The following is a 72,089-nucleotide window of genomic DNA, read 5'->3' as shown; positions in this document are numbered from 1 at the left end:
CTGTCCGGGTCCACAGTTTCATAGAACATAGAACATAGAAGGATACAGCGCAGTACAGGCCCTTCGGCCCTCGATGTTGCGCTGACCGAATCCTACCTAACCTATACTAGCCCAATAACTTCCAAATGCCTATCCAATGCCCGCTTAAATGACCATAAAGAAGAAGGAGAGTTCACCACTGATACGGGCAGGGCATTCCATGAACTCACAACCCGCTGTGTGAAGAATCTACCCCTAACATCTGTCCTATACCTACCACCCCTTAATTTAAAGCTATGTCCCCTAGTAACACCTGACTCCATTAGCGGTAAAAGGTTCTTAGTATCTACCCTATCTAAACCCCTAATCATCTTATACACTTCTATCAGATCTCCCCTAAACCTTCTCTTCTCCAATGAGAACAGCCCCAAGTGCCTCAGCCTTTCCTCATAAGATTTTCCTACCATTCCAGGCAACATCCTGGTAAACCTCCTCTGCACTCGTTCTAAAGCTTCCACATCCTTCCTATAGTATGGCGACCAAAACTGCACACAATACTCCTGATGAGGCCTCACCAGAGTCTTATACAACTGCAACATGACCTCAGGACTCCGGAACTCAATTCCTATGCCAATAAAGCCCAGTACACCATATGCCTTCCTCACAGCACTATTTACCTGGGTGGCAACTTTCAGAGATCTGTGTACATAGACACCAAGATCCCTCTGCTCATCCACACTACCAAGTAGCCTACCATTAGCCCAGTAATCCATCATCTTGTTATTCCTACCAAAGTGAACGACTTCGCACTTAGCTACATTGAATTCCATTTGCCACATTTCCGCCCAGCTCTGCAACTTATCTATATCCCGCTGTAACCTACCACTTCCTTCCTCACTATCCACAACTCCACCGACTTTTGTGTCATCCGCAAACTTGCTTACCCAGCTTTCAAGTCCTTCCTCTAGATCATTTATAAAGATAACAAAAAGCAATGGTCCCAAAACAGATCCTTGTGGTACACCGCTAGTAACTGCGCTCCAAGATGAACATAATCCATCAACTACTACCCTCTGTCTCCTTCCAGCCAGCCAATTCCTAATCCAAACCTCTAATGTATCCTCAATGCCATACCTCCGAAGTTTTAGCATTAGCCTACCATGGGGAACCTTATCGAACGCCTTACTAAAATCCATATACACAACATCTACTGCTTTACCCTCATCCACTTCCTTAGTCACCTTCTCAAAGAACTCAATAAGGTTTGTGAGGCACGACCTGCCCTTCACAAATCCATGCTGGCTATCCCTGATCACGTTATTCCTACCCAGATGTTCATAAATCTTATCCCTTACCATTCTCTCTAAGACTTTGCCCACCACTGAAGTCAGACTCACTGGCCTATAGTTACTAGGGCTATCCCTACTCCCTTTCTTGAACAATGGGACCACATTCGCTATCCTCCAGTCCTCTGGTACTATTCCCGTTGACAATGACGACATAAAAATCCAGGCCAATGGCTCTGCTATCTCCTCCCTAGCTTCCCATAGGATCCTGGGGTAAATGCCATCAGGCCCAGGAGACTTATCTATATTCATCCTTTCCAATATTCCCAAAACCTCTTCCCTGCATATTTCCAGGGCATCCATTCTAATTATTTGTGATTCCATATTCACATCAGCAACAGTGTCCTGTTCCTGAGTGAATACTGATGAAAAGTACTGATTTAATGTCTCTCCAATCTCCTCCGCCTCCACACACAACTTACCACTACTATCCTTGACTGGACCGATACCTACCCTAGTCGTCCTTTTATTCTTGACATACCTATAGAAAGCCTTTGGGTTTTCCCTAATCCTACCAGCTAAAGACTTTTCATGTCCCCTTCTCGCTTCTCTTAGCTCCCTCTTTAGCTCCTTCCTGGCTACCTTATAACTCTCAATCGCCCCTACTGAACCTTCACGCCTCATCTTTACATATGCCGCCTTCTTCCCTTTCACAAGGGAGTCCAATTCCTTACTAAACCACGGCTGCCTCACAAGGCCCTTTACACCATGCCTGACTGGTACATACCTATCGAGGACACGCAGTAGCTGCTCCTTGAACAATCCCCACATCTCATTAGTGTTCTTCTCTTGAAGCCTGTTTTTCCAATCCACACATCCTAAGTCATGCCTCACTGCATCATAATTTCCCTGCCCCCAGCTATAGCTCTTGCCCTGCGGCGCACGATTATCCCTCTCCATCACTAAAGTAAAAGTCACCGAGTTGTGGTCACTGTCCCCGAAGTGCTCACCTACCTCCAAGTCTAACACCTGGCCTGGTTCATTACCTAGAACCAAATCCAATATAGCCTCCCCTCTTGTTGGCCTGTCGACATATTGTGTCAGGAAACCCTCCTGCACACATTGTACAAACACCGACCCATCTAATGAACTCGAGCTATAGCTCTCCCAGTCAATATCTGGGAAGTTAAAGTCCCCCATAACAACCACCCTGCTACCTTCACTCTTTTCCTGAATCATCCTCGCAATATTATCCTCTACTTCTCTAGGACTATTAGGAGGCCTGTAGAAAACACCTAACAGGGTGACCTCACCTTTCCTATTTCTAACCTCAGCCCAAACTACCTCAGATGGCAAGTCCTCTTCCATCGTCCATTCCACTGCTGTGATACTGTCTTTGACAAGTAATGCCACGCCTCCCCCTTTTTTACCCCCATGTCTGATCCTACTAAAACATTTGAACCCTGGAACGTGCAACAGCCATTCTTGTCCCTGTTCTACCCACGTCTCTGTAATGGCCACAACATCGAAGTCCCAGGTACCAACCCACGCTGCAAGTTCCATTTCGTCTTTGTATTATTCAATACCTTAACTCCAAACTTTTCCTGTTCCTTGCAGATATTAAGGTACGCAAGCTTCAACTTCTCATCCACACCCCAGCCCACCCTCCATCTTGCAACAGTCCCAATCCCTCGAACCCCATCTCTTCCAGCCCCAACTCTTGCCGTGTGTTCACCATACCCTCTGACCTTCCCCTTTCTGAGGCTGAGCGTGCTGTTCTCAACAAAGGACTCAGCTTTGCACCCTTACGTCCCCACCTCAATGAATTCCGGGCTCAACATGATGCTGAGCTCTTCTTCCATCGCCTTCACCTTTGTGCTCACTTCTTTGGCCAAGAGTCCTCCCTCAATACCACAGATCCTTTCACATCCCTCCAACATTCCACCTCATATTGGACACTCCCACCAGGACAATTTCCTGCCCTCGATCTTTTCATTGACAATTGTCAATGGGACATTGGCCGCCTTAATTTCTCTGCCCCTCTTACCCATTCCAACCTCTCTCCATCCAAACTTTCTGCCCTTCAACTCCCTTAGGTCCAACCCCAACCTTGTCATCAAACCTGCTGTTGTTGTCTGGTGTACTGACCTCTACCTCGCAGAGCTGAGCGCCGACTCTCAGATTCCTTCTATACCTCCCCGTGGAGCATGACTACACCACTGAGCATCAAGCCACTGTCTCCAACACTGACTGATCTCATTTCCTCCAAACGCCTCTCCCCCCCCACAGCTTCCAACTTCATAGTCTCCCAACCCCGGACAGCCCGCTTCTACCTACTCCCCAAAATCCACAAGAAGGACTGTCCCACCAGGCCCATTGTGTCAGCATGCTCCTGCCCCACTATACTTATTTCCTCCTACCTCGACTCCATCCTTACTCCTCTGGTTTACTCCCTCCCCACCTACATCCAGGATTCCTCTGATGCCTTGCGACACATTGATAGCTTTCAATTCACAGGCCCTAACCACCTTCTATTCACGGATGTGCAATCTCTTTACATCTCCATCCCACACCAAGACGGCTTGAAAGCTCTTCACTTCTTTCTCGAAAAGAGGCCCAAACAATCTCCATCCACCACCACTCTCCTCCGCCTGGCTGAACTTGTCCTCTCTCTCAACAACTTGTCCTTCAACTCATCCCATTTTCTCCAAATCAAAGGTGTAGCAGTGGGTACCTGCATGGGTCCTAGCTATGCCTGCCTTTTCATGGGGTATGTGGAACATTTCTTGTTCCAGGCGTACCCGGGTCCCCTCCCACAACTGCTTTAACGGTACATTGATGACTATTTCGGTGCTCTTCATGTTCTTGTACTGACCTGGAAAATTTCATAAACTTTGCTTCCAGTTTCCATCCCTCCATCACCTGCACCTGGTCCATCTCCAACACTTGCCTTCCTTTCCTTGACCTTTCTGTCTCCATTTCTGACAATTGTCTATCCACTAATATCCATTGCAAGCCCACTGACTCCCACAGCTATCTGGACTACAGCTCTTCTCACCTTACGTCCTGTAAGGACTCTATCCCTTTCTCTCAGCACCTTCGCCTCCGGCAGCTTTGACAAAGGGTCAGTTTGACTCGAAACGTCAGCTCTTTTCTCTCCTTACAGATGCTGCAAGGCTTGCTGAGATTTTCCAGCATTTTCTCTTTTGGGACTAGATTGGGTTGAGATATCTGGTCGGCATGGACAAGTTGGACCGTTGGTTCTGTTTCTGTGCTGTACATCTCTATGACTCTATGACTCTATGAGAGATCAACTAAACTAGTGAAACCTATATAAGTGGCTTACTTCCAGCACACACATGGAATGCCTGCATTATCAAACTTCACAATATGGTGACTGGCACAAGCTGCCCTAGAAATGTTTGGAAACAGGTTAGTATTTTAGTCTTCTTTGTTGATTCCTGAATCATCAAAAACACGAGTGCTGAATTGAATTTTGCAGTCAGGAAATCCAGTTCACTTAACACAATCCAAATCTAAACTATCATTATCTTCCAAGAATAGTATATTTCACTACAAAGAGACAGTTTGTTCTGTTCTTCCAAGTCTTAGTATCATTGGAAATCTTGGGGAGCTTTGTAATTTCCCTTTCATTCTAACTCTAATATAAATTATTAACACTTCTATTTTTTAAAAAAAACTACGTTTTTGCATCTTAATGCTGCTTTAACAATTGCCATTCACATTCTTTAGTTGAATGAGTTAGTTATTCCCTGCACAGCTTCTCTGTGATGCATGCCTTGCTACTTTGCAGTCTCCTTTAGTGTTAAAGCTTTAGCTCAAGTTTCAGTATATTAAATCTACTGCTTCTGCTTGTCAATTACTCTATTATTCCATCAAAGTACTACAGTAGATTTGTCAACTAAGATCTATGATTTGTAACAGCATGTTGAATTCTACTACAATTTACACTTTAGATTATCCTTAGTCTGTCCTTTCTTCTAACCCTCTGCTAGGATGGAGACTTCAGATCTATTTGTAAACACTGACACAAGGTACTCATTAAGGACATATTTTATTCCTTGGTCAATTGCTATCAGGTTCGAAAGCAAAGGTAATAGACTGAGGACACTGCTAAGAGAGAGTCTGACACACAGCCCCAATGGACTTCATTATGGAATGTTAAAGGAGTTGGTCAATGAGTCAGTCACATCCTAATGGATATATTTGGGGAATCACTGAATACAGGCAGCATGCCAGTGGAATGGATATAGTGCTAATTTATAGCAATGGATCAAAGAGTAATCCATAGCCAATGAATTTGACATTGTTTTGTGAACAAAATAAAAGAAAGTACCATGAAAGGAAGACATGAGGTTTGAGGCATCATGAGAAAACTTCGTGTTTTTTTCTTTCGTGATTCACAGCTGTTATTTTTCCTGAGGATCAGTGAGACAAAGCACTTTTCTTTTCCTAGTTGCATACATTTTTTTTCACATTTGCTACAGTCTCAAACTCCATTTTATTTTTGCTATTTCTACATGGTTCGTCATCATCCGTTTACATTTGATGTAGAGATGTTTATATCACTCTTCCTCCTCAGACACACATTGGTTTCCTGTTCACTCAACTGCACATTTTACACAAATAAGCCTGCAGTCACCAACATATTCTCTGGATATAGTCCATTTGCATCTGTACCTATTCCCTTCTAGTCTCTTCCCCTTCCTCTGAAGTCAGCCTTCTTCAAGTTGAAATGCTTTATTTTCACAGAATCCCTACAGTATGGAAGCAGGCTATCCAGCCCATCGAGTCCCCACCAACCCTGCAAAGAACATCCTATCAGACCCACACCCTACCTCTGTAACCCTGTATTCCTCATGGGCAACCCAACCAGCTTGCACTCTATGGTCAACTTACCATGGCCAATCTACCTAACCTGCAGATCTTTGGACTGTGGGAGGAAACCTGAGCACCCGGCGGAAACCCACACAGACACAGGGAGAACGTGCAAACTCCACACAAACAGTCACTGGAGATTGGAATCAAACCTGGGTCTCTGGAGCTGTGAGGCAGCAGTGCTAATCACTGAGCCACTGTGTTCCCCTATTTTGTTAAAATACGATTTGCAATAGAAAAGCAGATTAAGCTGCACCATATTCTAATAAGTATAATTAGTGTTCTCTAACTTGGATCATATCAATCGTCCCTTGGTCAGTGTGAAACCTGACTGTTATTCTTCAAAAAAAAATTGCAAGTGTTGGAAATGCTCAGCAGGTCTGGAAGCAGAGAGAGAACAAGAGTTAATGTTTTCAGTTGAATATGTTTGTTCATCAGAACTGTGAAACTTCTGAATATTTCCAGTGCTTTCTGTTTTAAGTCCAAATTTCCAAATTCTGGAATATTTTGCTTTTATTTTTCTTCCTTTATTGTTTCCAGAATATTTTGAGTCAAAGTAGCTTATATGGATCCCCAACCTTATTGGTCAGTCAGAGTTTATTGAACACTCAGTCTTATAACTGCTTTCACCTCTCAGTGATACAAGTATCTATGCAAACTACCAAAAGTTACCACTTGGTGTTTCTTAATCTTAAGTAAGGATATAAAGACTCAACACTTCTGTTAAAAAATATTAACAGTAAAGCAGGTTCTAATCAAGTCAAAAATAGCAATTCACTCTTCTTATTTCCAATGACTAATGCAAATTGAAATTACCCACCAGAATTATAATAATTTTCTAATACATTTCCCTGATTTTCCTATGGCTACACTTATCATTGCACCTAAGCAAAGGTTGGCAATTTCAATCTCACCCAAAGCTTTTCTGAATTTTTCAATATCTGAACCCAAGATGTCTATCTCATTACAATCAGATCATCTTTCTTAAATATAATGAATTTACCTGGCACTTTTCCCACCTATCTTTAAAATAATCAAGACAATTATAAATTTATGCAAAGTCTATAATACTTAAACCATACGGAAGGGATTTATCTCATGCAATCAATTTCATACAATCAGAAAACGTGAGGTTAAGAACTGAACATTACTATTTAAGTTTGACCAATTATACTAGCTCCTTAATGACATATGACGTAAGGGTTTCTACAGCTTCTCTACCTTCACCTAACTGGCAGGATCACATTTCCTCTAAATTCCCCTTGCACTGAACTTGCGTATTTCCTTAGTTTCTCCTATATCCCTTTGTATTTTCTTATCATACCCGTAAGTCTGATCAGCTACTCCCTTGATCCTATCCCTCCTAAATTACGGAGCATCCAACTTCCTCTCCTGCTTCCCATGTCTGATGGTATTGCTAGTTGTTCTCTCACTTCAGGTGCTGCCTTCAAATCTAATGTTATCATTGCTTTCCTCAAACTAACATTCCATCTGCTAAATCCATGTCTATCTTTCCCAGAACTCAGTGGTTTGAATCTCTTCACATCATGTTTTTGCCCTGCCACAATACTGCAATGACTCAACAATGACAGAAATGAGTTCCTTGATACAGTCATCAAAAGCAATAAATTGTCCCTCCTCATCCTTATTGACCTACCCTGGAGCCTTTATAGATATTTTTAAGCAGGCTGCTTTGATATGCAATAATACATTTCTGGAACAAGTGGATCTTGAACCTGAATCTCCTGGTTCAGAGGTAGGGAGAATCCCATTAAATCTCAGTAACCACCTGTTGCCTTTATATTGTTTTGTACACCATCCTCCAACATTTCCTATTATGGTCAAGTTAAGTAGGATTGCAATTGGCTTTTTCTATTCTTATATATCCAAACATAGCCAGATAATAAACTGTAATGGTTTCTCTGATTCTGTAACTTTGCCTCTGATGTGTTCCACTTTTGTCTCCCACCCCCTATTTCTCATACACTTGCTGCTACTTGCAATATAATCCACAAGCAAGGAGTTAATTTCCACATTAATACTGATAGTCATAAGGTCGAGTTGTATACTATCTTTCTCAATCACTCTACTGTCTCTAAATTGGAAGCTTGTTTGCCCAACAATCAATACTAAATGAGCAAATGTTTTGTCGAACTAAACATATGGAAGAGCAAATCGATTGAATTCAGTCTCCACCACATACTTGATTCCCATGTTGGCAATTTGATCCCTATCTCTGGACAACATTTGAAACCAAGCACAACCATTCACAACTTCAGTGTCATATTTGACCCCTGGATAAGTTTTAACCATGTATCCATGCCATCACTAGCTTATCTCAATCTTCATAACATGTCCCTACAGTTTCCCTACTCTGTCCCATTTTGCAGTCAAAACTCCATGTCTGTGCTTTCTTTAATTTTGACCTAATGGTCTCTGGTTTGGATTCCCACATTCTACTTTCCATGAGCTCATTCAATGTCAGTTACCTCTGTTGGTATTCACACCAATTACCATTCACAATTCATCTTTTTTTTCTCTCATTGAACCCATTGTTTGGGGCTTTAGCATTGTCTCTGTAACCTGTTCCAGACCTACAACCATGCAAGGTATTTGTACCTTTTCAAGATATCCACACCCACCCAAGGAATCCACACCCACCCAAGGTATCCACACCCACCCAAGGTATCCGGACTCACCCAAGGTATCCTCAATCAAGATATGCCCACTTCGAAGATGCCCACAGCCATCCAAAATATCAGCATCCACCCAAGGTATCATCATGTCACACCTGTGAACAACTTTAGGGTTTTTAATCATAGAGGGTTATAAATTCAATTATTGTTTTTGCCAGACCATAAGAATCCTGTCAAAAAGCAAACCCCAAACTTTCTTGGTTATTTGTTGTGGAAATAGATGGATCAAAAGTTTCCCTCACGTCCACACAAAAATACTTTGTTTCTTCTTTCTCAGGTTTACATTCCCCAGCTCTCTGAGTACCTGTCTGGAACAGCTTTGCTGTCAAAGCCAAATAAATTTAGCAAGACAACTGGAATGGTTGGTACCCAGAGCTCATCCCTTCTGATCACATCTGACGCTAAATTTAAGTGGAACAAGCCAATAAAATACAAGACCTGAGAAATCATTCAAACAAATTATGTTCACTTTGGCTACAAGTCAAAATTCTACTCCTGGTGCACCATCACCCTACAAGGTTAATACTTCTTAATATGTCAAAATAAGAAAATCTTTATACAAAATTGTGCAAAAGATAGTGATGTGAGAGATGGTATAGGATTGAATTGTTGTAATGTTTAATTCATTTTGTACAGGAAATAATTAGAGGTACAGCATGGAAGAATAATAGGAAGCAGTTCATTGTTCTGAAGTAGGTTAATGTCATATAATATGATAGATTATTTACGAGCAGGATAAAAGACAGTGGATACAAAGTTGAATCTTTAAAGAAGAAAGAGTCAGCATATATTGTTCAGAATTGGTAAAAGTAGCAACATATCAAGAGCACAGTGATAGGAAAAAAACAGTAATAGAATAATCTTGGGAGCACAATTTTCCATAGCACCTCATGAATGATGCCACCCTAATTGGACCCTAACAGAATGTTTCCCATTGACACAATGCACCATCTTCCTCATTAAACATCTGTAATAAACTCAAAAAGTAGCAATTCCTTTACTGTTACTGTTGTTTAAAAAGCAGCATCTGTGTTTATAAACCATGGGGACCAGACAATTTAATCTTTAATTTCCTATTAGAAAATAAAGAATCTATACCATGAAATAAACTATTTTTTGGACAAAGAATTGACAATAGTTACAAAATTGCTCCATTAGTTTCAGCCCTGGAAACGTTTGTTCATTATTTGGATATGCTAATTTCACATATCTTCATATGCTGCAGCATCTAACAATATCTGGAATTTATGTAGCCCTTTAACATGGAGGGAAAGAGAGAAGAGAGAGACAAAGAGAGAAATGATAAACGGAATGAAAAAGAGAGAGAAAAGTGAAAGAGAGAGGGAGAAAGAATTTCTCTCCCGCCTCTCAATAGGGCTCACATTGCCTTGCCTGTAACTTCTTATCACACTCAGTCTTATACCCCCATCCCTGAAATATCCCATATCACTCCTCCTCCATGATATCTCACTCCCTCAGACCACTTCACCACCCTTCTCCCATTTGCATAGCATAACAACTGATCCATCCACTTCCATCTCACTCAATTCATCCCCCACCCAGGGATTCCATTGCCCCGGATAGGGATCATCAGGACCGAAGGCATAGCAATAAAGGGAAGGGAGCCCTGGTGCACCACATCAGGAGCTCCTTCCTCACGAAGAGACAGGTGTCACAAAACCAGAGGAGGAACTATAACTGGCTCCTCAGAAGTTTCCTCTCAGATCTCCAGAAGTGATTGGGCCCTCCACCTTCATGAAGACCCTCAGAATGTCTGACCCATTCAAACATGAGTGCCACTAAACCTCGTGACCAAATTTCTAGGGCCAACAGGCTCCATGGCTGAGCAGGTTTCCTCCACCCTGACTGTTGACCCAGGGACTACACTGAGATGTGGTAAGAAAGGGAGAGGGAAGAAAATCTTTTGAGGCCACTTTGTCAGTATAGGTCATAATGCACTGTAATTATTTCTAATATTTCGATAACCTGCATTGCTTTGACCTTATCTGTCTGTAGCTCTGAATGCAACTGTGCTTTTGTAATTCCTAACTTCATGCCCACACAGGATGTACCATTGATTGAAGGCTTTGGTAAGAGCCTGCTGCATCAAGTGGAAGCAAAACAAACAAGTTTCCAATGACACCATTGCCCCTGATCTTTGACATCCCTGTTCTTTCCCTAGCCTATATGTCCAAGCGTATTGGCGTGAATGAGTTTGTCAGTAATGCCTGGAGCAGGGAGGTGTGTAGCAAACAAGGGGCCAATACTTTAGGATGATCAGATATTAGGGACTCTGGAGGTCTGTGCCTGTACAATCCATAGGTCCCTGTGCAATGCTGTTTCCCTTTAAAAACCCTCACATCAGTGGGTCCTGCAGTCTTATTACTCACAAGTCATGATACACACCCCACCCACTGAAGGTGTGACCATTGCTATTATCTTTCCCATTGCACATTTTTGATTTCCAGAATGATGGAAATTGACAGGGAGCACCCTTCAGACAATGGCTTCCTACCTCTCTCTCTCTCTCTCTCTCTCTCTCTCTCAAAGTCACAATCCTGAACACCAAGAATCTCTTTCTGATAGCCCTTCCCATGAACCCATGCTCACATCACACTAGTTGCCTATCCAATTCATCTACATGAGCCTTCACCTGCCCACCCCTCTCCCTCATCCCCAGCCCCTGACATATGATATGCCAATATGAGATGTGGTCATTTACAGGACCCAATATAAAGCTAGGATGTTGCTGACCCATGGCTGATCTCTTCTCCCACATGACTCCTTTTCCATCCATGCTTTGTTGTATCCAAACTTTGCAATCCACACTGCCTCCTTTCATAATTGTCATGCTGCCCTTCCCCTTTCATCCTCAAGAATTCATTCCCAAGTCTTCTTCCTGCAGCAATGGCCCTTCCTTGTTTCCCCAATATTCATCTTTCCCATTAGTTTCTGTGCGTGGACCAGACAGACTGACTGAGGCCTATCCTCTTGAGCAACCTAATCCGCCAGTCCCAACAGGAAGTGGCCACAAACTTAACTAGTGGTGTTAAATCTCCTTTCTCACATTAGCTCTACCATCCAGACTGTCCACAATGGAGGGGATTGATGGGTCATGTAGAGATGAGGATATAAGGAATCTGCACACAAAATATTCTTGTAGCAACCTTTCAATGCTAATTACCACAGTGACCTGCAAAGTGATTCTATGCTTCCTGAGTGGTATCATAATGGTCATAAGAGGTTGGTAAATATTAGATGCCAATACCAGTGGACAAGATGTCTGTGCGACTGGTGCCCTGGATCAGGTCCTGAGATGCTGTCCTTGGTGCTGAACAACATGGAGACTCCTCACAAAATGACAAGTTGAAGTCAGCAAGAACCTGTTTTGATTTCCATGTCAAGATTTCTTGTTTCATGGAGATTTCTAACATTTCTGGTGCATTTGGTAAGGTAGGAAGCTGAATATTAAGGGGGCAAGATGTGCCATTAATAAAGGTGTGTAACAAGCTATAAGGAGGAGAAAGTGAGGACTGCAGATGCTGGAGAGTCAGAGTCAAAAAAGGTAGACTGGAAAAGCACAGGACAGACAGCACCCGAGGACTAGGAGAGTCAGCATTTCAGGCATAAGCCCTTCATCAGGAATACGGGTGGGCGAAGAGAGCTGACAGATAAATAGGAAAGTGCGGGTAGGGCTGGAGGGGAAGGTAGGTAGGAAGGCAATAAGTAGATGCAGGGGGGAGATGATTGTGATAGGTTGGCAGGAGGGTCGTACGGATAAATGGGAATGAAGATGGACAGGTTGGACAGGTCAGGAGGGTAGTGCTGAGTTGGAGGTTTGGATGTGAGTTGATGTTGGGGGAGGGGAGATTTGGAAACCAGTGAAGTTGATGTTGATGCCGTGTGGTTGTAGGATCCTAAGGCGGAACATGAGGCATTCTTCCTCCAGTTGTTGGGGGGCTTTGATTTGGCGGTGGAGGAGGCCCAGGATTTCCACATCCTTCGGGGAGTGTGGGGGGGAGTTGAAGTGGTTAGGCACAGAGCGATGAGTTGCTTGGTACAGGCAGATCCGAAATATTCCTTGAACTGCTTAATTGGCATCTTGCTGCTGGCTAGTGAGAAACTCAGCACACAACATGTTGAAAGGTGAACCATGAAGCTAGATGCTCCTGAACTCAGGATACAGCTCACTGGGCTTCTCATCTGATTCAGCTACAATTCATGCTGTTACCTCAGACCCCTAGAAGATTCTGCCTGATGAAACAGGAAAGTCATAGAAAGTGTTTAAGTAAGCAATAGAGGTTCTCAGTGTATGCGTCTTTGAAGCAGTGCAAATAATCAATTAAATTCACACTTTATGATGTTCAAACATAAAATCAATTATGTATGAACTTTCTTATATAGCAAGCAATGCTACTTTGCTTTGATGCTACAATTATGCTGCAAAGAAATTCAAGGCTATCCGTTTATAAAGGGAACACATTCACAAGTTCACTACAATATCGACATCCATGGTGTTTTTGCAATGTTTAATAGTATCACTGGCATAACTTGTACGTAAAATATAAAGTTGTAATATAGTTCAAAGTCTTTCTGTCAATAAAGACAGCGATTTCATTTCAAGCAGAAACACCAAGTGTGGCATTGTCCTTGGAACTGTCAACGTTGACTAAAATGTAAGATAATCACTCTACTGCAAGGCCAACTTTCAAGCACGAACTAAATAAACTTTTTTCATTTCCTGTGAGTTTGCCATAAAAACGAGTTTTTAAACCTGATCACCCCACAAGGCAAATCAATTGACGTACTCAGAAAGTGGGTCTGGCTATCCTGAGAACTTGTGATTTCATAACACACTGCACCCACTGTGAACGTCACAATGATGTTACAATACTTGAGAATTTATGGCACAAGTGAATTAGTGTAAGTAATAATGTGTTAAAATTGGTGGACATTTTGTGTGATTACTCCACATCCTAAGCAGTTTGACAGCAATAAAAATGATTTCACTCCTGTCAAAATGTAGTTTAGGCAGTGGCATAATGTAACATTACTAGTCATGCAAGCATCCAGGCTACTTTTCTGGTGACAAAGTTCAAATTTCACCACAGCAACTAGTGATATTTCAAGTGAATGAAAAATGTAGTCTCAATAATGATGACCATGAGAATTATCATCAATTGTTGTTTAAAAAAAACCTGTTTCACTACCCTTTGGAGTAGGAAATCTCCACCATTAGCCAATTTAACCTTTACATGACAGTAGAACCACAGCAACATGTTTGACTTTTAACTGCACCCAAATAGCCTGGGATGCTATTTAATTCAAGGACATTTGAAAGAAGGGAAACAAATGCTGGCCTTGCCAGTGATGCTCACATCGCATGAAAAAATGTGCATTACAATCAATGGTGAATTATGCCTTCCTTCACACTGCACAAAAACTGAGCAATAATAGCATTGGCGAGCTGATAGCAGTCTGATTTATACCTGTGGAAACAGAAATAAAAGCTACAGTAAATTTCAAGTGCAGGAAGTCATTTGGTTTATGTAGTCGGTGTCTTCCAGAAAAGTGCTAGCCAGACAAATCTCATGTTTCAGCTCTTGTTCCCAAACTCAAATGTTTATGGTACTTCAATTGTGTATGTAAATTTGTTTTAATGTGTGACAGATTTTGCCTCTATTATGGACCAGGCTGGACTCCCTCAAAACATTTCAAGAAAGTAGCCCAGACCCCAGCTTTACTACTTGTTTTAAGCAGGTGTAACGTGGATATTCCAGAAGTGATGCAGCTGGTCAAACCACGTCATTTTAAACAAAACAGAGTTTAGTTACAAGATTACAGAATGAAACACAAACAAAAAAGAGAACAGGCTACAGAATAACTTAATCTATCTGAAACTGTAACAGATTATACCAACTTCATGCTGCTGTTCCCAATACTTTCAACAATCCCCATAAACACCCCCTTGGCACAAAAGGTTAAATCTAATACAGGGTCTTACAGGAGACAGAAAGATGGCAGAGAAATGACAACATAGAATACCCTCTTCTATGTAGCTGTTTCTTGGATCAGCAGCCTCAAAACACTACCTGACTGCTTTCAATGAATAGGCAGACTGCCAAAACCAAATCAAACCAAAGAAAAGCTGAGCTGAGAGAACTGGCCACTCCCCTTTCATTGTCAAGTGTTTCTTTTTAAAAACTTGAAAGTTTTTTGCCTGAGGCAGTATCTGTTATCTATAATCAAATTGGCGCTAAAATCCATCCAAGCCCAGGCTCTTCAGAACCTGCGTCTCTGCGACTTCTTAAAAAAAAGGACAACATAACCATGTTAAAGGAGCAGCATTGTCACACTCTTAGTGCACCCCTTCCTTCCTGAGGCCCAGTCCCCAAGTCAACCAGAATATCTATTAGTGAGGGATACCCCTCCCCTATCCTTGTACCGTGCCACATTTGCAACAGGGTTTGTTTGTCAGTTTTTCCACATTGCAAGTTCTTCACCTGCACCTGGTTGAATATCAACATCAATGGGATGACGCCCTGAAGAGCATTAATTGCCCATTTGGCTGTCTCAATCAGCACCAGTGAGGAAACCCATCCAGAAGCTTTCCCGCTCAGCACTTAATCTTATGGTGGTGGTAGGGGTTGGGTTGGTAGAGGAAAGCAAGGTTCTCATCCTGTACATCTCTCATCTGATCAAATGGTGCACACTCATAATCTGCATCCAGGGTGATATTCAATTCCATTCAATAAATCCAACTAAGATTTTGATCATAAATAGACACTTGATTGCTAACAGCCTCCAAAAAACCTTGTCATTACACGTGGTTTGTTTCATGAACTAATATGTAGAAGGAGGTACCTGAAATTAAAATCCACTGAGCAATAATCACTTGAATTACTGAACAATTGAGGTCTAGTGGAGCCAATATCTTCTGAAGGTAAAGCAAAGTAAATTAGTGTTATTTTAACAGTTATTAAGATTGGCCTGACATGCTGAAAGTTTATAATCACTATTATCAATGGGATTACGAGTCCACATCAAAAGTGCTGAACATTTTGTTGCACTACCCATTTAAAACATCTGTCCTATATGAAGCTTTAGCCTTTTAATAGGGTTTTAATCATTTACAGTCCTGATTACTTGATACCTTTTCACCGCTGCTGATTTTAATGCTGCTTGCGAGCACATGAGACAGGATTGTGTCAGTGCGATTCATTGCTTTTCCAACCTTCCATGAGAGCACTTTAGTGTTTGGAATGCTAATGACAGAAGTGAAATGTTTGAAAGAGCAGAACTGACTTCAAAGTCCATCTCCTTTGCTCTCTCTTCCCCTCTGTCTGTCACGCACATATTTCAAAACATGCTTGTGAAGCTCTTTCATTAATGGAATGTTTAATATGCCATGTTCATCAAAGAATTTAAATAGAAATATAACGCAGATTAGCATTATTGCACCAGTAATAGGAAATCTAAAGTGGCAGCTGGTTCAATATATTGTCTGCAACACTCTAGATATGCTGCTATGTGGCATGCTTTAATCGGTTCTTCAGCAAATTGCAGCATGAATCCACATGGGAAGCACAGTAATCTAACAAATGGTCAATTCCAGACCATCATTAATATTACTTCTTCTGTTGTATGAAGTCCACTGTATCTATTATAATCTATGGGCCATTTACTAGGACATACATCATCATGTGTTCTAATGCCTAATCGCCCTTGCTTGAATTTGAAATAAAAGGTTCCGATCCTTCAACAAGGTTATATCTTTTCAATTTACTTAATAAACCAGAAAATATATCTTTCAAAATGGAGTTGGTATTGATTTGTCAACACTTGGATAAAATCCCAGAACCTTCACAAAATGAAAAATCGGGGCTGTAGAATAACTGGACAATTTGCCACTAGCAATATGTTATCCAGACAACAAATGTATCACAGAGCTAAATGCTTAAAATGGAGCTCCAGAGACTTTCCTCATGTATTGATGCTCTTTGTCCTTTTATTGAATTAAAAGTTCTGTATTTTGCTTCAGTGAATATTGCTTCCATGTTTCATTATGAACTACTTTATTTTATAACCTGAATCAACATGTTATAAAATGTAACACAAGAAGTTTGTGTACAGATTAGAAATTGAAGAAGCGAAAATATGGTGATAGAAAGGAAAAATATATTCCGTTTTATTTACAAAGTAATCAACTGCACTTGAAATGCATTAACAAATTCAAAAAGGCAAAGCAAATAATATAATTTTGTGAAGCACCTTTTACACAATGAAAACGTTCCAAGGTGCTTCATGGGAGCAAAAGCTCAAAAAGTTATTTAACTCTAACTTTGTTAAAGAGACGAGTTTCAAGAAGTGTACAGCAGAGAGCAGAGAGGTGCAATTAAGGAATTCCTGAACTTAGGTTTAGTCAAATTAAAGCACAACCACCAATGCTGAAGCAAATTAAAACTGAAGGTTCTCAAAAAAGCAAGAATTAAGGGAGTATGAAAAATCTGGGAGGATTGTACAGCTGGACAAAATTACAGAGGTAGCAGGAGAAAATGTCATGGAGAGATTTGAAAGTGAGGCCCAGCAACCAGTGCATGTCAACAAGTAGGTGATAGGGGAAAAAAGCTTGTGCGATTTAAGTTATAGCTGGAGTTATAGAGATGTACAGCATGGAGACAGACCCTTCAGTCCAACCTGTCCATGCCGATCAGATATTCCAACCCAATCTAGTCCCACCTGCCAGCACCCAGCTCATATCCCTCCAAACCCTTCCTATTCATACACCCATCCAAATGCCTCTTAAATATTGCAGTTCTACCAGCCTCCACCACTTCCTCTGGCAGCTCATTCTATACACACACGACTCTTTGTGTGAAGAAGTTATTACCCCTTAAGTCCCCTTAATATCTTTCCCCTCTCACCCTAAACCTATGCCCTCTAGTTCTGGACTCCCCAAACCCATGGAAAAGACTTTGTCTATTTACCCTATCTATGCCCCTCACGATTTTGAAAACCTCTATAAGGTCACCCCTCAGCCTCCAACGCTCCAGGGAAAAAAAGCCCCAGCCTGTTCAACCTCTCCCTATAGCTCAAATCTTCCAACCTTGGCTACAGCATAATGAATTATGGAAATCATGATGATGTAACTGATGCTGCAACACTGACTTCAGTCAGAGGGAAAACATCAGACCAAAAAAGTAGAGCATGATAAAGGTTTTCAATACTAAAATAAAGATAAAACTGTATTTACTAACCTGCAATTAACAAATGTAAATGAAAGGAATGTTAAAATACATCAGAAGTGGAACAGCTTTAATTGAAGACAAGGAGCAACCTACCTTAGGGCTAGTGTACATGTCAACAACCACAACCCAGAGATACTCCAGGCTGGTGTCTGAATGTGAAAGTCACAGTTTGAGTTTAGCACAAGATTATGTATGGTGTCAGCTAGAATGAAAATAATACCCTGAAGTCAGGATCTGAAATTACAGATTCAAAGGGACACAGCTGAAAAGGGAAACTCTCTGACGGCAGGACAGGATCTTGGAAGACTTTGAAGACATGCTGTGGAAAACAGCAAGATCCCAAAGGCAGGACAAGACCTCAGAAGATTAAACAAAAAGCTGAGAAGGTAGAAGACTTCAAAGGCCAGGAAAGCAACCTTAGAAGACTTTGAATACAGGGCAAAAGAGTGGGGGATGACTCTGAAAGGCCAAAGAACCAAAGATCACTTTGAAGTCAAGCCATGAAATACTCCTAAGAATATGGAGACAGAAACAGAACACTTTAATAGTGAGAAGGAAAAGCCAAAGTACCCATCTAGATCAGTAAAGTGTTATGGATTAACTGAATAAGATACTAGACCCATCTGCTTGTACACTCCCAGGAACATTCCCCAACCTCTGATGAGAAAGGTCAAATATGAGTTAGACAGCATGATTGAAAACGGGTTCATATTGCCACTGACAGAACCAACACCATGGTGCTCAGAACTAGTGAATGTTCCCAAGGCAAATGGAGAATTAAGATTGTGTGTAGATCTCTCACTTAGTTAAGTAAAGGTGTTAAGAAGAAATTCATCTGTCAACAAGAGTTTGGCAAAAATTGTCAGCAAGTAAGTTATTCACAAAATTAAATGCCAGCAGTAAGTTTTACTAGATACTCTTAAACAATTACTCAATATTGCTGACAACCTTTATTATGCCATTTAGGCAGCATTGCTTCAAACATCCATCATTTGGGAGCAGCTCTGAATCAGAATTTCTCGAAGGCCAATTTCTAGAATTCTAGAATGGGAAAGAAAGCAAAGATCCTACTACATGGTAAGTAAGGAAGCCACATGACCGGAGCATCAATGACATGTTAACAGAATACAAGCCTTCTATTAAGTGAGAAATATTAATTTTCAAGAACAATGATTGCTTTTCTAGATCACAAAATTCAAGAGCAAGGCATCGCAGGAAAAGAAGGTGAGATGTGTTTAACACAATATACAAATCAGTGGTCAAGTTAAACTTAAAACATACAAAAGCCAAACTGAATAATAGAATAAGAATCCGCAGGAGTTTGGAGAAACTTTAAAAAGTGCAAAAAAGCAGCAGACGTTTTGAAATTTGGAAGATATAAAAATGTATTGGACAGTTTCAAGGAGACCAGGAGTTGAAAAACAGCACACGGGGCAAATTTTAGTAATGTACAAGAAAGATATTGCAGGGAAACCAATCTCCTCAAGTGGGACTGGGAGCCAGTGTGGATCAAATGACAACATTGGTAGGAATGTTTGGGGTGACTCACGGTGCCAAGGATGCAGGTTCAATTCCAGCCTTGGGCGACTGTGTGTGTGGAGTTAGCATATTCTCCCCATGTCTATGGGTTTCCTCTGGGTGCTCCGGTTTCCTCTCACAGTCCAAAGACGTGCATGTTAGGTGCATGGACTATACTACATTGCCCATAGTGTCTAGGGATGTGCAGGCTAGGTGGATTAGATATGGGAAATGCAGAGTTACGAGGATAGGGTAGGGAGTTAAGTCTGGGTGTGATGCTCTTCAGAGAGTTGGTATGGGTTGAATTACCTGTTTCCATACAGTAGGGATACTATTTGAGTAAATATGCCTACTTTCAGTTCTTTAAAGTAAAAATTGATCTTTAGTTTAGATTAAAGTTTTTGCAAGTGTCAGAAATAAGGTATGGTCCCTAATATTTATTTAAGATAATTTCACCTCAAGGCAGTAAACAGAAAGAGAGAAATTTAAGGCTAAGTCACTGCAAGGTAGGAGTAACAGTGAAAAGGATTATTACTTGAATGGTAAAAAGCTGCAGCATGCTGCTTTGCAGAGGGACATGGGTGTCATTGTGCATGAATCACAGATGGTTGGTCTACAGGTACAACAAGTAATTAGGAAGGCAAATGGAATTTTGCCCTTCATCATGAAAGGGATTGATTTTAAGAGCAGGGAGGTTATGTTGCAGCTGTACAGGCTGCTAGTGAGGCTACACCTGGAGTACTGTGTGTAGTTTTCATCTCCTTATTTGAGAAAGGATGTAATGGCATGAGAGGGGGTGCAAAGGAACTTCATTAATTTGATTCCAGAGTTGAGAGAATGAGTAGACAGGGATTATATTCATTGGAAGTTAAAAGAACAAGGGGTGATCTTGCAGAAACATATGAAATTATTAAGGGAATAGATAAGATAGAAGTAGAGAGGATGTTTCCACTGCAGGTGAAACAAGGATAAGGGGGCACAGCCTCAAAACTAGTTGGAGCAGATTTAAGACTAAACTGAGAAGAAACGTCTTCACCCAGTGGGTTGTAAATCTTTGGAATCCTTGCTCAGTGAAGTAGTTGACGCTACTTCAGTAAATGTTTTTAAAGCTAAGATAGATTTTTTAAAAGTAATCAAAGAATTAAGGGTTATGATGAGAGTGCAGATAAGTGGATCTGAGTCCACAAAAAGATCAGCCATGATCTTATTGAATGGTGGAGCAGGCTCCATCAGATAGCCAGATGGCCTACTTCTGCTCCTAGTCCTTATGTTCTTATGTAGGGTAGTTCAGCTCAGTGCAAAGCTCCCCCTGTGTGACACGAGAAATCAGGAAATTAGCAATTTCATTAAAAGGCATGAGAATGGGTAGGCAATGGATAATGTTTAAGGATGCATACATTGCTGCAGTTACACATTCCTTTCAGATGAAATAATATGTCAGTGGCTCAGCCATGGTTAACAAAATACATTAAGTTAAAAAAAGGAGTCATATGAAGGTGTTATAAAAGTAAGAAGCCTGAGACCTGAGAACAGTTTAGAATTCAGCAAAGGAGGGCTAGGAGTTTGATTTTGCAGAATAGACTTGCAAAAAGCATGCCATAAGAACACTTATAAGTACATAAGAGAAAAATAGATTAGTGAAGACATTGGTGAAGTCAGCCCCTTACAATCTGAAATATGGTGAGTGATAAATGGAGAACAAAGAAATGGCAGACTAATTAAACAACTACTTTTGCTGTACATATTACAAACGGTGTTTTGGCAAATGCTATGAGGCCTGACTTACTGTGTCCTTCCAGCCTCCTGCTTATCTACCATCAGGTCTTCATAGCAAAACAATTTAAGTGCTAAAGCAGGAATGTCTCACCACAATTGTACAGGGCCTTCATAAGGCTACACCTGGGGTATTGTGTGCAGTTTTCCTCTCTGCTGAGAAATGATGTTCTGGATCTGGAGGGAGTGCAATAAAGGTTTACCAGACTGATACTGAAATGGCAAAACTGATATGCAAAAACAGACTGGATCAGTTGGGACAATATTCATTGGAATTTAGAAAAATGGAGGGGGGGAAATCTCACAAAACAACTTCTAGAATTCTAACAGTGATAGACAGTATAAACACAAGAACCAGGGGTCATGGCCTAAGAATATAGGATATGTCATTTGGGACTGAAATTTGGAAAGCTTTCATCACCAAGAGAGTGGTGAACCTATGGAACTGCCTTTGTCACAAAATGCAATTGAGGCAAGAACATTTTATGTTTTAAAGAAAGAGTTAGATATAGTTCATAGGGCAAAAGAATCAAAGAGTATGGGGAAATTAGAGGAAAGAGTTACTGAATTGGACGATCAGCCACAATCATATTGAATGGTAGAACAGGCAAATGACCTAATCCTGTTGCTATTGTCTATGTTTCAATGCAAATATTGTTAAAAGTTATAACGTATAATTAACACAGTTTATATCACACATTTTTACATGTAGTTGGCACGCTATAAAGTTCAGATTTGTAACAAAGGATTTGTCTTCTGTTTGCCATGCATTTTCTGGACATAGAAGCAAATGTCTCCTATTCGAAAGGATCTGTTTTGTTAATCTGATTAACCAATTCTAAATTTAAAACCAACACTAAAGAAATTGCCAGATCATGATGGTCTGATAGATGCCATTATTGAACTATGTGCTGTTTACAATGTACACTGTTAGTCTTAAGCAATCACTACTTTGGAAATGAATTTCACTTATTGGTTACACATTTGTTTTTCAGTCTTTCATGAGATTACTGAATCAATAAACCGACAACTAAGCCTTAATTTTCAATTACACAAAAAAAACTTGATATGCACCTCAAAATTTGTTACTAACTAAGACCTCATACTAAAAGGTGTTGTTTCCCAACACAGGCACAATGGGATGAATGGCCTCTTTCTGTGCAGTAGCAATTTCATGATTCCATATTGTTCAAGCAACATCATTAATGATATTACAGTTTAGGCTAGATTATAATTCAATCAATATTATATAGAGTGTGAACCTATTTTGCTTCTGATTCTACTAATGGTTTGATATAACTCAGGAAAAAAATCTCTCCATTTAAACGTGCCTTAATAACAAACAGTAATTTTGTTGAATTCTGTACATTAAGCTATATACTGAAGATGGGAACTGAAACTGAAACTGAAAAAGTGCATTCACTCTTGTCTAAACTGTATAAAATTTATATTCCAGTTGATTCAAATATGTTACAGAACAATGCACTATTCTTTTTAGTTTAAACAGATGTAATCATTTTTTTGCCCTTGCATCTCACCCACTAAACTGTAATTAGCTGAACTTCAACACATTTCCACTTGGTGAATTTCACAAGTTACACATTTAGCACTCATTTGACCAAATCTCATCCAGGTCCCTTCTCTAATATCTCTCCAGATGTTTGAGTGATCAAATCGATATTTTACACCTTATCCTCGTCAGCACTCTGCTTCTTTCCCATCCCTGAAGATGTTAATTTTTCATGGGAATACAGATATAGGGTTATTGGCCACCATTAGATATATTGTCCAAATATACATTATTTGTCCCTGAGTCTGAACTGCGGCTATCAGCAGACTATTCCTTGTTCTCAACCACAAGAACAAAGCTGACTTTCCAGAAGTGATTGTTGGGTGATATTGTAGAAGGTCTGCAGCAACTTACATCTTGAAGTCCAAACCAGGTAACTGGGATCTTTCTTATCCGAATATATCAACTAGTTATTGACTAAAGCTGGCAAGCCTGTAGAGGGTTAGTTTCACCTTTCTTTGTCTTCATTAAGAACATATTAAGAACTCAAATTTAAGAAAGAAAGAAGCCAGCAGTAAGAGTGTATTTATTTTACAGCAATATTGCACTTAAAATATCCTCAAAAATGTTGTTAAAATTAATTTTATAAAAATCGATATGGAAACAGATCAAGATATGAATTGAAAATTCATCATAGTTAATATTAAATGGGTTTGTTTCCTGCTCATTTAACATTACTGGTGTGATTTATCTAGATTTAGCAAATCGAATCAAAGAAACACTGTTTATCCAATTTTTGACAAAATGTCACATTAAGTGCTTTTGGCTGAATGTCAAATTGATAGTTTTACTCCTGCTTGTGAAGGAAGTATATTTCATTGTTGAATAACCTTTCTAATTTCACCCTCTCCCATCCTTTGCACCTTAGTTTTTGTGTAATTTCTTTTGAAAGGTTTCTCCCCAAATTCAATACTTTTGTTGCTGCATGTCAGTTGATTGCAGTGCAGATAGAATCTGTGCCACTAAGATTGCTTGAGATTGAACCACTGAATATCAAATCAATCTTGAAAATTGAGTTTACAAGTAAATGTAATTGCTGCATCAGGATTCCAAAATCAAATGAGCCCTACCTTCAGCGCTAGTCAGTTTGGTGGAATGTGATAGTATTCTTCTGATATAGTGCAAAAGCTAATAGTGCTTACTATCATTTGTATACTTAGTGGACAATCATTTCTCAGGCTTTAACTATTGGAATTTTTTTAATTCCAATTTTTTAAAAAAATTCTTTTGTCATTCATTTTTCCTCTCACTCAATGCACTATTTCTTCCTCCATCATTATTTCTTTCTCTATGTCTGACTTTACATTCAAATTGTCTAGTTGAGTTTACCTTTCCTGGCCTGTCTGTGTGCAGATAATTTCACAATCTTCTGTCTAATTGAATAAGGAGATATTCCATTACGTACCCTATGCACGCAGTGACGGATGTTGTGTTTTTCACAGAGGCTGTAGTTTTAACCTCCCTGCAGTGTCAAAGATAATGGCGAGCCTGATGACTTAAATCAGGCAAGAGTCCAAAAATCAGATTCTTGCCCTTGATATAATTTGTTGCAATTAAATCCTCCTATTTTAAAGAGTGGTCTTTAAAATATGCCACCGGTGCTTTCAACCCTGGATAATCCAAGATGGAGGATGGGAAATATTTCTGGCTGGAACAGCTGCTCCTTGTTTTTGAAGCATTTTAGGTGCTGGAGGTGATTTCCTCAAATTCCAGGAGCAGCAATTACTGTTTTATATGTCGATTTTCCTGCTCCTTGGATGCTGCCTGACCTGCTGTGCTTTTCCAGCACCACTCTAATCCAGACTCAGGTTTCCAGCATCTGCAGTACACGTTTTTACCTACAGGAAGAACATGGTGAGGTCAGTGCAGGAGAGAGAGAGAGAGAGAAAGAAACTGGCACTGCCTTTGCTATTTGAATTCATGAATCGCTGAACATAAGAGTGCATCAGGGAAAATTAACAAATAGTGAAATTCACAACTGATCTTGGACGAACTGTTGGATGAAGTTCACAGCACAGAATCAGATAAGTGTGTTTTGTTTTAAGTGTGGCCTTCAGAAAGTCTGCAGGAATGAGTAGAGTGGGGTCTTTCTTGATTATATGTTTTTGGAGATATATCTCTTGATTAAACTTAAAATATAAGCCATAACTATTAAATTAACCTGGGGCAGTGTTTGTAGATGAATAAGACAGTGTTATTTTCTGGGTCAGTGGATTGTAAAGGAGTAAAAATGGTCTTTAGTAGAGTGATATGTGTTTCTTGTCAGATGTGGGAGTGTAAAGAGAGTTTAAGGGTTACTGCGGATTATATCTGCCATAACTGCTATTGGTTGCGAATCTTATCAGATCAAATGGATCAGTTGGAGAGACAGTGAGAAGTAATAGGGAATTTCCAACAGCAAAAGTATGTGATGGATGGCAGTTGTAGGAAGGGGGTAATGTCTCAGATACAGTCACATAGATGGGTTAACTCCAGGAAAGGTAAGAGTTAGGCACCTAGGGCAGGAGACTTTTGTGGATATACCCATTTCAAACAGGTATGCTGTTTTGGAAAATGTAGGGGGTGATGGATTCTCAGGGGAACATAGTATGAACAGCCAAGTTTCTGGTGTTGTGACTGACTCCAATGCAATGAGGGGCACGTCGGGTTCCAAGAGATGAATTATATTGGGGGATTGTCTAGTCTGAAATATGGACAGATGGTTCTGTGGCCAGCAGTGAAAAATCAGAATGGTGTGTTGCTTCCCTGGTGCCAGGATCAAGGATGTCTCAGAGAGGGTGCAGAATTTTCTCACAGGGGAGAGGGGCCAGCAAGAGGTCATTGTCCACATTGGAATCAACGACATAGGAAGGGAAAAGATTGAGATTCTGAAGGGCGATTACAGAGAGTTAGGCAGGAATTTAAAAAGGAGGTCCTCGAGAATAGTAATATCTGGATTAGCCCCAGTGCTACGTGCAGGTGAGGGCAAGAATAGGAGGATAGAGCAGATGAATGCATGGCTGAGGAGCTGGTGGAGAAGGATTCACATTTTTGGATCATTGGAATCTCTTTTGGGGTAGAAGTGTCCTGTACAAGAAGGACGGATTGCACCTGAATTGGAAGGGGACTAATATCCTGGCAGGGAAATTCGCAAGAGCTGCTCAAGACGATTAAAACTAGTAAGGTAGGGGGTGGGTGTTAATTGGGTGGGGAGTGGGACCCAAGGAGATAGTGAGGAAAGAGGTCAATCTGAGACTGGTACAGCTGAGAACAGAAGTGAGTCAAACAGTCAGGGCAGGCAGGGACAAGGTAGGTCTAATAAGTTAAACTGCATTTATTTCAATGCAAGGGGCCTAACAGGGAAAGCAGATGAACTCAGGGCATGGTTATGAACATGGGACTGGGTTTATCATGGCAATTACAGAAACATGGCTCAGGGATGGGCAGGACTGGCAGCTTAATGTACCAGGATACAAATGTGACAGAAAGGATAGAAAGGGAGGCAAGAGAGGAGGAAGAGTGATGTTTTTGATAAGGGATAGCATTACAGCTGTGCTGAGGGAGGACATTCCTGGAAATACATCCAGGCAAGTTATTTTGGTGGAATTGAGAAATAAGAAAGGAATGATAACCTTATTGGGTTTGTATTATAGACCTCCTAATTGTCAGAGGGAAATTGAGAAACAAATTTGTAAGGAGATCTCAATTATCTGTAAGAATAATAGGGTGGCTATAGTAGGGGATTTTAACTTTCCAAACATAGACTGGGACCACCATTGCATTCGGAGTTTAGATGGAGAGGAATTTGTTCAGAGTGTACAAGAAAATTTTCTGATTCAGTATGTGGATGTACCTACTGGAGAAGGTGGGGGCTGAAAATTTGTTGCTAGTTAAAGCACAGCAGGTCAGGCAGCATCCAAGGAACAGGAAATTCGACGTCGAATTTCCTGTTCCTTGGATGCTGCCTGACCTGCTGTGCTTTAACCAGCAACAAATTTTCAGCTCTGATCTCCAGCATCTGCAGACCTCACTTTTTACTACTGGAGAAGGTCCAAAGCTTGACCTATTCTTGGGAAATAAGGCAGGGCAGATGACTGAAGTGCCAGTGGGGGAGCTCTTTGGGGCTAGTGACCATAATTCTATTAGATTTAAAATAATGATGTAAAAGGATAGACCAGATCTAAAAGTTGAGGTTTTAAATTGGAGAAAGGCCAATTTTGACGGTATTAAGCAAGAAATTTCGAAAGCTGACTGGGAGCAGATGTTCTCAGGTAAATGGATGGCTGGAAAATGGGAAGCCTTCAGAAATGAGATAATGAGAAACCAGAAAAGTATATTCCTGTTAGGGTGAAAGGAAAGGCTGGTAGGTGTAGGGAATGCTGGATGACTAAAGAAATTGAGGGTTTGGTTAAGAAAAAGAAGGAAGCATATATCAGGTATAGACAGGATAGATCGAGTGAATCCTTAGAAGAGTATAAAGGCAGTAGGAGTATACTTAAGAGTGAAATCAGGAGGGCAAAAAAGGGACATGAGATAGCTTTGGCAAATTAAGTTAAGGAGAATCCAAAGGGTTTTACAAATACATTAAGGACAAAAGGGTAACTAGGGAGAGAATAGGGCCCCTCAAAAATCAGCAAGGTGGCCTTTGTGTGGAGCCACAGAAAATGGGGGAGATACTAAATGAACATTTTGAATCAGTATGTACTGTGGAAATGGATATGGAAGATATGGAATGTCGGGAAATAGATGATGATAGAGGAGGAAGTGCTGAATGTCTTGAAATGCATAAAGGTGGATAAATCCCCAGGGCCTGATCAGGTATACTCTAAAACTCTGTGGAAAGTTAGAGAAGTGATTGCTGGGCCTATTGCAGAGATATTTGTATCATTGATAGTCACAGGTGAGGTGCCAGAAGTCTGGAGGTTGACTAATGTGGTGCCACTGTTTAAGAAGGGTGGTAAGGACAAACCAGGGAACTATAGACCAGTGAGCCCGACCTCGGTGGTGGGCAAGTTGTTGGAGGGAACCCAGGGGGACAGGATGTACATGCATTTGGAAAGGCAAGGACTGATTTGGTATAGTCAACATGGCTTTGTGTGAAGGAAATCATGCCTCACAAACTTGATCGAGTTTTTTGAAGAAGTAACAAAGAGGATTGATGAGGGATTATTTGATAGATAAGATCTATGTGGACCAGTAAGACTACAACAAGGTTCCCCATGGGAGATTGATTTGCAAGGTTAGATCTCACAGAGTACAGGGAGAACTAGCTATTTGGATACAGAACTGACTCAAAGCTAGAAGACAGAGGGTGGTGGTGGAGTTTCGTTTTTCAGACTGGAGGTCTGTGACCAGTGGAGTGCCACAAGGCTCGGTGATTGGTCCTCTACATTTTGTCATTTACATAAATGATTTGGATGAGAGCGTAAGAGGTACAGTTATTAAGTTTGCAGATGACACCAAAATTGGAGGTGTCGTGGACACTGAAGAGGGTTACCTCAGATTACAACAGGATCTGGTCCAGATGGGACAATAGGCTGAGAGTGGCAGATGGAGTTTAATTCAGATAAATGTGAGGTGCTGCATTTTGGGAAAGCAAATCTTAGCAGGACTTATACACTTAATGGTAAGGAATGTTGCTGAACAAAGAGACCTTGGAGTGCAGGTTCATAGCTACTTGAAAATGGAGTCGCAGGTAGATAGAATATTGAAGAAGGCGTTTGGTATGCTTCCTTTTATTGGTCAGAGTATTGAGTACATGAGTTGGGAGGTCAGGTTGCAGCTGTACAGGACTTTGGTCAGGCCACTGTTGGAATATTGTGTGCAATTCTGGTCTCCTTCCTATCAGAAAAATGTTGTGAAACTTGAAAGGATTTAAAAAAATTTACAAGGATGTTGCCAGGGTTGGAGGATTCAAGCTATAGGGAGAGATTTAACAGGCTGGCGTTATTTTCCCTGGAGCATCAGAGGCTGAGGAGTGACCTTATAGAGGTTTACAAAATTATGAGGGGCTTAGATAGTGTAGGTAGACAACGTCTTTTCCCTGGGGTCGGGGAGTCCAGAACTAGAGGGCATAGGTTTAGAGTGAGAGGGAAAAGATAGAAAAGGGGCAACCTTTTCACACAGAGGGTGGTACATGTATGGAATGAGCTGCCAGAGGATGGGTATATGAATTGGGATGGTTTGGAGGGATATGGGCTGGGTGCTGGCAGGTAGGACTAGATGGGGTTGGGATATCTGGTATGCATGGATGGGTTGGACCGAAGGATCTGTTTCCATGCTTTACATCTCCATAACTCTATAACCCCAGAAAGACCCATCCTGGAAAGAACTTGCAACTCACTCACCACATGTGAGCTGCAAACTAACTCATACAACATGAAGGGGAAGTATGGCCTAATGGTATTATCATTGGACTTTTAATCCAGAGATCCAGGTAAGGTTCTGGGAAGGTAGGTTTGAATCAGATGGTGGAATATTGAATTCAATAATTAATTGGAATTAAGAGTTTAATGATGATCATGAGTCCATTGTTGACTCTAAGGAAAAAAAACCATCTGTTTCACTCATGCCCTTTTGGGAAGGAAACTGCTGTCTTTACCTCGTCCGGCCTACATGTGACTCCAGATCAACAGCAATATGGTTAACGCTTAACTGCCCTCTGGGCAATTAGGGATGGCCAATAAATGCTGGCCTGGCCAGCGACGCCCTCATCCTATGAATGATTTTTTTTAAAGAGCTGAAAATCATACGATCACATGATATAACACGGACTTCACTTTGGTGGATAGGAAGCTACACAAGATGCTTGCTGCTATTCAGAAATTTCACAATGGAAAATCTTAGCTTAAGATATGATCAGCTCATACTTCCAGCAACTTGTCACAGAAAAAATAAAACATGTGAAACCCTTAATGTACAAACATTGCTAATGGCATACACTGCTGGACACCCTGTTAAAGCAAAATCTGAGCCATAATGGCTTGATAGCTTAATAATAATGTTTGGTCATTCATAGATTTGATCTCTTTAGAATACACATCACTGAATTCAGCAAAAAGGGCGTCCTGTTGAGTTGAGGCAGCATCTTCCTTCCAATGTTGATGAAGTCAATTGCACTCAGCACTTTAAAAAGATGTTCATTATTTAAATAAATAAAATGTTTCTGCTCTTTCAACACTGCAGTGATTATGAAATTAAATCAGAGCAGGTTTTGTGCATATCAAGACCTTTTAGGTAATTACATACTGATAAAATAATGATCACTGAAATGCCGCAGATTAAAGTTACTGATCATATTAAGTTAATGCATACTAAATCTGTGCACATCAGCAATAGTCCCAATTTTTATGATATGAACAAATGACAGCTATGAAGAATGATGAGATGAGTTACAGTGTTTAAGTGAACTATATACCATATGAAATGCTATTATTATTGAAAATTTAACAATAGACATGTGTTAAAAAATATTCTGCATATATATGAAACATCAAGTTGAATCCAAGCCAGTTAATGAGACAAATAACAAGACACTTTTCTTTGTGAATAGAGTTCTTTAATCACTCAGTCATAGAGTCATAGAGATGTACAGACTGGAAACAGACCCTTCAGTCCATCTTGTCTATGCCAACCATGTATCCTAAATTAATCTGGTCCCATATATCAGCACTTTCCCCATATCCCTCTAAACCTTTCCTATTCATATACTCATCCAGGTGCCTTTTAAATGTTGTAATTGTACCATCCTGCACCACTTCCTCTGGCAGCTCATTCTGTACATGCACCACCCTCTGCATGAAAACGTTGCTAGTTAGGTCCCTTTTAAATCTTTCCTCTTTCAGCCGAAACCTATGCCCCCTAGTTCTGGACTCCCCACTCCAGGGAAAAGATCTCAATGTGTTTAGAGAGATCAATACATACTTCTTGGGCAGGTGTAACTTAAACTTAGATCTTCTAGAGATAGGAACTTCACCAGTGGACCACAAGAGCCACACTCCTCAGTCCTGTAAATGCAACAAAGCACCTCTGGAGAAGGTGAGACTTGAATCCAGGTGTCCTGTACCAATTATTCAGTCCTACAGCTTCTTCCACACACCTATTTCAACCTTTTTATCTAACCAATTAACCCCAATCATCTACTTAACTATTTTCTTTATTAAGAGATTCCTATATATTAAAATAACAAACATTTGATGACATACAAACAATCCTTGAACAATGAACAAAACAAACTTGGTTTTTTTTCCATTTATTTTCCTTATAATTCGACCAATCAGTAACAATATTTTTCACATTCCAAATGGTATAATCAACTTTCTATAACAGCCATCTTTGTTTGAACGAAGGAAAAGCTTAAGAACAAAGCAACTCAAACAGCAACGTGTGTGTGTGTGTGTGTTGGTGTATAATATCTCATACCAACAGGATCCTTTTTTGAGGAGCTACAGTAAGTTTTCAAACAAAGTTTTATTTTGTGAAATACTCTGACAATTGATGACAGACTTTATTATGGAAATCTTTATTCTTTCCATCATTTCCTTTGTGCAAGGCAAGGTCAGCCTTCAATTTTTTTCCCTTCCTTTGTCAAATATGCATTCACATAACACTATGTAAGCACATTTTTCCCAGATTTCCTTTAGAATACCTCAATTATCCGAACATCAATATCTGATTTTCAGATTATCTGAAGGTCCCTTAAAAACAACATTAAGCAATTTGGCCTTCAGTTATCAGTTAAATGGCATTATGGCATGCATTGCTGGATAACCAAGGCATGTTCAATAATCGGCACTCAAATTGCCACTTGTTTACAATCAGATCAGTTGTTCAAATGATCAGTTATCCAAACAAAATACTCCCCGCCCATCTTGTTCAGGTAATCAAGGTTGTTCTGTATTGAACAAATCCTCCCTTTTTTCTATGGATTTTATCAGTGCCAAATTTTTAGCAAGTAAAATACTTTTTTGGCTTCCCAAGTCAACAGACAACACATTAGTCTTTCCCACCAATATGATAAACGCTGCTGTATTTAAATGACCATCTAAAAGATTGGCATGTAAAGCATTGTCAAATATGATTAGTTTTATATCTTAATGACAAAGGCTAGAAATTTATGAGAGCATTTTCCAGAGTTTTCCTTTTTGAAGATTTGAATTATTGAATTTTACTTACTCTTAAGATTTCCTCAGCAATTGCCTGTTTTATCGTAGTACTCTCTTCAAATTAGTCATAGCTGTCATTGGGTGTAGGCTGAATGCAAAACCTGTTTACACCAATTGTTATAACAATCATACCTAACTGGTTTGCTTCTTTCCTCAATATAAAATCACCTTTCTGGGAGAATCTGGTCAAATTCATCAGGATGTGAATGACATTTTCAAAATAAGACTGTTGAACCAATGACGTTCATGATTTATTTTACATAACGTGTAACTCTGTATGTTGCAGTTAAAGGCCCGTAAAGCCTGACTTCTCACACAGAAAATTATCAGGGGAATCTCCAAGGTGTATGCCAGTTGCTCCCAGTAATACCACCAGAATGTTTCTGGGTCTACTTTAAGCTGGATGCAAGCTACTTTCAGAAGTACATCCTCACTGCATCTTTCAAGCCATATTCACACTTGTTTAATTTCCACAGCTTTCCTCCTCTATCACCTGCAATATATATAGATTTTTTTATTGACTGATTTCTATCCCCAAAACACTTTGCTAAAATAGTTAAGGAGCGGGAGGGGGCTGGATTTGTAAGATAAATTTTTCCAATTTACTTGAACACTGATCACCAAGTTCCTCTTCGAAAACCTGAGCCAATAGTCCAGATTTAGCTTTTAGTGTGTTTTCTGTACATATTCATCTCTGTAATGAGACTGGCTGTCCCTATCTGACACCTCAGTGTATACACTAAATCCTTTCCAGCTCTCCAAATCCTTTGGTTAGCATCCTGTAATAACTTATCTCCTAATATGTTTTTTAGCCACTAAACTGTCTCAATCAAAAGCATTTCTACTTCTCATGGTATTCTCAGCTTGATCCATAGTCCTTGTTCATATCAAATTATGCCCTTTGCTAGCAATCTTATTTTGTTCTAGACTAATATTAGAAGACCTTCACTTCTATGATCAGAATGCTTTCTTAAAGCCACATTCATTTCCAGATCCAATTACAGATCTGGTGCTGCATTTTCTGGCCTCATCTCATTTTCTCAATCCATGAACCTTACGCCATGTCCATCAATGATTCAATGTTTGTCTTTGCTGGTGGCATTCCTTCCCTCCCCATTATGTGACATTACTACAATCAATGGCTCCCTCTGCCAATAGTTTGACAACATAACCAAAGTTATGTTAATTTTGTGCCCCCTTTGTTGTTTTCACTGGTGCAAATAGTCTTTTGCTGTGTCTTTATATCACTTTATCTGTACTTAGTCAGCCATAATCTGGTCCTCATAATTGTCCAATACATGTATGCAAAGTGTATGGTACTTCATCACTCTCTATGACTTGTTCTGATTTTGTAAAAGTGTTACTAAGTGTCAAGTACTTCTAGGAATACACCCTAATAGTTTGGTTGCCATGTTATAAAGTTACTCTTTTTCCATTACTAACCATAAAGTTACCAAGACCTTTCCACTTGTTTTGCCCTTCTCTTTTTCATTATCCATATTCCCTGGATTAAAACATTCTTTCTGATAGTCATATATAATGCCACAAGGCTTGCTGAACTTTCTCAGCCTGAATTAATGCCTTTATCCTTGCGTGCAAGGCCTCCAAGTGCTCAGAAAAAAAATTAAACTACTTTTAATCCATCCCCAAGGAATGATCACTTATTACCAAAGAGATTGCATTTTTTTTCTGAAGCAAAACAACAGATATGGAATGTAGTTCCCACTATTTGCAGCGAGTTCCTCGAATAGCCTACTCACATCAGAGCAGATTTAATTTTAAAGATCTGGTAGGACTTTATAAAGCATTTCATCTATTACAGTGTGATTTCATTCACATCCTTCATTACTTTCCATTGCTGCGTTCATTACTACATTGTTTATTTTCTCACACATACCCATGAACTCACCGACAAATTCCATTCCCTCTCGTCCATGTCCAGCATCCTCATCGTCAATTAGGAATTTAGTCAGGGGCAAAAATCTGGACCCTATTCATTTCTGCATCAAGCTGTCCCCATTTCTAAATCTTTCATACTTATTTTCTTGGACTGACTATAGCTAGATACTATACTACAAAGTTGAAGATGAAAATATTTAAGCTTCTTTTGCAAGATAAAATTTTTATTTTATCTGGTCCCATACCTTCAAATCTATTACTACAACTTTGTTAATATCTCTTGCTAAGACAATATACATTATAAACCATGATAGTGTCCTTCTGCATACATCACATTTATTATCGATCCCTTCTTTAACTTTAGTGTAAACAACATCCCTTACTCTGGTATCTTTGTATTTTTAACCTGTGAGAAGTTGGATAGGCAAACATTTAGCTTTAAGATAATTTCAACCTTTTCTTCCTTTAAACTTTTACCTCCTGAATGTCAGTATGACTTGTTTAACATTTGTTAGAGAAGTTGGCTGTTGTTAAAAGGAAAACAATAATGATTAGATTAATAAACTATAAATCAAGAGACTTCTCAAAAACAACTGCCTCAACTTGTTCCATGTCCAGTTTCATTTAAGTCCATTCCCTGACAGCCTGCTCAACAGTCAGGGCCTTTCTCTTGACACGATGCCGTAATAAGATGGTCTGCCCCAACTACATTAGAGAATTACCACTCTTTAGTGATTGTAGCATGTCACTATCCTCAAACCTAAAGCAGGTGAAACTCCTAAATTCCTTAACCTTGATTTGGTCTTATTTTGTAAAGAATCCACTGAACATTTTAACCAATTCACTGTGGATCTTTATCCACTACCCGTAATGGTGCAACTGAAATGTATCTGTAACTAAACTTTCATCACTCACCTAAAACTGCTTGTGACTTGTACAATTCACTCTGCCTGATCAGTACAATCATCGTCTCCTTCCAAATCTTCCAAGTTGTGAGTAATTTTGAAAATCTAGATTTTTAATTTAGAGCAACTCACTGCACAACTGAATTTTTGAGTTGCATTGAAACCATTTAGCGATCACATCTGGGACATTTCTGATGATCATTCTTCTGTCACAGATCCCCAGAAGGATCCCTATCTTCACTTAGTTATGATTTAGTTTTCGTCTTAATGTTTCTGGCCTGTACCTGAGTGGTCCTGTAGATGCTCAGATTATAGGAGCTGAAGTAGACCTTCAAATTGTTCAAACCTGCTCTACCATTTGAAATAATCATAGCTGATCATTACAATTAGCACCCGGTCACTGCTTTCTCCCCATAGCTCTTATTGCTGCTACCATGGGAATACTCCATTCTTCGTGTTGTGGCTGAATGTCCCACTTGAGCCATGAAGCCCACTGGAAATGAATGTTTTCTCAGAAGTTTTTTTTGTACTTCTGACAAAACCTTGTTTTCTTTTTCTGGAAATCTAAGTGCAATTAATATTAGAGGTCTGTCCATGTTCAAAACTTGAACAGAATCTAACGCTTTGGAGAGAAGCAGTGAATTTCGAATCTCTAAGTAATTTGTTTGCAATCTTGCTATTTATAACCAATTAAATCCCAGTGTACATTCTTTTACACAATTCCATCCAGCTTTCTAAATTTATCAAAGTTTGACTGTGCTTCATATGCATTCACTCGGTACCTTCTCCAGAAATGTCACAACATTTCAAAAGAATTTTCAAATGTCACTCATTTTCTAATTGTTGAGCCTTTAGCTACGAGAACACAATTCAACTGAGCTATTTTTTAGTAGAAAATGGTTGAACCAAGGCTAGAATCTTGCTTTTTTTTCTTGTTAAAGACATAACTCATGCACATAGCCACTTCATTTTTGAATGATCATATGGTTCAAGCTCACAGAACATTGGTATAAAGTCAAAACGGAACATTTTACACTTCATTGCAGCTGTTCCGATCCAAAATAACTCCAATTAAAATCATATGCATTGAAATACATTCCAGTTTTCCCCTTATCCCTGCTATCAATATCAATTCAGACCTAAGCCAGTTGGTAATAAGGAATTGTAGGAGAAAGTGAGGACTGCAGATGCTGGAGATCAGAGATGAAAATGTGTTGCTGGAAAAGTGCAGCAGGTCAGGCAGCATCCAAGGAGCAGGAGAATCGATGTTTCGGGCATGAGCCCTTCTTCAGGAATTGTACCTTGCTTGTGTGTGAATAGAATTTATCAATCCTTCAGCTACTTCCAAAAACCTCAACCACTATATCCCCCTTTATATATACCTAGCCAAGTAATTATCCAATTAATCCATTTTCTGCTTAACTACTTGTTATAACAACATGCAAAACACTAGATCCTGGAAAAGTGATATAATTACATAAAAGTAGGAATAACTCTGTAGGTCTTGGAGAATCTATGGACAGAAAAACAGAGTAAATGATCCAGGTCAATGATCTAGTCTTAAACCCAAGTCATACCAAATTTATTTTCAATAATGCATACAATAAGTAAAATGGTCAAATAATACATTAGCCCCATTAAAATTTTTTTATGATTATTAATGGAAGGAACATTAGTGGAAGAAAGCAGTTAATTTCTCTATTGATCATTTTAAAATTTTATATAGTAGAAGCAACAAATTGATAGGTTCAGTTTCCTGCTCCAACATTCCAAATAAATGCATCAGCACATTGATCTTGTTGCTGAATCTTTTTTCTGTTGTATTCCATCATTTTGCCCTTGAGAAGGTGATGGTGAGCTGCTTTCTTATTCCCCTGCAGGTGACGAAAGGTAGTTGCATCCACAGTACTGTTAGAAAGGGAGTTCCAGAACTTTGACACAGCAACTATGAAGGAATAACAATATGTTTCTGAGTCACAGTGATGCATGGCTTGGAGGGGAACCTCCTAGTGGTACCACTCCCATTTATCTGCCACCTTAGTTCTCTTCGGTTTGGAAAGTACTGTTGATAGAACATTATTGAATTCTTGCAGTGCATCTTGTTGATGGCACATGCTTGTGCCACTATGTTTTGGTGGTATTTGAAAGTATTAGATGGAGTACTGATCAAGCAAGTTGTTTTGGCCTGAAGGATCTCAAGAAGCTTGAGTGTTGTTGGAGCTGCACCCATCCAGGAAGTAGAGAGTAATCCATCACACTCTTCACTTATGCCTTATGGACAGTGTTTAAGGAGTCAGAAATTTCATTACTCACCATAGGAGTCTAAGCTTCTGATCTGCTTTTGTAGCCAGCATGTTTACAGCTGGTCAATATAGTATTTTGGCAATTTGTAAATCCCAAACATTGATAGTGGTGAATTTAGAAAAGTTAATGTTATTAAATATCAAAGGTTGATGGTGGATTCTTTTTTTTATTGGAGTTGGTCTTTGCCTGGTACTTGTCAGTCCAAGTCTAAACATTATCCAGATTCTGTTGCATGTGCACATGGACTTCTTCAGTATCTAAGGAGTCAAGTTTTACACTTTGGAACCACAGCATAGGGAAATGAATTGATGGCTTTAAAATAATATTGAATAGGCTCGACGGATCAGAATAAAGGCTCAGTAGTTTCTTTATATTTTGCACCTAACACTCAAAGAACTGGGCAAAGTGAGGTGCATTTAAGTACAGGGTGACACAGTGGTTAGCATTGCTGCCTCACATTGTCAAGGACCTGCGTTCAATTCTCGCCTCGGCATTTGCACATTCTTCCTGTGTCTGTGTGGGTTTCCTGTAGGGCTCTGGTTTCCTCCCACAGTCGAAAGATATGCAGATTAGGTGGATTGGCCAAGCTAAATTGCCCATGGTGTTAAGGGATGAATAGGTTAGGTGTCATTAGTCAGGGGAAATGTAGAGTAATAGGAGAGGGAAATGGGTACTGGTGGGATACTCTTCGAAGGGTCAGTGTGGATTTGTTGGACCAAATAGCCTGTTTCCACATTATAGAGATTCTATTATCCTAGATTCAAAGAAAACAAAGATTAAGCTGGATACTAAGAATTAGTTTGCAATATTGAACTCACTGAGGGTCCATTTACATTGCAGTTCTTTTCATTTCCAAGATTAGAATTTGTACTCTAGTTTCCAACCAGGCAGAACATTGTTTTTATTGCTTGGTTCTTGAATGACTGGAATTTTCCCTCAACTGTTTCAGGCTATCTTTACCCTTCAAGGTGAACAAGTCTAATTTGAGCTATTTCTTGACCTTATGTTCCAACTTTTGAAAGTTAATCCATTTGTCTGGAGCTTTCATCATGCAAAGCTGGTGGCAGGTCTGCCATGTTGGAATGTTCACCTCTGTTCATTGCAACAACAAGGTTGCCAGACATCCTAGTCCTGATCTTTAGCTCCCTCACTCTAACCACCTGCTGTGCCATGCACCTCCCAAGCATTTTCCATGCCGACTCACCCAATATATACAATGTAAGAACGTCTCATAAGCTATATAACTATGGTGGAAAATCATGAAGATGCTTGGGAAAGCATAATCAAATTAGTTATTCAACTCCAGTTGAAAATATTTAAATCATAATGCTGTCAAACAAAGACACATCTATGTTGACAGAACATTTGATATCTTATATGTTCATTAAATCTGACAAAATCAACACACAACCTGTCATGAACCTCTGCAAAACATTTAATCTTTTTTATCTGGCCATAAATCTGTCAAACAAAATACATACTCATTTCCATAGCTGTCAACAATCCCTGTTAATCAACAGTGTGGCTTGGAGATTAACCAAGCATTCATAAATAGCTTACACTGAACAGCTTAATAAACAGATCCTACACAATGTAATATGAAACAGTCTTAGTGAAATGGGGAGGAGTGAATCCATTCGAATCTAGAAGTGACTTTGAAATGTTTCCTACAAAAAGTGTGTAATTCTCTGTGATGCACTGTGAATCATATGCATGGTGTGAGATTAGAGGTTGTATTCAATTATTAATAAGAATTATCCTATCTATACTCTATAGTATCAATTATCTACTAATTACTGTTTAGTAAACGTTAGCCTTGGCTTATTACAGCAAGATTCTTAATACTTAAATCTTGTCACCTTTTGGTTATTTTTGGGAATCTACTTAGATTCATACGTTTTTGGTACAGGAATTGCCAAATAAAAAGGTGACTGACAGAATTGGTCTTTCCTGAGGCTGAGATGAGTACATTGTAATTTTTCAGAACTGAACCCATGTGATTCTATAAGGAATGCATCCAATAGATTGTTTATGCAAAGAAGGAGGTGGAAAGCAGAAAACATATTGAGAGAAATGTTGCCCCAGACAATATGCGACCAGACACCCTTGCACTCATCTAACTGCAAATTAGAAAATCAAGCCCAATTTCTTGAAAGGTTGGATCCACCTGTCTGTGGATACCATGCAACAGTTAAAGGTTAATTTGAAGATAATAGAGGAGAAATAGAATAATATTTAAAAGTCGGCATCAAAAAGGCAAAGATGTTTGAAGTATTGGTTCAACACCTGAAACTTTAGGAAAAGAAAATGAATCCTGATAACATCAGGTTGAATTGGCTCGAATTCAATCACATATGAAATAACTGCAATTCATGAAATTGAGAGTATTGATAAACTTTGAATTCACAAAGAAAAAGATTTGAAAAGTGAAAATTTGAATTAGAATTCCAAAAGGAAGAAAAATACAGAGTTTCAAACTGTAAATGAAAAAGAAAACCTTGAATTGCAAAGTTGGAGTGAAAGGACCCACCATATTTGAACATTCTAAATCAAAGCTTACATTCCACAAATAGTGAGTATTAAATACATTTCTGATTATTCAGATTAAAATCCAGGGTTCAATTATCAAGGGAAGTATTAACCCAGAGCCCAAAATTCTTTCAGGAAGGAGTTGAAATGTATTGTGTGCTGTTTGAGAAAATCTATAATGAGAAACCTGCAATGGCTGCAGGAAAGTTGGACAGTTTAATTGTGGTGTGTTTTCAGGGGAACGTGTCAGAAATATGCTCATATTTTCAGATATTCTCAATACATACAAGTTAGTGCCAGAAGCTTACAAGCCTATATTTAGAAATTTAAGAAAGAGTCTGATTCAGGTGTTTATGGAATTTGCTCAAAAAAAAATATTAATCTGGATGTAGGTTTGCTCGCTGAGCTGGGAGGTTTGTTTTTAGATGTTTTGTCACCATACTATATAACATCTTCAGTGATCCTCTGAATGAAGCACTGGTGGTGTAGCCCGTTTTCTATTTATATGTTTGGGTTTCCTTGGGTTGGTGGTCTCATTTCCTGTGGTGACATCATTACCTGTGGTGATGTCATTTCCTGTTCTTTTTCTCAGGAGGTGGTAAATATGATCCAAGTCAATGTGTTTGCTGATAGAGTTCTGGTTGAAATGCTAAGCATCTAGGAATTCTCATGTGTGTCTCTGTTTGGCTTGTCCTAGGATGTGTTTTCCCAGTCGAAGTGGTGTCCTTCCTTATCCATTTGTACCCACTTCAACTAGGATAACACATCCATCCCAGGACAAGCCAAACAGCAACATGCATGAGAATTCCTAGAAACATGGCATTCCAACAGGAATGCTATCAACAAACACACTGACTTGGATCCCACTTACCACCCCCAAGAAAAATATCAGGAAATGACATCACCACAAGAATGATGTCACCACAGGAAATGACAGCACCAATGCAAGGAAACCCAAACATACAAATAGAAAGTGGCCTACATCATCAGTGCTTCACGTGGAGGCTCACTGAAGATGTCTTGTGGTATGGTGACAAAACATCTGAAAATGAACCTTCCAGCTCAGCGAGCAACCCAACATCCAGAACCTCAACCTGAGCTACAAATCTTCTCAAAACTTGCTAATAGATATTAATATTTAAGAGGGGGTATAGAACAAGATTTTAGATTAGATTAGATTAGACTTACAGTGTGGAAACAGGCCCTTCGGCCCAACAAGTCCATACCGACCCGCCGAAGCGCAACCCACCCATACCCCTACATTTACCCCTTACCTAACACTACGGGCAATTTAGCTTGGCCAATTCACCTGACCCGCACATCTTTGGACTGTGGGAGGAAACCGGAGCACCCGGAGGAAACCCACGCAGACACGGGGAGAACGTGCAAACTCCACACAGTCAGTCGCCTGAGTCGGGAATTGAACCCGGGTCTACAGGCGCTGTGAGGCAGCAGTGCTAACCACTGTGCCACCGTGCCGCCCACAAAAACCTTAGCGAAGTTATACAAATAGGAATTCAGAAAGTGTCACTTTAAGAATAAGGTCTCACCCAAAAGACCTTAAATTTTCTACGGGCTGCAGTAGTAATGGCTGATGGCTACATGTTGGATCACAAGATGTGAGTAGCAACAGACTATCTTTCGCAGATCACAAAAAAAACCTGACTGAGGGAGATGAGGGATTTGATAAAGAAATGACTCAATTGAAGATGATAATGGAAATGAGAAGAATACATGTGTTCCTCCGAGTAGTAAAAGACATTGAGGAAAATGTATGTTATTGTCATAAACAAAGACATGTTAAGGCAGGATTGCTAGAATTTAAAAGTCAAAACTGCAGCATTTGTGAACACTACTGTGGAATATGTTGTACCATTAGGTGATGCTTGTTACAAACTGATTGTAAATATGTTCATAGCTGTCAGTAAAGACCAGTGCATGGAGGATAAGGAGAATGCTGTGTACAAGGTTAAAGTTGAAGGTCCATATTCTTGTCCAATAAAGCAGCTTAACAAGTTACTATTCTTAGAGCTAAGGGTCAACTCAATTATTAATGGCAGAAAGTGAAGAGCTCTTGAAGGTATGTTATTTCAGAATGTACTGATTCAATGCAATAATGGAGGTTGGAGACACCATCTCCCCTGTTACCATGGCTGCCATGTGTTCTCCATCAACATCCATCCCCACTGCTAGACCTCACACCACTGACATCTCTGCTCTCAACACACCACCTTCCCTGCCACAGGACCCAAAACCACTCCACCCTCTCCACAACACACCTATCCATAAACACCCTCCAACTTTGAACTACCCTGAGCATTCTATCACTTACCATCGTCTTACGCCTTTGACAATTTTCCAACCTAGTATACATACATACCTTTCATAGAAGCTGTCTAAGTGGGTGGCTATGGTGCTGGACATTTAAAATCAAAATAGAGCAAACTGACTGCTTTATGTGAAGGGATATGCATGGTTTGACTCCCCCACCCCATACTATGAGGAAACTGTTAGCTTTCAGTTGTACTTAGCATTATTGAAGGAGCGTGATCAGAATTGTCAGCCAGAACTGTGACACTCATTAGAAGGAGTCATCAACACTTTCCCAATGAAGGGCTTTTGCCCGAAACATCGATTCTCCTAACTCCCAGATGCTGCCTGACAGGTTGTGCTTTTCCAGCACCACACTCTTGATTCTGATCTCCAGCATCACTAGAAGGGGTGGCATGACAATCTAATGAGGATGGGTTGGTACTAAGTAATGGCAAGTGAATGCCACTTTTAGTTTAATTGTTACAATAAAAACCTTGAAACTTGAAATTTTGTTATGCAATTCCTTTACATTTGTCACTGGGAAACCATTGTTTTTTAAAAAGTTATAACACATTTACACTTATATTTATATCATTTAACACATTTTTAATTCTCAGTATGCTTTTTAAACTCTGCGTGGAATTCACTAAGTTATTTGTCAGATGTGACACAAGAAAATAAGTATTCATTTGAAAACTAAAAAGGGCAATTATTCAAAGTGTTATGGAAACAGGAAAGTGCCAAATGACAATTTCCTAGCCATTCTTGTACTGAAATCTCTTCAGCAACAGTCTCTGTACAAATCAGTAGAGAGATAAGAAGCAATTAATTTGCTGCAAGATACTTCACTGTCCTTTTGAATCATTTCTGGCTGCTGACAGAATACTTTAAATATCAAGGGAGAAATGATTATGAATGTGGTGGATCGGCGACTAAAACTCTTAGCTTCTTACAAATTGGAGGATCTCATTAAATTCAGACAAAACATTATTTATCAGTTTTATGGAAACAGCAACTAGTACAGATTACACAATTGCTCAGACACTTATTGTCTGCTTGAGCAAAATCTTTACATCTTTTACAATTAATATGTAGTGTGCTTGCCATTTTTAAAATTCTTTCATTGGAATGGGCTGTCTTTGAAAGTACATTTTTTGCACATCCCATGTGGCCCTTGACAAGATGATGTTGAGGCAGCTTCTTGAAGCACTGCAGTCCACCTGGTACAAGTACAACTACAGTGGTGTTAGGGAACAAGTCCTAGGATTTTGGCTCAGTGACAGTAATAGAATGTTAGCATAATTCCAACTCAGGATAATTCATCTTTGCGGGAAATTTCAGGCAGTGATGTTCCATACGTTTGCTGCCCTTTTCCTTCCAGATGGTAGCAGTTGCAAGTTCAGAAGGTGCTTTTCCAGGAAAATTGCTGAGTTTTTGTTTATAATGCACACTGCTGTTTCTGTCCACTGGAGGAAGTGGGCATGTTTAATTTGGTGGATTGAGTTCTGATCAGGTTGACAGTTCCGTCCTGGAGGATGTTAAGTTCCCACAGTGCTGCGACTGCACTCATCCAGGGTGTTACGACACGGTGGTGAACCCTTCTGCGAATTAAGCCAAATATGCACCTAGCCTCATAATCTGTTAAAACATGAGTGACAGAGAACTCCCAAATTCCACTATTTGAAGAAAAAAATGTCAATTCAATGTTTAACTCTAAAAGTGAACAGTAAACAACAAATATTCACACCTCTAAGCCCCCCCTTTCTCTTAACAGCTTATTATCTGCCTCCAATTCTATAACAATATACTGTTCCAATAAAACACTTATTAAACTTACATCAATTTAATTGCAAAACTACACAACCACTATTATCTTCTTAACTTCACTCTTCTGGCTGAAGATCTCCCTGGGTCATCTTCTTTCTTTTTACTACAAGTATGTTTCATATAAAAAGATATCTTTTGATAGAGAGTGTTTCCTAATTTCTTGGGTCTCTCTTAATGGCAGTTGCTCTCTCTTCAATTTTCAAAATGCCTGCAGTTTTATATCCCCAACATTGGATTGTCACATTGGCACAATGTTGGCACAACAATAAATTCAAATGAGTTTGGATTTTGCTATCCTGGGGCATAGGTTGAACTGATTGGTTAAATTTGAATTGTTGTCAAAACAACAACCAATTCAGGTATCCATTTCACATTCAAATGTTACATATTTTCAATTTTCCAATATACTTTGAGACTACCATCCAGTCATATCACGGGTGCTTGTAAGCTCTCAGTTCAGAACAGCATTCACTCTCTCTTAAAGGTACAGTACATGCCTTAACTTCATAAAAAGGGAAATGAAGTGCATTGCATCAGACTCTCCATTTTGCCTTGCATACAGTAAACAGGTGTCGAGGCCTAGGGATCCTTTTGCGGGGAGGTAACTTCACCATCTCCGAGGTTAAGGAGGTGGTGGGCGGGCGCCTCCTCGTCGCGGATGTTAAATACAGAAACGCTCCCATAAGACTAATCAACGGGTACGCCCCAGCGGATAAGAGTGAACGGTTGGCTGTCCTGCAACAGCTTCCACTGTTGCTGGCTACGTCCAGGCCAGTCATTCTGGCCGGAGACTTCAACTGTATCATTGATGCAGATGGACGATCCGGCGGGGGGGACAGTAAACTGGACGCCACGTCCAGAGCCCTGATGGAAACGGTCAAAGATGCCAAGCTGCACGACGTCTTCAGCACCCCTGCAGACGGAGCGCAGCGTAGATACACATGGTCACGGGCAGACGGGTCTATCCGCTCAAGGATAGATTACCTGTTTGTGTCCCGAACATTCTCGGTCAGAACCACCGACGTCAAGCCGGTGTTTTTTCTGACCACTGCCTCCTACTGGCCGACTGTCACCTACAGGACGAGCAGTGGACGGGCAAGGGAACGTGGAAACTGAACACTAAGCTGTTGACCCCGGGAAACATCGAGGAGCTCAAGAGGGATTACGCAGGTTGGAGAACCGCGAAGTGTCTCTTTGAGTCTCCAGCAGACTGGTGGGAAACAGTAAAAGGGAACATCAAGAGGTTCTTCATCCTCAAAGGTGTTCAGGAGGCGAGAGAGAGGTGGGGAAAACTGTCCCAACTCCAGAAAAGTATACAGAACCTGCTCCTGCTGCAGACGTTCGGGGTCAATGTCACGGAGGACCTCAAGGAGGTGAAGGGCCAGCAAGCCTCGCTCTTTGACTTGGAGGCCTCCAAGATAATCTTCCGGTCCAGGGTCCGCTCGGTGGAGCAGGACGAGACGTGCTCACGTTTCTTCTTCCAGAAGGTGCACAAAGAGAGCTCTGTGCTCAGCAGCCTGAAGGAAGAAGATGGCTCGGTAACGTCATCTCAGGCCGACATCATGAGGATCAGCAAATCCTTCTATGCCAGCCTGTATGACATGAAGCCAACCGACAGCACGGCCTCACAGTCGTTCCTGTCCTCTATCACGGAGGTCCTAGAGGACGGAACGCGAGAGAGGCTGGACCAGCCGCTATCTCTGGATGAGCTGACCAGGGCCCTCGAGTCCTTCGAAAAGAATAAAACTCCCGGAAGCGACGGCTTACCGGTCGAGATCTATTCCGCTCTTTGGGACTTGATTGGCCGGGACCTGCTGGAGGTGTATGTCAGTATGCTTCGGGCAGGTACCATGAGTGAATCCATGAGGAAAGGCATCATCACCTTCATCTACAAGCAGAAGGGGGAGAGGGACGAAATTAGAAATTGGAGACCGATCTCACTGTTAAACACAGACTACAAAATCTTGTCAAAGGTCATCGCTAACCGGGTCAGGTCTGCTCTGGGAGCGGTGATCCACCCAGACCAAACCTGTGCTGTACCGGGCAGGAAGATCTCTGAGAGTCTCGCACTCCTCAGGGATACCATCGCCTACGTGCAGGACAGGGGGGTGGACACCTGCCTCATCAGCCTGGACCAGGAGAAAGCCTTTGACAGGATATCGCATACATATATGAGGGATGTCCTCTCCAAAATGGGCTTTGGGGAGGGAATCTGCAATTGGATCAGACTGCTCTACACCAACATTGTCAGTGCAGTCTCAATCAACGGGTTGGAATTAGATAGCTTCCCTGTAAGATCTGGAGTCAGGCAGGGCTGCCCACTCTCTCCTGCCTTGTTTGTATGTTGCATAGAGCCATTTGCCGAATCCATCAGGAAGGATGCGAGCCTGAGAGGGGTGACTATTCCTGGCAGCGGGGGCCTACAGGTTAAGGCCTCCCTGTACATGGATGACGTCGCCGTTTTCTGCTCGGATCCGCTGTCCGTGCACAGACTCCTGTGCATCTGCGACCAGTTCGAACGGGCCTCGGGGGCCAAGATAAACCAAGGGAAGAGCGAGGCCATGCTCTTCGGGAACTGGACCGACCAATCCTATATCCCCTTCACCGTCAGGACTGACCACCTGAAGGTGCTGGGTATTTGGTTCGGGGGTGCTGGGGCGTGCGCCAAGACCTGGGAGGAGTGGATCAGGAAGATGAGACAGAACTAGGCAGATGGGAGCAACGGTCGCTCTCCATCGCGGGGAAAAACCTGGTCATCAGGTGCGAGGTACTCTCAGTATTGATGTATGTGGCACAGGTCTGGCCTATCCCCAGAACCTGTGCTGCCGCAGTCACCCGGGCCATCTTCCACTTCATGTGGAGATCAAAGATGGACCGGGTCCGAAGAGACACCATGTACAAAGACCGGTGCAATGGGGGAAAAAACACTCCCAATGCCACCCTCGCCCTGATGGCCACCTTTGTGTGTGGCTGCATCAAGCTGTGCGTGGATCCCCGGTACGCAAACACCAAGTGTCACTACGTACTGAGGTTCTACCTGTCCCCGGTGTTGCGAAGGATGGGCCTGGCCTCGCTGCCGCGGAACGCTCCGAGTAGTTGGACCGTTCCATACCACCTGTCCTTCGTGGAGAAATTTCTGAAGAAAAACACCTTTGACCACAAGTCCATCAGGAAGTGGTCAGCACGTAGCATCCTTGAGACCCTTCGGGAAAAGGAGAGGGCGGATCCTGTTGAGTGGTTCCCTGAGCAGACTGTCAAAGCAATTTGGCAGAATGCCTCATCGCCAGAACTTTCCAACAAGCACCAAGACATGGCTTGGCTGGTGGTGAGAAGGGCTCTACCTGTGAGATCGTTTATGCACGCCCGGACTCTCTGCCGCACCGCACGCTGCCCTCGAAGCGGCTGCGGGGGGGACGAGACTGTCACACACCTCCTTCTGGAATGTGCCTATGCAGAGGAAGTCTGGAGAGGAATGCAGTGGTATTTGTCGAGGTTCGTCCCGAGCAGCGCCGTGACGCGTGACTCCGTGCTCTACGGCCTGTTCCCCGGGACGCACACCGAGACGAATATCAACTGCGCCTGGAGGATCATCAACTCAGTGAAAGACGCTCTCTGGGTGGTCCGAAACCTGTTGATCTTCCAGCTGAAGGAGTTGACCCCGACTGAGTGTTGCAGACTGGCACATTCCAAGGTCCAAGACTACATGTTGAGGGACGCGCTGAAGCTTGGGGCAGCTGCCACCAAGGCGCGGTGGGGAAAGACCACCGTTTAACATCTGCCTGTCTAAAGAAGATCGGGGGCCCATGCAGTCATTTGGGCTCTGCTGACGCCTCAGCCCAATATATGGGCGTAGGAGCAAGAAATGCACAGACCTGCATGTAAGAAGGAAAATTCTAAACTGTGTATGTTAATGTGAACATATGTATGGCAATACCCAATGTACAGTGTATCAAATTATTTTATGAATATTTACGAATAAAGTATATTTTTGAAAAAAAAACAGGTGTCGAGAAGATGTGATGAAACTATTAACATCTTGACTATTCATGGGGATGTGTCAGTTCAGGTTCTAGTCAATTGTAATTTAGTTTGATTTGATTTATTATTGTCACGTGTACCTAGGTGTAGTAAAAAGTTTAGTTTTGTGTGCAATACAGGCAGATCACAGAGCAATTGAACAGAGCGAGCAATACAAAGTTTCATTGGCAAACAAGGTGCACAAAACTCCCAAAATGTTGATAGCAAGGGATTCAGTAATATTATTGAATGTCAAGGAGATATGAATTAGACTCTCTTGTGTTGCAGATGATCATTTCTTTGCATTTAAGTAGCAAGTTACACTCACTCCACATAAATGTAGCTGTCCAAACATTAAGAACTGTGTTTATAACAGCTGCAAATAATATATAGTCATAGAGTCGTCCAGCATGGAAACAGACCCTTCAGCCCACCTAGTTCATGCCAACCATGTTCACAAAACAGGCTATATATTTGGAGTATGAGTGCAGAATTAATTTCAGCCAGCATTAACGTGTGATTATTTGACACTAAATTCAAACAACAAGGTTTGCATTGTATTGCTTTATTTTAACAATGCTAAAACTAAAAGTATCAGTGTATTTAATAAACATTTGTCAGTACAATTATATATTTATTTTTAATAGTAGAAATATCAAGTTTTCCCACTAGTATATGATTCATGAAGAGCAGGAAACCACTGAGCAATGGTCCATGTTTATGCTTGACTCTCCTTGATGCAATGTTTTATTCATAAACACATTGCTGCCTAAATGTTAATGGAAGCAATTGATAAAACAAAAACAAATTGCTAAACTAATATTTTAAACAAGGTAAAACTTTGACTTAAACTAGAAATGATTATTTATTCTGGACATATTTGATAGCCGTCAGACGTTGTTAGAGTCATAGAGATGTACAGCATGGAAACAGACCCTTCGATCCAACCCGTCCATGCCGACCAGATATCCCAACCCAATCTAGTCCCACCTGCCAGCACCTGGCCCATATCTCTCCAAACCCTTCCTATTCATATACCCATCCAAATGCCTCTTAAATGTTGCAATTGTACCAGCCACCACCACTTCCTCTGACAGCTCATTCCATACATGTACCACCCTCTCCATGAAAACGTTGCCCCTTAGGTCTCTTTTATATCTTCCCCTCTCACCCTAAACCTATGCCCTCTGGTTCTGGACTCCCCGACCCCAGGGAAAAGACTTTGTGTCTATTTAATCTATCCATGCCCCTCAATTTTGTAAACCACTATAAGGTCACCTCTCAGCCTCCGACACTCCAGGGAAAACAGCCCTAGCCTATTCAGCCTCTCCCTGTAGCTCAGATCCTCCAACCCTGGCAACATCCTTGTAAATCTTTTCTGAACCCTTTCAAGTTTCACCACATCTTTCCGATAGGAAGGAAACTAGACTTGCATGCAATATTCCAACAGTGGCCTAACCAATGTCCTGTACAGCTGCAATATGACCTCCCAACTCCTGTACTCAATACTCTGACCAGTAAAGGAAAGCATACCTAACGCCTTCCTCACTATCCTATCTACCTGTGACTCCACTTTCAAGGAGCTATGAACCTGCACTCCAAGGTCTCTTTGTTCAGCAACACTCCCCAGGACCTTACCATTAAGTGTATAAGTCCTGCTAAGATTTGCTTTCTCAAAATGCAGCACCTCACATTTATCTGAATTAAACTCCATCTGCCACTCCTCAGCCCATTGGCCCATCTGATCAAGATCGCATTGTAATCGGAGGTAACTTTCTTCGCTGTCCATTACACCTGCAATTTTGGTGTCATCAGCAAACTTACTAACCATACCTGTTATGGTCACATCCAAATCATTTATGTAAATGACAAAAAGTAGAGGGCCCAGCACCAGGCCTTACGGGCTTTTAATAAAAGCTATTTTTGAGACCTCTGATAATCATTTGTGTGAAATTATGAATAAACCGATCCATTCGATAGTTCTAAATAATGTGACCACTATTCTCAAGTGTAAGAATACATAGTGTAAGATTCACTTAGGTGGCTCATTTCGTGAGAAAGCCAAGTGACTAATAAACCCATCGCCGTACTGTTTACACTTGTGCATTATGTCAAATTCCAGAGCAAAAGGCAATCGCTGCCACCATGTGGTTTTGAAAGGAATAGCATAAGCGCAAAATTTGATCAAGTTTTTAAGCAATCACATTGTGCTTAAAATTAATTTAGATTTTGTTACACAGTGAAGCAGTCAAGAACATAAATCAACTGTAACTTTGCTGTTCTCTTTGAGGGAATTGAAGGTGGAGCAGAATGCATCTCAGAATGCAGCTGTTTTCTCATGGCCCATAAATGGAAGCACAAACACATACGCAATAGCCATGTCCTGTGAAACCTAACAACATTGGCATACCATTTGTATAAGTAACCTGGGGATGAGCAGAAACTCCAGGATTAGAAGTGACTGGAAGATGAAAGACCTCATTTGGAAAACAACAGGTGCTGCAGAAAAATGTACTGATGAACATTCACAAGCAGATGAATGGATTGAAGGAGCAAAAATAGTAAAAGAAAGCAAGATCAGAAGTATTAGACCAGATGTTCAGGTAGTTGGACACCTACTGAATATAACACCAGTTAGACTTCCACATTTCAGCTTTTAAATACATTTAATGTCAAGTTGCTGAAAGTGAGATCTGATGATGGCACAGTGAGAAAAACAGAATATCAGAAAACTAGATGAACAAGGCATGAAATTACATACCTCCTTAACCAGACTGAAGGTTTGTGAAACTAACCATGCAGTGTAAATTATAGTGGGTGAATTCAATGCCAAATCAGGTTCAAATAGACAAAAAAAAATTGATTTCTGGAAAATAAAAAGAAATAGAAATATAAAGCTAATGAATATCAAAATTTAGTATCTTAGACTTCCTGCTCAATTACATTAGCTTCCTTGGTGCAATTTGCTCAAATGACTTATCTGTGCTAAAGATTGTTAAGTATAAATTACATTCAGTGCTGCTGTCTTCCCTCAGTTCTTTGGGTTATTTTTAATATGATTACAGAAACAGGCCCTATCACAAAACTGGCCAATCCTGTGTGACTCACAGTCAGCATACCTTTCAGAGACAAGATTATGATATTATCACTACACCACAGCATGTGACGAAAGAGTGAAAGATCTCATACGCCATTTATTTCTTAACATTTGAGACATGACATTCTATGGAAGCATGTTTCCATGCTGTCATATAATAGTTTAATGATAGCCTGAAGAATGCAATATTTATACATGATAGTTGGATTTTTAATGTCATGATATTTATGGCCAGTATCCTATGTTATAGCAAATAGCGCAAGTATTCTCATGCAAGGTAAAAACACCCTGCTAGAGGCAAATTCTCACCAAAGCACACAATCAGAGGGAGGTGGTGGCATAATGCTCATGCCACTGGACTAAAACTCATTCCTGATGAAGGGTTTTTGTCTGAAATGTCGATTTTCTTGCTCTTCTGATGCTGCCTGACGTGCTGTACTTTTCCAGCACCACTCTAATCTTGACTCTGATCTCCAGCATCCGCAGTCCTCACTTTTCGCCTAATATTCCAGAGCTTCAAGCCAATGTTGTTGGACACAGGTTGAATCCCATCACAGCAGATGGTGAAATGTGAATGGAATTAAACCTGGAATTAAAAGCTAGCAAGCATAACAATGATCTTGTAATGCTGTCATTTGTTATGAAAGCCCACATGGTGCACTAATGTCCTTTAGGAAGGAAATCTGGCATCTTTGTCTAGTCTGGCTAACATGTGATTACAAACATAAAATAATGTGAATCTAAGGCAGCTCTCTTAAATGGCCAAGAAGCCAACTATTTTAAAGAACTGTAGACAGACAATAAATGCTAGCAATGCACAAATCCTGTTCAAGAAAAGAACATAATTAATCACTATTGTCAGTTTTCACCAACCGACCTCAGTTACAGACCATCAAGTAGGTTGCAAAAATTAAGTTGCTTCTTCTGAGTGCAAGGACATTAACAGATACTTTTGAAAACTTTTGATTTTTTTTTTCTCCATTTACTAAGGAACTGGTTCCATCAATGCAACTGTGGTTCCATCATTCATCCAAATAATTTTCAGTTACTTAAAATCAGAGGTGATGCATTGGCACTAATTAAAAATTTCCCTGCTGCTTTAATCAAACTGCACCAAGTTATAACATGCTAAGTTACATTAGAGGACTTTCTTTTTAAAAACAAAAATTTACTTTTAAAAATATGTAATTAAAATACTGCTTGATTATGCTGGCTCATAGTAGAGTATCTAGTCAATTACACCATTTTGATCACATTTTCCAACCACTTTCTCGATTAATCCAAGACCAGACTTAATGTTCTCACCTGATTTCTTCTTGAATGCATTTATGCCAGTCAATTCAGCCACTCAATGAGAATTCCACATTTTTACCAACTACTGCCTTTGATTAATTATATTATAGGGAGCATCTTGGACCATTAATGCGATTTCGAAACGTTATAGCTCCCAGTTGCAAATTCAAAGTTTTAACTAAGTAGTAAGTGAACAATTTTAGCAATGCTGACTACATAGAAATAGGTTATGAAAAATTGAGAAAAGATTCCTGAACTATTTTTATACAGAAATTGCTGTGTTCCATAGCTTATTGATAAGGATTTTTTTTAATTAGTTAAAATCCATTGATGGAAACCCAAAATGCAAGCTAGTGAATTAATTAGTTTGCATGCATAATGAATTGTTGTAGTCAGCTCTTCACGATACTATGTGATCTACTCTAATGGGATTCAACAAATTTATTTTTTTTAAATTACTAATTGTCTAAGCACTTTTGGTATTATTCAATGATGTACAATTTACACCCCTGGGATATCTATTATTGCAATATAATTAGCATCAAACAGAATAATAAATGGCATAATTAACTGAATACAAATCAAAGTATTCATTTTGCCAAAGCTACACTACAAAGTCCAGAGGGAACATCCTGATGTTTTTGTAGTTCTTCAAGAAACCCTTTAATTAGCTAAGACATCCTACAAAATGAATTGCTGAATCTAAACCAGCCTGTTGTCAATAATGCCACAACATCAAGAAAAGAATTGGTTGGAGTTGTAATGAATCTTTTTCTGAAGAAATGTAAGCCCAGATGTAAGATATAATGTGGGAAAGAGAATGGCAGAATGGTAATGTCACTATATTAATTGTCCAATAGACTAGGTAAATCCTTTATAACCAAGGGTTCAAATCTAACTATGTTGATAGAATTTAAATTCAGTGATTAAAATCTGGTCTTGAAAGTTAGCTTCAGGGACTCATTTATTGAAAGTAACAGTTGTAAGAAAATTCCATCTGGTTGAACTCACTCCTCAACATGAAGAAGCAAGAGATAGACTTGCCAAAAAAGAGATACCAATTTAGCCAGCAGAAGAGAGTGTTAACTGTCTGGGCAATTATTAGCATGGAAATGCAATAGCAATTGCTAACTGTCAGTCTTAGTTCTCAGGCTAGGCAGGTAGTTTCTCAGTGGTCAGAATGCTGCCCTGGGAATGAAGCAGAGATTTTTTTATCATCAAGGTCAGGTTCACTGCTCGAAACTAGGTGCATGAACAGGCATGACTGTTTGATGTGGGAAAAATAACGTACTAATACATTGTAATTTGCCCAACCAATCAACTTTGCCTCCTCACGTCATGTAAATTGGTGCCTCTGTTTTTAAAGTTAGCTTCTAACATCATGATTAACAGAAGAACTAGGAACAACAGTAGATAATTCTACTCCTTGAGCCTGCTCCACTATTTAATCTGATCATCGCTGATCTCACCTCAACCTCAGCTCCACTTCCTCTGCCTGCTCTCCATAACTCATGACTAATTAAACATCTGCCCATCTCTTCCTTAAAATTCATTCAGTGTCCTGGCAAGCACAACACAATGAGATAATGAATTCCACGGATGAGTTCAAGACAAAAAGCGTCAATCAACTTCTTGTCTCCTTATAGCAATGGTTTTTATTTTCTAACTATTACATCAGTGCAGCTGCATTAACTTGTATTATATTTCATTGTTCCATGAAAACAGAGAATCAGTCCTGACTTATAGCAAATAGAAGGAGAATATACACTAGGGGAGAGATGTGCTTAACTTTTAACTCAATATTCGCAACAATAAGTGATCATGTGGCGTAAAATTTAGTTGTGTCAAACCCCCTTGGAAGATGTGATTATACCAACACTGTTTCTAATTATAAGTTGTAACCTAAAATGCATCCTACTGAAAACTTGGGTATGTAATTGCAGTTGTATGAGAACAAAGTATTGTGCAGAGCAGCCTCCCTTATGCCACGTAGGAATTTCTGGTAGCTTGAGACATATGATGGCTGAGCATAAGCCAATATAAAGTGATAGCATATATTCCATAAAACTAATTAAATAAGCATGATATAGCAGGGCTTCGCCAGTCCTTCTCAAATGGGCTCATACCTCTCCTTTGTTTTTGCCTGCAAGCTGTTTTCCAGCATTCCATTGTTTGGAATTTCTTTTCTTAAATCACTCATACTATGTAAGCATTTATTGCCCATCCCTGCTTGCCCCTGAGAAGGTCAGCTGCCTTCTTGAAACACTGCAGTCTACATTCAGTAGATCCACAATGCCCTAAGGGAGAGAATTCCCAGGATTCTGACCCTGTGACATTGAAGGAACTGCCATATATTTCCAAGTCAGGATGGTGGGTGGCTTGGAAGATGCACTGTAGATGGTCCCATGTATCTGCTGCGCCTGCCCTTGTATATGGAAGTGGTTGTGGTTTGGAAGTTGCTGAGTAAAGATCTTTGCGGTGCCTTTTGTACACATTGCTGCAGAGAAGAGAGTGGATGCTTGTAAATGTGATGCCAGTTAAGTGGACTGTTTTGGCCTGGATGGTATCAAGCTTCTTGAGTGTTGTTGAAGCTACACATATCCAGACTAGGGGAGAGTATTCTTGTACTCCTAACATTTTTCTTGTAGATGGTGGACATGCTTTGGGATAGTCAAAAGGTGAGTTATTCATCACGGTATTCCTAACATCTGACCTGCTCTTGTAGCCACTGTGTTTATGGGGCTTGATTTTCTGGTCAGAGGTAATCCCCAGAAAATTGATAATAGGGGATTCTGTGATGGTAACACATTGAATATCAAGGGGCGGTGATTAGATTGTCTCTTATTGGAGATAGTAATAGCCTCATATTTGTGTGGCACGTATGTTCCTTGCTGCTTTTAAGCCCAAGCCTGGATATTGCCCATCTCTTGTTGCATTTGAACATGGACTGTTCAGAAGGTGAAGAGTTGTGAATGGTGCTGAAGATTGCACAATCATCAGCAAACATCCCTATTTCTGACCTTATGCCAGAGGGAATGCCCCCAAGCAGAGAGTTTGCCCCCGAAACCCATTGATTGCAGTTTTGCTAGGGGTCATTGATGCCACACTCGGTCGAGTGCAGCCTAATGTCAAGGGCTGTCACTCTCACCTCACCTCAGGAATTCATTTCTCTGTCCATTTTGGACCAAGGCTGTAATGACATCAGGAGCTGAATGGCCCTGGCAGAACCCAAACTGGGCATCACTGAGCAGATGCTCATTGATGACACCTTCCATCACTTTATTGATGATCGAGAGTAGATTGGTTGGGCAGTAATGGCCGGGTTGAAATTTAACTTATTTTTTACAGGACATACCTGGGAAATTCTCCACATTGTCGAGTAGATGCCAGTGTTGTAATTGCTTTATTGGGGGAGCGGCCTGTTCTGGAACATTATCAGGGGCCAGAGCCTTTGCATAACCCAGTGTCTCCAACCATTTCTATGGAGTGAATAAAATTGGCTGAAGACTAGTATCTGTAATGCTGGTGACCACTGGATGAATCCGAGAAGGATCATCTGCTTAGAAAGTCTGGCCAAAAGTTGATGCGAATACTTCAGTTTTATCTGAAGTAATTGTTAATCCGAAAGTACCCATCCACTTTTTAATTGGCTGCATTCTCTCAAATGCTGCAAACCCACAAAAGACTATACATACATTAGAAAAAAAACTTCTCCAATGACAAACTTCCACCAAACAAGGAGCCTATTTGCAAATGTTTCAAAATCACGGTACTACTGAGTCAGGCTTTACATGAATCAGTGAGCGTTAAACTTGCACTATTTTTGTGTCATTACTCAACACCGGCAACAAAGAACGTAAGAGCAGGATTAAGCCATTTCTGCCTTTGAGCCTGCTCCACCATTCAATAGGACCATACTTGATTTGGCTGTGCTCTCAAGTTCACTTTCTCCTTTGCACCGCATAACCTTGGACTCTTTTTAACTCTGCATTGAATAAATTAAATGACCCAGCCTCCAATATTTCTCATGACCTCAGACATTAAAAAAAAGACTTCTTATTCTTAAACCCTACTTCTAATTGCCACAAGAGTGAAATATATTTAACGCTTATTCTATTGTCTCATCAAGATCTTATTTGCTGCAATAAGTTGGATTTTTATTCTTCTACTTTCCAATGTATATAAATGAAAACTGTACAATTTTTCTTCATTAGATAAACAGTTCACCCCATTAATGAGGTGAGTGAATCTTATCTGAACTTAGAGTCATAGAGTCCTATAACACGGAGACAGGCTCTTTGGCCAACTGGTCCCTGCCGACCAAAATGTCCATCCACACTAACCCCATTTCCCTGCACTTGGCCTTTATCCTTCTAAACCTTTCCTGTTCATGTACTTGTCAAAATGCTTTTTAAATGTTGTTAATATACCCACCTCAACCATTTCCACTGGCAGCTCATTCCATATGCATATCACCCTCTGTGTAAGAAGATACCCCTCAGATTCCCTTTTATATTCTTTCCCCTCTAACCTTAAACTGATGCCCTTTCGTACTTGATTCCCCAACCCTGGGAAAAAGGCTGAGTGCTTTCACCCTATCCATGCCTCTCATGGCCTTATACACCTCTATAGGTCCCTCCAAAGACTCCTATGTTCTAAAGAAAAAAGCCCTACCTTGTCCAATCTCTCCTTATAACTCAAACCATTGAGTCCTGGCAACATCCTTGTAAAATTTCTTCTGCACTCTTTCCAGTTTAATAGCATCCTTCGTATAGCAAGGTGACCAAAACTGAACATAATTCTCCAGGTGCAGCCTCACCAATGTGCTGTACAACTGCAACATAACTTCGCAACATCTTTACTCATTGGTCAGTGTGCCAAGAGCCTTCTTCACTTCCCTGTCTATGTGTGACTCCATTTTCAGAGAACTGTGTGCCTAAACTCCAAGGTCCCTCTGTTCCACTACACTACTTAAGGTCTTTCCATTCATCATGAAACTCCTACCTTGATTTGGCTTTCCAAAATACAAGACTTCACATTTATCTGTATTAAACTCCATTTGCCATTTGTTAGCCCACTTCCCCAGCTGATCAAGGTCCTGCTGCAATTTCTGACAACCTTCCTCACTATCCACAGTACTACCTATTTTAGTGGCAACTACAAACTTACTAATCATGCCTTGTACATTCTCTTCCAAATCATTGATATAGATAACAAACAACACTGGGCCCAGCACCGACCTCGGAGGCACTCCAATGGTCACAGGTCTCTAGTCTGACAAGCATCCTTCCGCTATTACCCTCTGCTTCCTACCATCAAGCCAATTGTGCATCCAATTTGCCAGTTTGCCCTGGATTCCATGCGATTTAACCTTCCAAAGCAGCCTACCATGTGGAAACTTATCAAAAGCATTACTGAAATCCATGTAAAATTACACATACTGCCCTGCCCTAGTAAACCTTCCTGGTCAGTTCATCAGAGAACTCTGACAAATTTGTGAGGCATGATCTCCCACGCACAAAGCTGTATTGACTACTCCTAATCAAATCCAGTCCTTCCAAATGTATGTATATCTTATCTCAGAATCTTTTCAAGTAACTTACCTACCACAGATGTTAAGCTTACTGGTCTATAGTTCCCAGGTTTATCTTTACAGCTCTTCTTGAATAATGGGACGTTTGCTACCCTCCAGTCTTCCAGGACTGCACCCTAGCTAACAATATGCAAAAATAGCAGCCAGGACCCCCTCAATTTTTTCTCTAACCTCTTGCAATTTTCTTGGGTACATCTGGCCAGCACCAGGAGATTTATTCACCTTCATATATTTTAATATGTCCAACACTTACTCTCCTGTGACATGGACTGTCACCAAGATATGGAGAAAGTGAGGACTGCAGATGCTGGAGACCAGAGTTGAAGAGTGTGGGGCTGGAAAAGCACAGCCAGTCAGGCAACATCCAAGGAGCAGGAGAATCGATGTTTCAGGCATACAGCCATCATCAGAAATGAAGCCTTATTCCAGACAAAGTGTTTATGCCCGAAATATCAATTCTCCTGCGCCTCAGATGCTGCCTGACCTGCTGTGCTTTTCCAGCACCACATTCTTCAACTCTGTCCCCAAGATATGACCACCAACTTCCATGGTGCAATTACATTTTCTTTTCAAATAAGGAGCCATAAAATGTACACAGTATTCCTGATGTGGACTCACCAAAATCCTGTCCATTTGCAGTAAACATTCCTCGTTTTGTATTCCATTCTCCTTGCATAAACCCCAAAATTCTATTTATCTCCTTAATCACATTGACGCAGCATACTGAATTTGTGATCCATGTTGGGAGGACACTCAAATCCTTTTGCATCACAGAGTTCTGCAATCTATTTAAATTCTATACTGATCTTCTTCCTGCCTGAGTGGACGTGTTCACATTTTCCCACATTTTATTCCATCTGCCATAATTCTACCCACTCATTTAATCTGTCTACACTCCTTTGCACATTATCTACCTTTTCTGGACAACTTATTTTCCTGCCTATTTAATTAACATCAACACATTTAGCTTCCTTATACTTTGCTCCCTTCATGCAAGTCATTGAAAGTTGATAAAGAGTCGAGAGCACACCACTGATTGTTGTGGCAATCCATTAGTTACTGCTTGCCAAACCCAAAATGACTCAAATAGAACAAAGAATTGCAGCTAGAAATCAGAAACAGAAATTATTGAAGAAACTCAGCAGGTTTGGCAGCATCTCTGGAGAGAAAGCAAAATTAATCCTTTGGGTCCAGTGACCCTTCTGAATATCCATTTAGTCCCACTTTCATCTGACTGTTAGCAAACAAATCCGTTATCAATGTTAATATGTTAGACCTTACATCATATGTTTTTATCTTGTGCAGTAACCTTTGATGTTTCAACTTATCAAATATCTTTTGGAAATCCCAATACACAAATTCCCAAAATATGTAGTTCCTTCTTCAGAAAACACTCATAAATTAGTGGAATAGTATTTCCCATTCACAAATCCATGTTGATTCAGTCTAAACGTTAGGTTTTCTGAAGATGCAGCTGTAACTGTCTTAATGGGTATAATAACAGATGTTAGGCTGACTGGTTTAAAGCTTCCTAATTCTGTTTCCTTCTTTTCTTGAATTAAAAGATATTACATGAGTTATTTTCCAATTAGGAGCCCTTCTAATGTAAATTGAATATTGTAAAATTAGAAATCATGGATCCATCATCCCTGCCACCACTTATTTTAAGACATTAGAATGCATGTCATCTGGGTGCTAGGGATTTGTCTATTAATTTTCCCAACACTCTTTCCCTGGTGGTGATGGTTGCTTAAAGTTCTTCCTTCCCATTCACCTCTAGATTTTCAAGTATCTTTTGGGAGTTACCCACATCTACAGATGCAAAACCTGCTCAACACCTCAGCCATTTTCTATTTATATTAACCAGATCCCCAACCTCATTCTTCAGAGAACCCTATATGATATCAGAGTAGTATTAGCTCATTGGTGGCCCAATGGTAAGGTTAGCCCAATAGCATATGCATCCATGACTTCGGTAAAAGTGAAGCATAAATATGTACAGATTGAGAAGGAAGGTTTGGAGGTCATATTTGAAGTCGGGAAGTTCCACCCATCCCCTTACGGACATAAATTTGAAATAATTGGTTTGAATACTTTTTCCTATTTAAATACTTGCTATCTGCCTTCTTATTACTAGCTAGATTTCCCACGTTCTGGACTTTCTCCCACTTTGTATTTTATTCTTAAGTCATCTTTTCATAATTTTTGAATCTTCTGACCTACCAGTGCTCTTTGTAAATCGGTAGATGGTTTCCCTTAATTTTGATATTATTTTAAAATTCCTTACCTAGCCACAGGTGATACATTCTTCTCAAAGAGATTTATTTTCACTGGAATAAATCTGAGCATTATTAAATATCTTCTTTACTGCAATTGTATTTCACAGTTGTATCTTATAATTTTTTTTTCTTAACAGACTTTAAGGCTGTGAAGGCAGAGCCAGGTTATTTATTTATTCAAGTTTAAAACATGAGTTTTAGACACATTCCTGTCCCCTTCAAACCTATCATGAAATTGTATCATATTATGAGCACTGCAAGATGAAAATTCCTTTACCATAAATAACTTTTTTCTACTTGGTTGTAGAAATTATTACTTTAACATTTATCCCAAATGTACTATCCAAACTATTTTCCAGGCTCCCTTTCTGTGTTGATTTGCCCAATTCACAAATGATTAAATTCATCTGTCATTAACGTGATACCTTTTTTAAAAAAAAATACGCTTCCTGTTCAATCTGTCATGCACTATAACTTGGTTATTAAGGGCCTATAAACCTTTCCTCCAAATAACATTTACCTTTCCCATTTCTTTTCCAAGCTGATTGTACATTTTGCTTTTTTGAGCAGATGTTATCCCTCTATATTGTAATAATGATGTCCTTGATTAGCAGAAGCATGCCATTACCATTTCCTAGTTCCCCATCTTTTCAAAATGTCATGTTAATTTGAATATTCGGGTTCAAGCTTTGGTCACTCTACAATTATGTTCCTGTAATGACTGTCTGATCAAAAATATTTATTTCCATCGGTGCAATTCATTTTGTTATGAATGCTGCACATATTTAGAGACAGAGGCCTGACTTGGTCTTTTTTTTGCCATTTTTGCAATCTCTGGCCTCTTTGATCCGAACTGCTACCTTGTTCCATTACTTTGCTGTACAAATCTTTCCCTCTCTATTGTTATAGTTATGCAATTTGCCAGAACATGAGTCCCAGTAGTTTAGTAAAGCTGAACTCAATGATACTGGGGTAACAAAGTCAGCCACATAGATCTCATAGAATATGAGTTTCCTGACTGGAGCTATTAATCTGGTCCAGCAGGGAGCCCTGACTGACACATTTAAATAGGAGTGTCAGAGGTTCTGTTCACCCTGAGAGCTGGCTCTGGGGAACCTGCTTTAGTGTCAAGAACTTTCTATGCATGACAGAATATCAGTCTCTGTGGAGCTATTTTAGTGACGACGAGAGTAGGATCTGGAATTGACATGCATTATTTCCCCATATGACATCAGGATAGTATTAGCTCATAGGTGGCCGAATGGAGAGGAATGCCCAAAAGCATATGCATCCAGGTCTTTGGCTAACATGAAGTGTAAACATGTCCAGATTGAAAAGGGAAGTTTGGCAGGCATATTTGGAGTCAGGAACCTCCACCCATCCCTTTACAGATACAAATTTGTAACAAAAAGAGATCACAACCTCCTACCAGGTCTAATTAAAAAGGATAAGGCAGTGCTGCCCATAGCTTCAGGCTGAATTTGGTGGTTGATCTTAATACTAAGTCTGTATAATTACAAGTTGGAGCATTGTCCAGTAGGCCAAGTAACAAATGTAGATGCATTGAGCAGACTCCCACAGGCAGATACATCACAGTGATACTGTCACTGGAAAAGTCCATAATGGTTTGAAAATTTTTGGACACACTTCCAGTCACAATGGACAATATCAGACTTTGGATGCAGAAAGATCCGGTCCTGGCAAAACTGATAGAACTGGTGGTGATGGGGAAACCAAAGGGCCATTACAACCAGAACTGAAACATTCTTGGACCTGGACAGTTGGTATAGTAAAGGATGGCATATCATTATTGGGCACAAAAGCAATTGTCTTGAGCAAAGGCCACAGCCAGATACTGGCTGAAGTCATCCAAGGGTTTCCAAAATGAAATTGTTGGCAAAACATTATGTCTGGTGCCCAGGACTGGATGCAGACATAACTGTATTGGTGGGGCAGTACCCAAAGTGCCAACAAAAACAGAAATTACCACCAGTAGCTCCTCCATATTTATGGGAATGTCCAGATAAACTCAGTTATCCAATTATGCAGGTCCTTTTATGGGCTCAGTTTTCTTAATCATTGTGGATGCCCATTCCAAGTAATTGGATGTGCATAGTGTTCATTTGGTAATAGCAATAGAAAAATTGCAAGCATCATGTGCTCTCCCACAAGTGTTGGTCACAGATAATGAGCCATTGTTTACCAGGAAGAAATTTGAGCACTTCCTAAAGTCAAATGGCATGCATCATATAAGGACCATCATCCAATGGTCTGGCAGAAAGAGAAGTCCAAAGTTTCAAGGCAGACGTAGATGCGGTTAGATGAGGATTTCCAGAAGAATGCTACAGTTAATATCAGTAAGGGTTTGTAACAACGTACGAGACTGCCATCATTTCAGCCATCATCAGCCTTTGAAATTTTTTAGTGGATGGAAAACATTTTACACGGTCTACCTCAGGTCTGGCAGACAGAACAGTTCAAACTTTGAAGGCAGGCCTATTGTTACAACATGTGGCAAACGCTCCTGCTTAACTTAAAACCAGCAACACAGAAAAGATTTATCCCATAGAGTGATCTGTAAAACTTTACGTGGCCAAGAACTATATACAGTAAAACTTAACAACTTCATTTCTTAAAGTATAACAGAAAATAATTAACGAACAGCTATTTACAAGACCTTACTCTAACCAATCTGTTACCATATCTTCTATAATACTAGTCCAATAAAACTCCCAATTTAGATTTACAAAACAAGACTTCTTATCTCAAAATCCCGGCAGCTTTCGGTTCTTCTATTTGGATCTTCCTGTGTCTTCTTTTCTTCCTCTGAGGAATTTCGAAAAAGTACTTTGAAGAGAACTATTTCTTCAAGCAGCCTGTTACCAGCTAGGGCCTGGCAGTTCTCTTCTAACTGTTCAATTTTCCCCTGGTCTTATACCCCAGAGCATCAGATTGTGTCATTAGCTTTTAAGATTGTCAATACATTCAGTTCAAACTTGATTGGAAATTGGTATTTTTGGGGGGAATAATTTAAACTGATTGGCCTAATTTGAATCTGGTTTTGTCATTTTCAGGCAACCAACCAACCGAGTTGTTCGACCAAGTGTTACATTGTTACCTTACTGCGAACACTTGGTGCTGTGTGTGGTAGTTCTGCTGCTTTTAATTCTCTTAAAGTGCACCCACATCTTCATAACACCTCCCCTCTTAAGAAAAAAATGAACCATTATAGTGAAAAGATGGCTTTTTTTTCTCTACTTTTAAAACACATGACCTTAATATTCAGGTAACTTTAATTATCTTAACCTTTCCCATATACCTGTAACTATCAGTTAAATCTGCGATATTATATCTGCAATTATGTTCTTCTGTCCTGAAACTTGTATGATTTTTAAATTAAAAGTCTGTAACATGGGACTCCAATGAAATAGTCTCATATTCTTATCATTAAAAGGTTCTAAGAATGTAAGCAGCTTGTGGTCAATGTACACAATCATCTCTGACACATTGTTCGTGACATACACTTTAAAATATTGCAAGGCCAGTACCTAACTCAATAATTCCTTTTTGATTGGGGAGTATTTCTTCTGGTGGATGTTGGTCTTCTTCGAAAAGTAACCAACTGGCAGTTTAATCCCATCCTCATCTTCCTGTAGGAGTACAGCTCCAACTCCAATGTCACTAACATTGATGGCAACTTTGAAAAGTTTGATGTGGCTAAACTGGTTTGGTGGTTAATATTGATTTCAAATGCTCAAATGTCTCCTGGCATGGTTCTCTCCACTGAAACTTTGTGCTATTCTTCAGCAAATCAATTAATGGTGGCTCAACACTGCTGAAGTTTGGGACTAGCTTCTGATGGAATCCATTGAATCCTAAGAATTGAAGCACCTCTTTTTTCAAGGTTGGTCGTGGAAATTCCTTGATGGCCTTCATCTTTGCATTCCGTGGCATCAACCTTCCATGACCGATGTTATGTCCCAAAAATGTCACCTCTGCTTTCACGAATTCTGTTTATTAAAGTTTATCACCAGTTTTGCTTCTCGCAGTCATTCAAAGAGCTCTGCCAACTGTACCATGTGATCTTTCCAGGACATACTAAAGATCACTACATTGTCCAAATAGACTGTACAGATTGTTAAGTAAAAAATGAGGTCTGCAGATGCTGGAGATCACAGCTGCAAATGTGTTGCTGGTCAAAGCACAGCAGGCCAGGCAGCATCTCAGGAATAGAGAATTTGACGTTTCGAGCATGTTTCCTGATGAAGGGCTTATGCTCGAAACGTCGAATTCTCTATTCCTGAGATGCTGCCTGGCCTGCTGTGCTTTGACCAGCAACACATTTGCAGCTGTACAGATTGTTAACCCAGCTACAACTCTGTTCATGAGTCTTTGGAATGTGGCAAGCACGTTCTTCATTCCAATGGGCATCACTTTAAACTGATATCGCCCATTTGGGGTTACAAGCGTAGGTTTTCTTTTTGCTGTCTCTGATAAAGGTATCTGCCAGTAACCATGCATTAACTCCACTTGGTGATGTAACTGGCTTCTCCAACTTTCACGATACAGTCCTCCAATCTAGGGATTGGATATGAGTCTGATTTTGCAATGGCGTTGACCTTCTGATAATCCATACTGAATCGTTGAGTCACATCCAGTTTGGGAACTAAGACGATCGGCGAACCCTACTCGCTCTGGCTTGGTTGATGATATCCTCATTGAGAATGACCTCTACCTCCATCTGGACCTTTCTGGATTTCAAAGAATTCAGTCAGTAGGGGTGTTGTTTTATCAAAGCAGTATTCCTACATCTACTTCATGTACAATAGCATTAGTCCTCTCTACCTGATTCTTATGTATGTCCTTATACGGCAGTAAAAAAATCTTTCAACTGTGTTCTATGCTCCTGAGACAGATTGCTTACTAATCTATCCCACTCCTCGAGGACTTCTTCATTTCTTAATCTATTTTGAGGCAGCTCAAAATCCACATCACCTGGATTTGATTCCTCACTTTGTGGGGCAGTAACTAATACCTGTTTCTCCAGTTCTTTCTTTCTAGTATAATACGGTTTCAACATGTTCACATGACATACCCAACACCTTTTTTCTTTCTGGCACCTTCACTAAATAGTTCACCTGACTCAACTTTTTCTCAGTTTGATAGGGACCACTAAACCTGGCTATCACTGGTAACAGTACTAACACGTCATCCCCTCAGGAAAATGTCAGAGTCTCTGAGCTTTTACGTGCCACCTGCTTCATTCTACACTGTGCCCTCTTTAGGTGCTGTTTAGCTAACTCACCTACACTATTTAATCTCTCCCTCACCTCTGATACATAATCTAAGTGTGAGATCTCCGATTTTGGTCCTGTCAATTTTACTTTAATTAATTTTAAAGGGCATCTCACTTCATGCCCAAACATTAACTCAAAGGGAGCAAACTGAGTAGATTTGTTTGGGGCTTCTCTCATGGCAAACAATACAAATGGGATGCCTTTATCCCAATCATTCAGGTAATCCTGACATTATGTTCTCAATTTGGTCTTCTGATGCCACGTTTCTAAAGCAGCCTGGGAATCAGGATAATACACTCTGGATTTAAAGAGGTCTATACTTTAGCTCTCCATAACCTCCTTAAACAGCCTAGCAGTAAAATTTGACCCTTGGTCTGACTGAATCTCTCTGGGTAGCCCATACTGAGTGAAGAAAGCTACTAACTCCTCTACTATTCTTTTCGCCTTGATACTCCATAATGGAATTGCCTCCGGAAATCTGCTAGAAACATCCATTATGATTAACAAGTACTGGTTCTCACTTTTAGTTCTCGGGAGGGGACCTACACAATTAATTATAACCTGCATGAAAGGTTCTTCAAAAGAGGGAATTGGCAACAAAGGTGCTGGTTTTATTACTGCCTGTGGCTTACCTATCATTTGGCATGTATGACATGTATGGTAAAAGTTAACCATATCCAAAAACCAAACTGTTTTTGTACCTAAGGCTGAGATGTTCACACCCCAAGGTGACCTCCTACAGGTAGTTCATGTGCTACCCGTAACACCTTCTGTCTGTATGCTAGCGGCAACACAATCTGGTGCACTTTGGCCCATTTCTCCTCTGTACTAACCTGCTGTGGTCTCCATTTCTGTCTTAGGATTCTATTTTTCAGATAATAACCCTCCAGAATATTCTCTGCCTCTTTCTCAGAGTATACATCCACATATATATCTTTTTATCATTTTATGTTGTGTTGCAAGTCTCTTAGCCTTTCAAGCCTAAATATTTCTGTCTGACCCTCTGCCTGTTCAGGTTTTTCATGCACCATTACATCAAACAGGGTGTCTGCTAACAAACCTCAACTCCTTCATCTTTCTGTTTACTTTTCACTTCATGCTGTGAGTTATGATAGTGAGATTTAGTTACCATGCAGTCTGAGAAAATACCAGGATATTTCTGTTTTAACTCCTCAGTTTCTTGGGCTTCTGCACAACAAGGGGTGTCACTCCCACCTTGGATCCTGCCAAATCATTCCCAAGAACAAACTGAATTCTGGAACTGACATTAGCTTCCCCAGTCTTAAGTTGGAGCTGCAACCTGATCTTACATAGAAGAATGCTAAATTTCTGACCATCTATCCCACCAAATACCACACTCTCAGGTAACAGATCAGAAAAAGCGCATATTCGCTCATCTCTTACTATCAGGGATTGGTTAGATCCTGTATCTCTCAAAATTATAACTTAGAGTCATAGAGACTTCTCATCCTTCTCCCCCTGTTCTTTCTGAGTAAACTTTACCCACAGAGGCAAATTCTTTGTAGAGGTCAGGTACCATCTCTATACCCAGCCCCTGCCTAGGCTATGCACTCTCCTGCAGCTCCTCAGCTCCTCTTGAAGTCACCTTTACTACATTCACTAATGCCACTGGCTTAGCACCTTTTACCACATCTTTTACCACAGCACCTTTCTTTAACAACCAGCACTCTGTCTTTACATGTCCCACCTTCTGCCTGGGAAAACATCTTTTCCCAGTGCCCTTTTGAAACCACCAGCATGTCATTTTTGTGAGTCCCACTCCATTACAGTGAAAACACCTGAGGCCTTTCACCTCCTGTCCACCCCGTTGGACTTCTTTAACTTGTGGTAAAATCTTACCAGTGCTCTCTACTCGTAGTTTCATAGTGTAGGATCTCCCTTTCTCCCAACTTCTATCCCTCACAGGACAAAATTCTGGCCAGAAGCTTGCCTTATGCACCAACATATACTCCTCCGCTAATTCTGCTGCCCTTCTCACTTCCTGAACTTTCGGTTTCTCCCTGTGAATTCTTACTATCTCTGGTAGTGAATTTTTCAACTCCTCCAGCAGCTCTCTTAAAGCCTCGAAGGTCCTCTCTATTTTCAAACCCATCGATCAAAATGACTATGTTTAATTCTTTCAAATTCAACATAAATCTGGCCTGCTTCCTTCTTTGTGTTTCTGAACCACTGTCTGTATGCTTCTGTTACCAATTCATAAGCTTAAAATAGCCTGTTTAACCTCTTCATAATCGCTTGACCCCACATCTGGCAGAGCAGCAAATGCCTCACTAGCTCTGCCTACCAGTTTAGTCTGAACTAGCATTACCCATAAATCCTCAGACCACTCCATCTGCATAGCCAATTTTTCAAATAAAATAAAGAAGGCTTCACCATCTTTCTCATCAAAATGTGGCAGAGCTTTGACATATTATGTATATGGCTACCTTCTCTTTTTATCTCAATCCTGTTAACTTGACTTTGCTGACTAAGTCGCAACTTCTCAAGTGCAAATTCTTTCTCTTTTTGTCTCTCCATTTCTCCTCTCTCTCTTTGCTCAGCTGAGAACCTTCTCTCTCTGTCTTTCCTCTCTCTCTTCTCTCTTTCTGTTTCTTCTCTCTCTCTTTGCCTTTCTTTCTCCCTTCGTTTATCTTCTAACTCCATTTTCCTCAATTGTAGTTTAAGTTTTTCTACCTTTACTGCACCTTTCTGTTTCTCTGGCACATCTAAGTGTTTGACTAACCTTTTTAAACTTTCAGCTTTACTTTTGTCCTTGGTTAAACCCAAATCTAATTTATTTACGAATTCTAAAAGTATGGTCTTTATCTTTCATTCTAAAATTTCTTGGCAAATTTGAGAATCACCTTTAAATCCCAGAACCTCGTTAGCAATTTTAAGAGCCATTTCTCTCACTTTTAATTTAATTAACCACAAGTCACCGAAATTAACAAATTGTCTCACCTAAAATTTATTTAAAGATCCAGGATACTAACCTGCAAGTGTTTAAATCTGCTGGGACTTTTCATACCCCAAAATGTATTCAAATGTGTCTAAACCAATTTAAATCTCAGACGAGCCCCCAAACTGTTATGACACGGGGCAAACTCTTCTGCTTAATTTAAATTAGCAACATAGAAACAATTTATCCCGTTCAGTAATCTGTAAAAACTTGAATGGCCAGGAACTATTTAAAGTAAAAATTAACAACTTTATTTCTTAAAGTATAACAGAGAATGGTTAACTAACAACCAATTATAATTCCTTACTCTAACCAATCTGTTACCTTACTTTCTATGATACTAGTCTGATAAAACTCCCAATTTAGATTTAAAAAACAAGACTTATTTTCTCAAAACCAGGCAACTTTCGGTACTTCTATTTGGATCTTCCTGTGTCTTCTTCTTCTTAGGAATTTCTGTGTCACAGGTTACTGATCGAGAAAGGACTTTTAAGAGATCTATTTTCTCAAGCAATCTGTTACCTGCTAATGTTTGGCAGATCTCCTCCCAACTGTTCAATGTTCCCCTGGTCTTATACCCCCAAAGCATCGGATTGTAACATTAACTTTTAAGATTGTCAATATACTCAATTCAAACATGATTGGAATTTAGTATTTTTGGGAGGAATAATTTAAACTGATTGGCCTAATTTGAATCTGTTTTTGTTGTTTCCAGGCAACCAACTAATCGGGTTGTTTGACCAAGTGTTATATTGTTACCTTATTGAGAACACATGGTGTTGTGTCCAGTAATTCTGCTGCTTTTAACTCTCTTAAAGTACACCCACATCTTCATAACACTACAGTTTCATGAGATCCCAAACTATCCGAATTCCTATGGGTGGCACAGTGGCTCAGTGGTTAGCACTGCTGCCTCACAGCACCAGGGTCCCAGGTTTGATTCCAGCCTCAGGGGACTGGCTGTGTGGTGTTTGCACATTCTCCCTGTGTCTGCGTGGGTTTCTTCCAGGTACTCCAGTTTCCTCCCACAGTCCAAAGATGTGCAGGTTAGGTGAATTGGTTGTGCTAAATTGCCCATAGTGTTAGGTGCATTAATCAGAGGGGAAATGGGTCTGGGTGGGTTACTCTTCAGAGGGATGGAGTGGACTGGTTGGGCTGAAGGGCCTGTTTCCACACTGTAGGGAATCTAATCTAATCTATTTGGATAGCTCCAGCAGAGCTGCTAATGGGGAGAAGACTCTGCGCCTGGTTAAATCTGAATTTCTAGATCTGAGGGGTGTTGGGAGTTGGTGGGGAAGAAACAGCATCAGGAACGCCAATGCCAAACCCAAGTCTCTGCTAATTGAGAGAAATGGTTTACTTCAGGGAATGAAGTTGGGTTTAGGAATCAAAGGAGTGGCCCTGCATGAGAATGGAGCATGGTCGATGCAAAGTCAGGTCCGTGACATATTAAGTTCAGGTGCGAATGTCCTGAACAAGTGTGTGTACCACATGAAAGCTGCAACCTTGCAAACAATGCAAGAGCAAAATGTGCAGGACTCCTCACTTGCCCTTTTGACTACTCCAGAACCCGTGAGTTCTCCCTATCCATCAAGCAGTGAAGGTACCTCGAATATCACTACCTTGATGCCTTTACCACCTGGAATGAATATCTTCAAAGATGCTCCAGGCACAAGAAGTGAACTACTGTGTGTTAAACATCAGTGGTATTAGAGGTAGAGTTGGAGGAACCTGACCTAGTGCTAAAACATCTAAGAAGGAGATGCAAAACAAACAGAACCAGCCCATGTCCTTGGACTCAAAGGGGAGTGATGTAGTAATTGTAACGAGGTTAGCCAGGTGGATATCATTCTATTTGAGATCCCTAATTGGAGCTGTTAACTGGTTCAATCAGGGAGCACTGGTTGACAGATATAAACAGGAGTGTTAAGAAAAAAAAACAGGAGTGTTAAACTGGGATTTGAGGTTTGTCCTCATGTCCCTGTAAACTGTTTGAACTGCAGGGTTTGGGGCCTGCTTTGCTGCTCCTCTCCCTTGTATACAGCTGTAAATGTAACTGTTTTTGTAATTTGTTTAATAAAATGAAATATAAACAGGGAAAAAAAAAAGCAGGAGTGTTGACTCTGTGCTGGTTGGTGTTATAGTCAGTATATTAATGTTGATTTCTGCTCCTCTCTTTTTTTGGAGGGGGGAGAAACCTGATTCCTGAGCTGACTGAATTATTTCGCCAGTTTGTTAACTGGCATTCCTTTTAGTGAGGACTGATTGTTAAACTCCTGATGCACATAATGTGTTTCAGGTGTAACTCAGTTCTCATTAGGGGATTGTTGTTTTCCTGGCTGGTTACAGCTTGTGTGTTACTCTTTTCTCTTTCTGAGAAAAAGACAATGTTACTTTTATGGTAGGGCTTAGCCCTTGGACTGTAGTTTTCTTTGTTTTTTGTATGTGTCTTCACTTTTTTGGTGTTTGGACTGAGCCCTGTGGAAGACATACATTCTACCAGAGGAGCTGTTCCTGTGGGGAGGCCTTGCCCTGGGACTGGGCCTCTGAAGATTGAGCACCTGTGCGTGCTGGGAGGTGAGCAGTTGCTGTATCCTGGAGTTTGTCAACAGACCTTTCCTTCAGGAGTGGACCAAACCCCTGTGAGTTAACTGCACTTGTATTATGTTCCTGTGAGTGGGCCTGGTTTTCCAAGGCTGGGCCAGGACTCTATGGAGACTGAACAACTGTGTGCTGTGGGGTGTGCATTTGCTTCCTTCAGGTGTGGACTCTGCCCTTGGTTGTGGACTCTGTTTTTAACAACGGACTCTGCAGTTTGGAGCGGATTCTGTTTCTGACAACGTACTTCGTATACTGGAGTGGACTCTTCCTAGAAATGGATTCTATATTTTGAAGACTGTATAGATTTGGACTGTGTAACAGAAAGGACTCTTTTTTTTGGTAATTAACTGTATTGTGGTGTTTTGTGTCTATCACCTGCACTGTCTTGTGTGTCCCTGGGTCTGGTAGGCCTTACTGTGAGCTGGGAGGCTCGTGGGTCGTGCTGAAAGCTGTCATCCTGAGAACCAGAGGGCGGGTAGGCCATCCTGTGAACCTGAAGGTGGGTAGGCAGGCCACCCTGATGCCAGTCGCCCCGAGAGCCAGATGGTGAGTAGGCTGTTCTGAGCACTGTCGCCCCGAAAAGGGGTAATCGGGACAGGCTGCCCTAGAGGTGGTCAAAAGGTGTCAGGGCAGCTGAGCACCAGGAGGTGCGCAGGGACGGGCTGAGATCCGGAAGGCTTGTGGGCTACCCTGCACGCTGTCGTCCCAGGGAAGGGGATGGGCTGTCCTAGAGGTGGCTGGAAGGTGTGCCAGCATAGCCCACTGGTCAGACAGTGCATCTGGGTGGGTGAGAGCCCACTGGTATGTAGGGGCAGACGGAGAGCCAGAAGGTGGGTCACCGTCCTCAGCGCTGTCACCCCGGGCAGGTACCGGGGCGGGCTGTCCTAGAGGTGGTCAAAAGGTGTCAGGGCGGACCGAGAACTGGAAGAAGCATGGGGTGGACAGAGCTGGAAGGTGCGCAGGGGTGGGCTGCCTTAGAGTGGCCGGAAGGTGGGAGGGACGGGGGCTTGCTGGGTCTGTATTGTATGCACTGTTTATGTAACTGGATTGTCCTTTTTATGTAC

Source organism: Hemiscyllium ocellatum, chromosome 13, assembly GCF_020745735.1.
Source record: "Hemiscyllium ocellatum isolate sHemOce1 chromosome 13, sHemOce1.pat.X.cur, whole genome shotgun sequence".
In the NCBI taxonomy this organism is placed as follows: Eukaryota; Metazoa; Chordata; class Chondrichthyes; order Orectolobiformes; family Hemiscylliidae; genus Hemiscyllium; species Hemiscyllium ocellatum.
The sequence above is the reverse complement of the archived record's forward strand: the minus strand, read 5'-3'. Positions refer to the sequence as shown.